Here is a 72,089-nt window from a genome sequence, read left to right on the forward strand (position 1 = left end):
TAGTGAGGCCCATTCTACGCCCCTGGCACTATGTTAAGAGAAAGACCAGTGAGGCCCATTCTACGCCCCTGGCATGATTGGACTATGTAGAGGACTATTGGTGACAAGTCCATCCTTGATGTGATTTGTTTGTGATGTGTTGCATTTCATGAAAGCATGAAATTTAAATTGAATGTTTATTTATTCTGCTCACTGGGCTTTATAGCTCACCCCTCTCCCTTAACCCCCATATTTGCAGGTACAGGGTAGACCAGGAGGTCAGCAAGAGTAGAGTCATGTCTTATGTATTGGATAGATGTGGACATGATTATGATGTAATGTAAAAGTATTGTATAGAAATGTAATGTATTGAAGCTTATGGAAGTTTAGAGTTGTGCTTGACCATAGTATGTTATTAATCCCTTTTTAGTACATGATCTTAAATGTTTAATGATGATTATTGTAAACCAAGCTTAATGTATGTTATGATACCCCATTCGAGTATTTGATGAGGACTCCAGTGAGAGGTTTTATGTTATGATTTGTGCATGCACAAGTTAAGCTTGGTGAAGGAATGAATGAATGAACGAATGAATGAATAAATAAGAAAGTTTTAAATTTTTATGTAATTGTTGATCATGTATGGGATTAAGCAGGTATACAGGATGTATGTTAGGCTTGCTACGGGTCCCAGCGGCCTTAAGCCGACCTGGATCCTAGCACCGATAGCGGTCCGATTTTCAGATCGTTACATAAGTGGTCTTAAAGCAGTCAAATCACCTCGTAAATCATCTCTATAAACTCAATTTGGACACCCATAAATAAATATTATTTTCCAACACTGCTTAGTGTCCTTCAGAGTGATAAGACAGTCTATAAAATTTTAGCACAAATAGCGAGGGTCCAAGTCAATAGAATTATCCCACTAAAGAGACAGACCACCTTTAATACTAACCGGATCAACAAACAAAGAGTTAAGATATTCACATCAATGTTGTAACATTATCATATACTATCGTCTCTATTTAGTTTCCATAAAAAAAATTATACATGAGCGATATTTACAAAGGAGCTCATGTAGAGCTCACACTATCCAGAGTTGTCCAATCACAGTTCCAAATTAAGGAAGTTGGCGCTAGAATTATCAAACTAATTCATACGAGAGTCGTAAACACTGAAAGCCCAAACTTTCAAACTAAACACAACATAGCAGCGTGTAGAATTTTACATGCTCAACCCATAAATTCATGTGGCCAAGGAAATACATAGTAGAGAAGATTGCACATGAAAATAAGCCGAAAAAATTCTGGACAGGCGAACAAAAGGTTATAGTTACATTATAACGAACATGTGGTAGTCGAAAGTATAGAAAAGGGTAGCTTGTCAACTATCCAACTCGCAAGGCTAAAACAAAATTGAATCGTATATGCCAACAGTCTATATGCACAAATTAAGAAAACAAAGGAAAAGGAAACGAATTTTCATAGTTGCAGATGTCCAAGTCCGTCTTAGTTGCTGAACTTCCAGCCACAAGCACACTGCAGCTGCCGCCAACTCATGCCAGTTCACACGATTTCACGTTCCCTGTTCACGGTCCACAGTCTTATTGCACTTTCCTAAGAATTCTGGTTCTCTTCGACAATTAGGGTTCTTCCACCGCTTTCTCTCTCTCCTGTTCTCTTCTTCACTATTACTGATTATTATAAAATCGTTGAACTTGTTGAAGTCAGCGTTGCATACCGCGTGGGATATGCTTTGAAGGGTCTATATGAATTTTACGCAGCAACTTCCCGAAGGACAATTTCCGGAAGGACCACGACTTTCCACCGGCACTAGAAAATGACACAAATCAAATTTATTTCATTTTTATATTAATTTATATTTTAAATGAGATTTTAAATTTAAAAAATAAATATTAAAAAAAATACTAATATCTCCATCTTATAATTTTTACTTATTTTATTTTTTTATATATATTAAAAAAATATAATTTTTTATTAATTTTTTAATTATATTAATTTTATTAAATATTAAGATATATGTTGAATATTCATTTAAAAAAATAATAATTAATAGCAAGTTATTTTACAAATAAGAAAAATTAGATAAGATTATAATAGTTAATTTATATTAGTATAATATAAAAAAGGAAGTAGATAATTTATCAAAATTATCATTTGTTTGATATTCTTTTTTTTACTATATATACACAATTACACGCACGCTATGTTTAAAAATTTAATTAAAATTTTAAATTATATATAATCCAAAGGTCATTTGGCTTTTTGTCGGTATGGTTGTATATATGAAGCATAGAGTCTACTTCAATCACCCACTGGAATACAAAAATATAAGTCTTATTAGAAGAGATAAAAGAAAAAGAGATCAAACGCCATGAAACCTTGCTCTAAGTTCCTGCGCATTATCATCTTTCTACACCTCTGCTTCTCCTTCTTCCATCTCAAGGACTCTCTTTGTGCAGATAACTTCTCTTATGTTCCCATACAAAATACTGCGCTAGACTGTGGTTCCTATGGCTTGCAAACTCTGTCCTTCGATGGTCGGAACTGGACTGGTGATGTGGGATCAGAGTTTGTGGCTTTCAGCCGCCACGCGAACTCTACGGTATCCACGGCCTCTTCCATGGACCCTGGAATCCCTGAAGTTCCTTACAAGACCGCTCGGCTTTTCTACTCTGAATTCACCTACATCTTCAACGTAACACCCGGCCCTAAATTTGTCCGTCTTCACTTCTATCCATATTCTTATTCTGGTTTGGATGCCTCCAAAGCTTTTCTCTCAGTTACCTATGGTCACTATACTCTCCTTAACAACTTCAGTGCTTCTCTAGCTGCCAATTACGATAACGCACATACTTTTTTCAAAGAATTCATAATTCATGTGCAAAACCATTCACTTCATCTGACATTTAGCCCTTCTTCGAATGCTTCTGATGCTTTTGCCTTCGTCAACGGAATTGAAGTTGTTTCGATGCCTTTGCATCTCTACGTACAAGGCGAGAATGTTCATCTTCCTTCCGTTGGGTATCCTGCTACACCAATCACACTGGACAATACATCTGCACTTGAGACAGTTTACAGAATCAATGTAGGAGGTGATGATGTTTCTCCCGAAGCAGATACGGGGATGTTTCGCACTTGGACACGGGACGATCAATTCATATTTGGAGCTGCTTTTGGGCAATTGGCATATGATTTTGATCTTAATTTCAGATACACAGCAGCAGTACCAGCTTACACTGCACCTGCTGTCGTCTACCGTACCGGGCGTTCTATGGGAGCTAATGCTGCAATCAACTTAAATTATAATTTAAGTTGGTTTTTTCCTGTTGAAACTGGCTTTCTCTATCTTGTCAGGCTCCATTTCTGCGAGCTTGATCGGAATATAACAAAGATAAACCAGAGAGTATTTTCTATATACATCAACAATCAAACAGCCTATGGTGGAGCTGATGTCATTGCATGGAGCGGTGGACAAGGTGTTCCCGTTTACAAAGACTTCATCACAATGTTTCCACAAGAAAGAGAAAGGATCCAGGATCTTTGGCTGGAGCTGCACCCCAACACCAGATCGCAGTCTGAATACTATGACGCGATTTTAAATGGGGTGGAGATCTTCAAATTAAACAATCATGATGGAGATCTCGCCGGACTCAATCCACCCCAAAAGCAGGGACCGCTAGTTAATTCCACCTCCAGATCATCCGGAAGTTCAAAGAAAAGACTACTTACCGTTGTTGGTTGCTCGGTCAGCGGAGTGGTCTTGGCATTCCTTATCCTGTTCGTGCTTCGTTCTGGATCAGAGCAGCAAGGCTACAAGAAGAACCTTCGTTAACGAATCGAAAGCTGATATACCTGGACTTTAATTTGTCACTCTTTCACCGAATTTTACAATTCATTTTTCCCTTAAAATATTATTGGAAGAAGTTAGGCAACCAAATTATTTTAATATTTTAATTATTAATCATTATTATTTCTATATTGAAAAAGTAATCTAGTTCTTTATTGAATCATTAATTTTAATATTTTATTAACGAATTATTAAAAATTAAATTGTGCATTATATTATTTTAAATTTAAATTAAAAATTTTAATTAATATATTTTATATTAACCACTTAAATTTAACTAAATTCTATTATCAACTTAAACCACAAAATCTAATTTCATGATAATAACAATAAAATTATTATTTTTCTATATAAAATATATGAATATTTTTCTATAGAATGATTCTGTAACAACCCATTTAATATAGAAGTCATTTTTTTAAAACATTTTCCTTTAGATAAGATTCAATCCTAAGATATGGCAGTCAAGTAAAAGAAGAAAAAAAAAATTTGAGCCAAAATTCCATTTAATACAACACAATCCTGTTAAACTTCTGGAGCTAAAAATATAAAAATATATAAAAAAAATGTTAAAAATAAAAGGCAAATATGGTATATATAAAAAGAAGATATAATATTCTAAGATTAAATTTACTAATTAAGTATATATACATGTATAATTAATTTATATGAATTTTTAAAATAAAATTTCTGAATATATTTATAACAAAATTAATAGGTGACATTGCATATCTACTTTATAAATATATAAATTATTGTTCAAATTTCTAAATACATATAAACTAACAGTTTACTTAGCATCATAAATAAAATATGAATACCAATCCGATAACTACCGATATATCTACAATAGAAGATCTGGATCCATCTAACTCTTAAGTTCTCTTATCTTTCTATATATAGAGGACTAATTAGAAATTTTAATCAATATCATTTTGCTAAAACAATAAAAAAATGATAAGTTAGAAAACGAAAATTTTTATTGAAATTCTTTAAAAATTAAAAAGTGAGTGTGAAATAATTAAGGAAAAACTATTTATAAAATAAAAAATTTTAATATGTAAAATTATAAAAATATTTAAAAAAATAATTAAAATGCATAATTGACTCTAAAATTTTCATCTCGAATTTTGTGATAAATCTGCTGTTCTCGTCACACTTTTGAAAGTCGTATATTTTAAAATTTTCTTTTTAAAAAATTATCGTGAATCTCCATCAAACGTTGGCAGTAAAAGTTAGGTTCAGTTTAAATTTATTATAAAATTTGAGATTAATTGCTCCATGTCAACACGTATGTAATATGATTGTATCCTCCCACAATTAAACAATTACTTGTATTTACATATTACACTACAAGAAATCAAATTATCACTAATGGACTTCACCAACGGATTGAAGTCCATTAGTGATACTAACAGATTCACCAACGGATATAAGCCCGTTAGTAATACTAACGGTTAACTCTAACGAAACCGTATTGTCTACTAACGGATGAAACCATCCGTCAGAATTCCGTTAGTAAAATATTAACGGACCTTTTCCCCGTTAGAAATCCGTAAGTGAATTTATTATTTATTTAATCTAAAGGTTTTTTCACTAACGGACTATTAAATGAAATTCCTAAATCGTGTGCTTGGAAAATCAAAATCACTCTGAAATCTGAGCTTGCGTCCAACCTCTCGGTCGTTCACTGCCGCCGGCATCCTTCGTCCGCCGCCATCAACGATTCGCCGCCGTCCACCATCGACAAGTGCGCCCTTTATCAGCATCACTGTCCACGACTGAGCCCGTCTCTCTCACCAGTCTTTCCCTTCTCGACGGACAGTGTCCACAGGTACCCTATCCATCTCTTCATTTACCATTTTTAACACGATATATATTTATTTGATGTCATTCTCCTTCCATTCTTTAAGTCTGTTAGTTTCCTTGTAATTGTCAACTAGAGTACCCTTCTCGACGGACAGTGTCCACTGGATTGCTCTTTGTTCAGCTTAGGTCAAAGATTTCGGATGTTTTTTAATTTATCTTGAAATACCGGGTTGTTTGGTCTTTTCCTATCTTGAACAAGCTGCCCCTTACAACTTTCATTTAAGAGCATCGAAATGAGTTTCTCATATGTGTTTATGTTATTTTCTTCCTTGTATCATATAGTTTCATGCGTTAGAAAATATTATAGAAATTAATGGAAAAAACAAGATGGCTTGCCGCCTTATAATTTCATTTAGGATAAATTACTCCTTTTAGACTCTAGTTATGTCAAAATTAGCACACACGTCCTTAAGTTTTCAAAATTCGATAGTTTAGTTCTTAATGTTCTTGTATTTTGACTCTATCGAACTAAAAGACTCTCTATCTATATTTGAAAATAGTATTTCTTTTTTCAATTTGATAAAATCAAAATGCAGATATTAAAATATTGAATGTTTAAAAAGTTGAAAAACATACATGTTAGTTATAGTAAGGGTATTTTGATCTTATCACAGACAATTGATGGAAAATTGGGCTAAATGGATTTTAGTTTGATGGACATATGACTTGGTTTTGATGTAATTTAGAAACAATAAATAATTTATCATTCTGATTTAATTGATTATTTTTATCACTAGTGCTTCTTTACTTATTTATGTAATATTTTGTGCTCATATATTTTTCATGAAGTCCTTGTATTAGCACATGACATTCTAATCCATTCATTTGTTTTGCCAGATCCGGGCCTTCTTCTCTGCTCCTGAGAGTGTAGCAGCAAAAATTGAGCTGCCAGATTCATTTTACAGCCCGTCTGCTGAAAAGAGAAGCTGATGCAAGGAAGAAAAAAAATTGCGGAATCCCATCTTTTAATTCCAAAGTCTTACAAAGAGAAGCAGGCAAAAGCTGCCAGGAAGAGATATAGAAGAACCCTTACACGTATCCAATTTCCTGACGGAGTGGTGCTTCAGGCTGTCTTTGCTCCTTGGGAACTAACTAGTGCTCTCTATGAGGTCAGTTCCTGGAGCTAGATTTACAATGGTCTTTGTTGTTTAAATACTGCTGACTCTTTTTTTTTTTAATTAATACTGCTTACTCAATAAAAGAAAATACTGCTTAATAAAAAATGGTGATAAGCCTTGATGTTGCTAGAAATCGGCTACCTCTTTGATATGGAAGCGTTTTGCTGCTGGTGCACTTGCCAAGTGCACCAGCAGGTGCACTTGAAATTGCACCTGCTGGTGCACTTGAAATTAATTTGTAATGTAATTTAGTTTGGAGTTGTATACTTCCATCACTTCTCGGTGAGTAAATTACTACGTTTGTATGTTTTTAATTTAATGTCTACACATGGTATTATTTTTTGCATTGATTATTTGTAATTTATTCACAGATGAGGGGACGTGGAAGGGTTAACCAGCCCAGAGGACCGGTTCGACTTCATTCTAGTACAAGCCAAGAGGAGGCAAATGCAGATGACGGACAAGAGCACGAGCCGCAGTTACCATGGGCATCGACGGGACTTGGGGATACAGAGCTTCAGATATGGGTACCACTTGCATCTGGTGTACAGCCATGTCATAGGGATCGACCAGGTCCACCAGTTCCACCATGTACCGATGCATTGCCTCCCCGTCCCCTTCCACCTCCTCACCGTCACACTCATTGTCCGCACCGTCATACTCCAGCTCCACGACCTGCGGTATCACATTTACATTCTCCTCAACCTGCATCCACTTTTGGTACTGCATCAGATAGAGGGACAGGATCTGGATCAGCATCTACTCCATTATCTGCTCCAGCATCAGCAGGATCGACCACTGCTGTAGGCAACACACAGTCATTCCGACAGACCATTTCACTCATTAATAACAAGTAATAGTTAATTATTTCTTAATTACGATAAATTTCAATGTTACCCTATACTAACTAACGTTTTTTCATGTAGTTTACATCCGTCGGAGATGTGCAGTCGTAGGATTACTTTGATAATAAAAGAAAGATTGGTCGCGGAAGGGTACTGTTGGAAGACAGTGCCACATGACACCAAGGAGTTTTATTGGCAGGAATTCAAGGTGATGTGTACTTCTTTTAGCATTTTCACCTATATTATGAAATGAGTTATTACTAACTACTCATATACTTGAATCTTTGTGCAGAAATACTTCATATGGGATCAAGCAATTGACAGCTTGGTCAAAATTGCATGGCAGAAAAAGGAAACTGACAGATACAGGGGATTAATGTGGGAAATCAGGAAAGGGAAAACAAAGAATCTTGCTACACCAGATTCCGTTTTGAGTAAGTGGCAAGAAACTTGGAACACTTCTGAATACAAAGAGAAGTGTGACAAGTTTGCTGCCAATAGGCGCAGTGAGGCTGGAGGGTCAGGATCTGGTATTTCCAGGCACGCATGCGGTTCAGTTTCACAGTATGCCCACCAGTGGAGGATGGTATTAGTAAAAATTTTTATTTTATATTTATCTTCTTATAAATATTTTGTTTCGATTCGATGATAAATGCTACACTTCTTACAATTGGTAACAAAGAGAAAGACTTGGTAGAGAACCACTTCCTCATGAGCTTTTTGAGGCCACACATAAGAGAAAGGAGACGGAGGAGTTTGTTGATGCGAGGTCAAAAGCTATTCATGTAAGTTGATATTAAATGTAGTTATTAACAAATTTGATTTACTTAAATTGTTTTACTTATACGTGACTTTAAATTTATAATGCAGGATAAATACGTCCAACTGAAGGAGGCTGCAACATAGCAACAGGAGGGAAGCAATGAGCCTACGCCCATTAATGAGGCCCAGTTGTACTACGAAGCGGTTGGCGGGCAGAAAAAGAGTCGAGTTTATGGGTTAGGGTCCCAGGTTTCAGCATATTTTCATGAGCCATCTCATTCTTATGCTTCATACACGTCTGCACCCCCAGTGGATCCTCCTACAATTGAAGCAATGAACAGGATGCAGAATAAAATTGATCGGCTAGAGACAGAGAATGATCGAATTACCATAGTGCTGGACGAGTTGTAGACGTTTATGCATAGGATGATGGCACAACAAGGTATTGGGACATCCACTCAACCATCTGCTCCTAGGGCACCTCCAGCTCCGTCTCCACAGCAGCGGCATGATGATGCACCTGTCATTGCTGATCATCATACAGACAGTGATGATGATACAGATGATGAGCTAGCTAGTTTAGTTTAGTATGTCATTGCTGATCATCATACAGACAGTGATGATGATACAGATGATGAGCTAGCTAGTTTAGTTTAGTATGTATATTTTGTTATGACCAGTTGATAATTATTATTTCTAATTATAATTGTAGTACAAATTCTTTAAGTTTTAAATATATTTTAATGAGTATTTTGGTTTTGTACGTTTATAGTATTATTATTGTCCAGTATGATGATGGATGTATATGAATGTACAGGGTACAGGTACAGGTACAGGGGGTACAGGTATAGGGTGCACTACTAGTGCATATTTGCAATTTTATGGATCACCAACGGATTACCAACAGAATATTCGTTGGTGTCCATTTTTATTCACTAACGGATTACTAACCAAAAATCCGTTAGTGTCACTAACGGATACAAATTTCTGTTAGTGAATAATTTATCAATGAGGATTTTCCTGACGGATTTAATCCGTCACAGATCCGTTAGTGAAACATTTTACTAATAGATCATCAAAGCTTACCAACGGAATTTTCCGTTGGTGATTTTGTCAAATCTTGTAGTGTTAAAATCTTCAATGGGTGTATAACAACTGAATTAATTTGTTTAATGTACTCAAACTCTAATATAAAAGTTTTCTTTATTTTCCACCTCATCGTATAATTTACTCTTACTTTTCTATTTATAAAATATTCGCTTTCGATGATTAGAATTTCACAACTAAAGATATTGAGAAGGCTTTGCTTACATCCGTGAAAACTAATTGCCTATCATCTATTGGTTTCCATAAAACATAAAAATTAATTACTCTTAATAAACAATTAATTTATGCCTAATGAAACATCAGTAGCAAGAGATTTGGACTCTAGAGAATTCTGCTCATATTAATAAAAAATAAGTTCAAGCCTTAAGACAATAACAATGATTTTAGAAATTAATACTTAATAAAATATATTTTATAACAACTCTTAATAAGATATAGTGCTGTAAAAATGGAATATTCGGCCCGACCGGCGGATTCGATCTCAAAATGGACTGAACTAAAAAAATTCATTAAAAAATGAATTTTTAATATTTAAGTTTATCCTGTAGCATGTAATTAATTAAATTCATATTAACTAAAATTACATATTATATCAATTACAATTGAAAAAAGACATTATAATCTACAAATAAATTGTAATTCATTTTTTTATCTAAAATCTAAGTTTTAATTCATTTTTTTTTTCTAAAATCTAAGTATAATTTATTAAAATCGTTTAAATAACAAAATAAATTTATTAAAAATTATATAAAATAAAAAAATATTTCTAAATTAATGATGTTTAAATATTATTAGAATATTGATACATCTTCTCTTCTCTATCTACCCTCTTGTTGCCATCCATCTCTTAATTTTTGTCTATAAAAAATAAAATTGATTTATAAAATGATGTTATTTCAGTGTGTCTAAAATGGATAGTCCGTAAACTCGTCAAGTCCCGTCTGCACAGATTAAATTCTAAAATGGGTCAAGTAAAAAAAAGCTCATTTTAAAAATATATCTCAAATCTCTTGTTCAAATTCAAATTAAATAACTTCTGTTTAGGTATTTATTTATCTATTTATTTTTTTAACTATCGAACTTAAATAAAAAATTTTAATAGTGATTAATAACTCAAATTAAAAAAAAATAAATAAAACCTTAACAAACAATTGAAAACCTCATAAATCAATGTAAATTATTGCACCACCTTGAAACTATGAATTTAATAAGAAGAATTCAAAACATCAAATATGCAAATAAAAAATAACCCATGAGCACTAAATCTTACTTGACTTATGAGAATTGAAATTGAAATTTCCATACCTCCACTTGGGCAATTTGGCCTCCATCTTCATGTTTTTGGATTTGAGTCTCCTTATTTGAGAATAATCAGGAATGAAGGATGGTTACACTTATAGGATAATTAAAAAAAATTATATAAATAAAATCTTATACCTTAATTTTTAATAAAACGTAGCATATCCTTTCACGCGGTTAGCAAAATGATATTTTTTCTCTAATACCATGAAATATAATTGATAAATTATAATTTACTTTCTGATATTTATTAAAAACTATATTTCAATCCTTGATTAATAAAATAATTTTTTAATTTAAAATTTATATTTTTAATTAAAATTAATTACCATATTTTTATAGATTAATCCCTAAAAATTATAATTATTAATAAGTGATTCTATTTACAAAATAATCTCTCTATTTATTAAATTTTAATATTTATATGTGTAAAATAATAAAATAAAAAAAAGTTGATATCTATTTTTTGTCCTAATTAATAAAATTATGATTAAAAAGAGAAAACTTAGACGAGAAAGAACTTTTTGAACTTGAATTTAAATGCATATTGTTCTAAGATTTTTGATTTAATTTTAATTTTATTAATTTATTTTTAAATATAAGATATTAAATTTAATAGACATGTGAGATTAATTTAAAAAAAATATATAAATATTTATTTATAAATAATTATAATTATAATATTTAAAAACCAATTTATTAGACTATAAGAATGAATTATAACGAAAGTGACTATTAATTTTATCATAAAATAAAATTTTACAATTAAATTTAGAAATATTTGTATTAAATTTAGAAATATTTAAATTAAATTATGTGTTTTATAAAATTTTAAGAATTACCGATACTAAATAGAAAAATCTCATTTTGGTAAAAAGATAAAAATACTGTTTTATTATAAATTAAATTATAGAATTCTACTTAAAAAATACCAAACCACATAATAATTTTTTATAATTCTCCTGTACTTATTTAATAAGTGTCGATTGAACGCCTTTTTATTTAATAAGCAAGGAAACAAATAATAACAATAATTTTCTCTAAATTAATTGAAAATTATATTTTACCGACATAGATAGCCTAATCATACAAATTATTTCCTGACCTGTCTGCCCAACAAGACGGAACATTCATAGGAAACTTCGTTGTCAGAAGAGAAATGGTCCTCCTGATATCATAACCACAAAGTTCTGGCGATAAGCTTTAGCAGTTGCAGTGGTACTGAAACAAATTAAAAAGGAAAAAAAAGAAAAAAAGGGAAAGCTTTAGTGGGGATTTTGAGCAGTTCTTCCTTGACTTTCAGAGAATGGACTTCTGGATATATCAAGGGTGGAATTTGGACTAGGACATGGTCTCCAATTCTGTGGTTCTGATTAGCACACAACCTTCTTCTTTATATATATCTTGCATTCTAAGACTTGCCTTTACTGCGTCCTTAACATATTTAGCCATCTCAGGTTGATGTTCTTTACTTGTGTAATGAATCCTCGGAATTTCTATATCTTCACTCTTCTGTACTTGTTCTCTGCTTTTGAATCCATAAGCTGTGCTTCTTCTTCCTCGGATAAAATTGTTCTCAACTGCGGATCAGCTGGGTCCTTTTCATTTAATGGAAAAACCTGGACTGGCGATGTAGGCTCCAAGTTCTTGCCTGCTGAGTCTCGGGGAAGTACTATTTCTGTAGCTTCAACACTGAATAATCATCAAGTTCCTAAGATTCCATACTCTACTGCTCGCTTCTTTCGTTCTCATTTCACCTATTCTTTTCCTCTTTCCCCTGGCTTCAAATACATTCGCCTTCACTTCTATCCGGCTTCCTATTCCATCCTAAAAGGCAAAACCCACGTTGATTTCACTGTAGTCTCAGGTCCTTACACTCTGCTGAACAGCTTCAGCCCTTCTTTTATGTCGGACGCTTTGGAATTAGTTTACTTCTCTAAAGTTTTTGTCATTAACTTGAAGGAGAACCTTTTGAATCTCTCTTTTATCCCATCACCTGGAGCTTATGCCTTCGTCAATGGTATAGAAATTCAGAACTTCCCGACCAATTTCTATAATTACACTGATAATCATTTATCTCTTTACCATGAGCCAGCCTTTCAGATGCTTCATAGAGTCGAAGTGGGTTCTTCGGGACACCCGGACTGGATGGATGACTCCAACTATATACTGGGTTCTATGAGTGGCACTGTAATTTTTGGCCCATACGGGATCAAACGGGCACCTTGGAACATGTCGGAATATGCCGTTTCCGAAAATTTCTATCTATCAGCTCGGACGATGGGCAGTGATGATGCCATTAACATGAGCTACAACCTGACTTGGACATTCCTTGTAGATTCTGGTTTCAAATATCTTGTTAGGCTTCATCTTTGTGAGATTTCACATGAGATTACAGGGGTGAATCAGAGAGTGTTCACTGTCTTTATTAACAACAAGACGGCAGAGAACAGCTTGGATGTAATTGCTTTGGCTGGTGCACCATTAGTGGCAATTTACAGAGACTACATTGTTGCGGTTCCAAAAGGGATAGGAGGGAGGCAGCAACTCTGGCTAGCCCTGCATCCGAACCCGGAATCAAATCCCATGTTCAAGAATGCGATACTAAATGGAGTGGAGATCATCAAAGTTAGCGATGAGAATAACAATCTTGCTCTGCACTTTGAACCAAGAATCGGAGAAAGAAAGAAGATTCGACTTAGTGTCATCCTTGGAGCGGTGTTAGGATGCTTTGGTGGAATATTTCTATTTTTCTTGGCTGCATACCAGTGGAAAAAAAGGAATTCTTGCTGTTACAAAGTTTCACAACTTCGCCCAGTATCCCGTGACCCCAAGAAATCAAACATGGCAGTGCTAAGATCAGCGTCGATCTGCTGCCAATTCACATTAGCAGATATAAGAGTAGCCACCAGCAATTTCAGTGAAGCGCATGTGGTTGGTGTGGGTGGTTTCGGTAAGGTTTACAAAGGTTCCATAGACGGCGGAGTTACCCAAGTTGCCATCAAGCGAAAAAGTCCGGAGTCCCACCAAGGGGTACAAGAGTTTCAAACTGAAATTGATTTGCTCTCAACATTTCGTCACTTGAACTTGGTTTCCCTACTTGGCTTCTGCCAAGAGAACAGTGAACTCATTCTCGTCTACGATTACATGGCCCGTGGAACTCTCCGTGATCATCTCTACAAGAGATGCCATCCACCCTTATCATGGAATCAGAGGCTCAAGATTTGCATAGGTGCTGCTCGGGGAATCCACTATCTTCATACCGGCACAAAACATTCAATCATACACCGTGACATCAAGTCCACCAATATTTTGTTGGATGAGGACATGGTAGCCAAGGTCTCGGATTTCGGGCTGTCGAGGTTAGCACCCACTACAGGATCAAGCAGTTGCGTAAACACCGAGGTGAAGGGTACTATAGGATACCTGGATCCTGAATACTATCGAAGTAGAAAACTAAGTAAGAAATCAGATGTTTACTCTTTTGGCGTGGTGTTGCTTGAAGTGCTATGTGCAAGACCATTGGTGGTGGAGGAAGAGGAATACAAGGTTAGCTTGGCCGAATGGGCCTTACGTTCCCATCGAAGTGGTAACACTGGCTGCATTATCGATCCATTTCTAAGAGGAAAAATTGATTCTCAGTCTCTCATCACATTCATAGAAATTACAGTAAAGTGCTTGGCTGATCGACGAACACAAAGGCCATCCATGGGAGATGTGCTCCACAGTCTCGAATTGTCATTGCACCTACAAGATAACACCGATGCTAGGGTGGATTTAGAAGATCAGCAAGTGCTGTGACACTAACTGTTGTTTTTTAAGAAAATCAAACTTCATTAATAAAGTAAGTAGCCCAAGGTCATTATAATAGGTTTAGCTATACATTAAAATCAAAATTCATTAATAAACAAGTACAAAACAAAAAAGCTCAACTCTAAGAAGACAAATCTTAACTCATAGAAACCAACCCAGTAATTAGAGGAACCCGTCTTAAGACCAAGTTGATTGCTAACCATCTGAAAACTTTGACCATCATAAAAGAGGGAGGATCAAGTGGCTACACTGTAAATTAACTCCCAACTACTGTAGCTATAGAGGCCATGAAAACACTAACTAAAATTCAAGAGACATTCATATAAACATCAAACAGAAGGAGGGACAACTAGCTTCAAGGTGAGAACCCACCAAAACCACTAGGTCAAAATTGGCAATGATTTAGCAAACAAAGGCTTAAAAACCGTAGCTAAATGGCCAAGCTAAAGGTGAGAACCCACCAAAACCCACAAAGAGACTTTTCTCTCTCTATACCACTAGAGAAAGGTGAAAAGTCCAACTCATGGTTATATTTTCTTCCAATAAAGTATGTCAAAAGAAGTGTTAGTTTAATGTGATTTTTGCTAGTGCTTACAGCTTGCTTAGACTCATGCTTAAAAGTGTTCAATTGATATGCTCAAACTAAGACATTTTGGCTTAAAGTTAGCTGGCAGAAGCAGGTATTGACCAGTCCACTTGTATAATCTTCAATGAAAGTTTCATCTTGGCCCAAGAAGCATGTGAGAGAAGCTTTCTTTCATCTCATTAATGAATTGTACCTATGTTTTTATACAAGCCGGGGAGCTGGCTGCTTATTGTAACTAATTTTCATTCGCAATTCTTAACTTTTTCATATTTTCAATTTAATTATTTAATTTTAATTTATTTCTTAAAATTTCTTGAATTTTAGTTCAAATAGTGTTAGTAGCGTTATACTCTCTCTAAAACTTTTATTGTAGATTTTTAAATTAATTCAATTAAAATAATTATTTTTCTCTTCTTATTTTTCACATTATTTTATATTTTCTAATCAAGATTTAATTAATTTTAAATTTTTACACCAACAATAATATATTTACGCAACTTATTTTTATTATTTTTAGTTGTTAAATAAAAACTTTTTAATTCTTTTAAATAGAATGAGAATCTTTTTTATTCTTTTTATCCATTTATTTTTTTATGAAAATAAATGTTAAATAAATAAATATTTGATATTTACTAAATTATGATAATTCATAAATTTTTAAATATTATTACAAATATTATCAATTTTATTTTTAATTACATTTTGTTAATTATTAGTATTATTATTATTTCAATTGTGCAATTATTATAAGCTACATTATTAAAAATAATTTAAATAATTATCTAGTTAAAATATTTCTTTAATATTAATATTTTAAAATAAATAAAATAAAATGAAATAATGTAATAAATAAATAATAATAAAGAACTGGTTCCTTATAAATTTAGTAAAAAATATTTAAGTTTAAAATATAAATTTTAAAAATTTTTAATTTTAAATATATTAATAAATATTTTTTTTATGAAAGAGAGAGAAAGAAATATTTAATTTATTAACCTAGAAATCTACAATAATAAAGAAAAGAGAGTTTTATATAATTAAATTAAAGTGAGGCGAATTTTAAGAAAAAAATAAAATTGAGTGATCAAATTAAAAATATAATTAAAATTATGAGATTACGAGTTAAAATTATTCATTATAAATAACCTAAAGCGTAACATTACACAGTTTTTTTATTTAAACATTAAATATGAAATATTTTTTATTTAAACACTAAATATGAAATATTTTTAAAATTTGAGAAAAAAGTATTTACTCTCTTTGATGAACATGCAGCAAAAAATACATATTTTTTAGTTTATATTCTTCATATTTCTCTGATTCTAACTTTACTGCAGTATGTGGACTCTGATTTAACTCTTTTTCAACCAATTAAAAAGGGAAAAGGATAAAATGAATTGAAAAAAAAAAATCTAAATAATTTTACAAGATTTTTTTTCTTATAAAATGAATTATATCAAACAAAGTTTTTCTTTGTCATGATTTTTTTATCTTTTTTCTTTTTACCTCCCTACTGGCATCATGATCTCAGAAAATTCCACTCCTGGAGTTAGATCAGAATTGCCACCCAACTCCAAGATTATGTTTCTATCCTCTCTCTGCTCATGCATCTGCAGTTCCAGTGCTAATTCTAGGTTCCAAAGCACCTCATTTATCAATGGCCGATCTTGCCCTCGTTCTGCCAAGCACTTTTTTGTGATTTCCAAGAACTTTGCAAGAGATGCCGGTGAAATATTTCCTTGTAAATGTGGGTCAATCAATTGATCCCAGTCTGCATTCTCATAGCAATTTAAGGCCCATTCAACAAAGCTTAAAGTTTCTTCATCGTCCTGGTTGTCATTATCGTCTTCTTCTGCAGAAGGATTCACCACAAACTTCGCAGAAAGCACTTCCAACAGCACTACTCCAAATGAGTAGACATCTGATTTGTTCGTCAATATCTGAATGCGGCAGTACTCTGGATCCAGATACCCAATGCTGCCCTTAACTTTGCTGCTTCCACATGGAAGGCCTATTTTGGATAAGCCAAAATCTGAAATCTTGGCTACCCAGTTATTGTCTAACAGGATGTTGCTGGTCTTGACATCACGATGGACGATTTGATGCTTCAATCCTGTATGGAGGTAGCATAAACCTTGCGCAGCTCCAGTGCATATCTGGAGTCGCTGGACCCATGTAAGAGGTGATTCTTGTGGTTTATTAACAAAATGAAGACGCTCGAACAGAGTACCGTTGGGCATATACTCGTATACAAGGATCATCTCCTGCTCATCACGGCAGTAGCCCATCAAAGTAACAATATTGCGATGATGAAGGAGAGAAAGCGTCTTTATCTCTGCGAGAAATTCACAGGTACCCTGTTCAATTGACGCTTGATTCCCACGCTTGATGGCAACTGCAGTCGTTCCACTGTCCAGGTAACCTTTATAAACCACACCAAACCCACCAATACCGATAACCTGTGACTCATCAAAGTTATTAGTTGCTGCTTTGATCTCCCTCAAAGAGAATTGACGACAGCGAGACTGGGCATGGCTTGTGTTCCTTTTCTTTTTTCTCTCGCTTGCTGCTCTGTTCCACAAAGATAGCACGCAGATGATAAGGAATGCCAAGACCACTCCGCTGACCGAGCACCCAACAATGATAAGTAGTCTTTTCTTTGAACTTCCCGATGATCTAGAGGAGGAATTAACGACCGATCCCTGCTTTTGCGGTGGATTGAGTCCGGCGAGATCTCCACCATAATTGTTTATTTTGAATATCTCCACCCCATAAAAACGCGTCATAGTATTGAGGCATCGTTGCGGTGTTGGGGTGCAGCTCCAGCCAAAGATCCTGAATCATTTCTCCTACTTGTGGAAACATTGTGATGTAGTCTTTGTACACAGGAACTCCTTGTCCATCGCTCCATGCTATGACATCAGCTTGACCCTCGGCTGTTTGATTATTGATGTATATAGAAAATACTTTCTGGTTTATCTTTGTTATATTCCGATCAAGCTCGCAGAAATGGAGCCTGACAAGATAGATAAAACCAGTTTCAACAGGAAAAAACCAACTTAAATTATAATTTAAGTTGATCGCACCATGAATTCCCATAAAACGCCCGGTGCGATATACGACAGCAGGTGCGGTGTATGCTGGTACTGCTGCTGTGTACCTAACATTAAGATCATAATCAAATGCCAATTCCCCAACAGCAGATCCAAATATGAATGAATCATCCCGTGTCCAAGTGCGAAACATCCCCGTATCTGATTCGGGAGAAACATCAGCGCCTCCTACGTTGATTCTGTAAAGTGTCTCAAGTGCAGATGTATTTTCCAGTGTGATTGGCGTTGCAGGATGCCCAACGAAAGGAAGATGAACATTCTCGCCTCGTACGTAGAGATGCAATGGCATCGAAACAACTTCAATTCCGTTGACGAAGGCAAACGCATCAGAACCATTCGAAGAAGGGCTGAAAGTCAGATGAAGTGAATTGTTTTGTACATGAATTATGAATTCTTTGAAAAAAGTATGCACGTTATTGTAATTGGCAGCTAGAGAAGCACTGAAGTTGCTAAGGAGAGTATAGTGACCACAGGTAACTGAGAGAAAAGCTTTGGAGGGGTCCAAACCAGAATAAGAATATGGATAGAAGTGAAGCCGGACAAATTTAGGGCCGGGTATTACGTTGAAGATGTAGGTGAATTCAGAGTAGAAAAGCCGAGCGGTCTTGTAAGGAACTTCAGGGATTCCAGGGTCCATGGAAGAGGCTATGGATACTGTAGAGTTCGCGTGGCGGCTGAAAGCCACAATCTCTGATCCCACATCACCAGTCCAGTTCCGACCATCGAAGGATAGAATTTGCAAGGCATGGGAACCACAATCTAGTGCAGTATTTTGTATGGGAACATAAGAAAAGTTATCTGCACAAAGGGAGCCCTTGAGATAGAAGAAGAAGAAGAAGCAGAGGTGTAGAAAGATGATAATGCGCAGTGACTTGGAGCAAGGTTTCATGGTGTTTGATTTCTCTTTCATCTTCTAATTAGACCTTCACCTGCCGTATATATTTTGGTATTCGAGTGAGTGATTGAAGTTGACACTATGCTCCACAGTCCACACAGCTGGCTATCTCTATACTTATACACCATTTTTTTTACTATTGCAATAACCCTTCTGCATTATTTTTAACAAAAAAAAATATTTTATTTATATTATTCTCTTTTTAATATTATATTATTTATTTTACTTTAATTTTATTTATATATTTCACTCAAAAAATTTATATAATTTTATATATTCACTCTAAATATTTATATCATTTTTGATGACGTTGAGTCATCTGGGTCCTGAGTCCATACCAGTGAATATTGTCTACTTTGGCTCAAGACCGCACGGTTTTACTTAAAACGCGTCCACTGGGGTTTCAAGGATAGAGACTTATAAGGCCTTCTTCCTTTCAACCTCTTTTCGATGTGGGATACTTTTTGATCCACCCGCACAGGGAGCCTTCCTCCATACAGACCTGAGCGTGCTCACTCAGCCCACCGTACTCGAGAGAAAAAGTTTTTTAAGGAAGATGGGGTAACGTTAGACTTGATCCGGAGGACATCGGGAATTTTGGGGCTATCCATGGGAAGTGAAGAAGAGAAGCGTACCTTAACAATGGCCGAAGCTATGAGACGAGGTGGGCGAATGGCGTAGGGAATCAAAGATGGCAAATACTCCAAGAAGGCAGAAAGAGTTCAAAATTCGAAACGGTAACAAGACAGAAGGGCGTCCAAGCGTCTTAGAAGAAACTGTCCTTGGGCGGCGCGGTTGTAACGACCCCAAAATGGACCGTCACCGGCGCTAGGATTCAGGTCGGCTTAAGGCCGCCAGAACCCGTAGCAAGCCTGCTATACTCTCTGTGTACCTGTAGAACTCATACATGATCATACATTTTCTATGAAAATAAAAACTCTTCGCTGAACCAAGGCTTAACCTGTGCATGCACTATCTCTGTACTCTGTACTCTGTACTCTGTACTCTGTACTCTGTACTCTGTACCCCTGACTAGAGCTTACTCTAGATGGGATAACTCATATCTGTTAAGCCTGGTTTTTCACATACAGAAAAACATAGATACATACCAGATCATGTACAACACATACATCACTAAGTCAAGCACATGTCTACCTTTAGACACACAATTATTACATTTCTTTCATATTACATGTCCACTCTAAGCTATTACAAATCTCTTTACTCTTTCCGTACTCTGCTGGACTGTCCCTGTACACTGAACACTGAACCTGCAAAACTGGGGTTAAGGGAGTGGGATGAGCTCTATAGCCCAGTGAGTAGAACAGTAAAATATCTCAGTAAAACATGATCTCATGAAATGCGTCATAACACAAACATTTCACATCAAGAGTAAACCTGTCACCACATAGTCCCAGTAACTCTGTGCCAGGGCGTAGTCAAAGGCTCCTGGACTTCCTGTCATATATGTATATGTGTATATAACACCATTATACTTACCATTGCCAGGGCGTAGTCAAAGGCTCCTGGTCTTTACTATAACCCTGCCAGGGCGTAGTCAAAGGCTCCTGGACTTGCTATACCTGCCAGGGCGTAGTCAAAGGCTCCTGGACTTGCTATACCTGCCAGGGCGTAGTCAAAGGCTCCTGGACTTGCTATACCTGCCAGGGCATAGTCAAAGGCTCCTGGACTTGCTATACCTGCCAGGGCGTAGTCAAAGGCTCCTGGACTGACTGACTGAGCAGGCTCTGAAAACTCTGGAGCAGTACTTACTGCTGCTCTCTCTGGTTCCTCTGGTCTGTACAGATACAGATAAACTCAAATGAGGGACCAAACTAGCTTATGACCAACTCTATGAAACTTCCCCAGACTTCCCGTAAACTCACTCTCAACCTCATGCAAAGCATGCAAAGGAAAGCTGGACAGAACACTTTCGGCGGCAGGTTCGGCGGCCGAATGTCTTCTCCAGAGACGAAACTCAAGCACCTTCGGCGGCACCTTCGGCGGCCGAAGGCTCCAAACAGAGCCGAACATGCAAAAACACTCAGGGGCAAACTGTGGCAGCCAAGCCACCATGCAAGAGGTTCGGCGGCCGAATGAACCTTCGGCTGCCGAACCTGAGTTCATCCAGAACTCAGCCCGACGGCAAACCAAGCTCCTCCTTCCCTTCAACATCTCCAAACATGCATATATCAACTCCTCCACACTCATATACATAAGTATATGGTCTCAGGGGTCCAAAACTATCTAATAACCCCAAACAACAAAACAAACATAACACATAAACATAGATACATGCATAAATCAACAAAACCACTACTTCTCACTTACACATGCATCGCTCTCCCTTAACTTTCATAAAACCTACAGAAAACACATAACCAGGTTCAAGAGTATTACTTACCTCCTGTAAGAAGAAGCTCAACACTCTGACCAAAAGGCAACGGACCAACTTCCGTCAACCACTCAAATTCTCAAACACTTAGGTTTTTCGTCAAAACTTTCACTATCTTTTGCACACCAGCTCACTCTTGCATGAGCTGCTCAAACTGAGCACATATAGCATGGGAGACGTAACCAACTTCTGGCCATGACCTGGTGCTAACACCTGTCCAAAATGCTGACTAAGGGATACAAAACTGCTGGCTCAGCAACTCAGCTTCGGCTGCCGAAGCGCATGCAAAACCATGCAACATTCGGGGGCCGAACCTGAATTCGGAAGCCGAACATTGAGCACTTTCGGCGGCCGAACTTACCTTCGGCGGCCGAACTTGGCTCCTCTGCCTTGGGTCATTTCAGCTCAAAAACTTAATCCCATTTGACTTTAACACAATAACACACATCATAACACGTAGTAAAACATAAAGCCTACCCTCCTTTAGCATTCCGACACCCCGGATTCCACCGGACGACAGGAATTCCGATGCCGGATTCTAGCCGGGTATTACATTCTCCCCCCCTTAAAACCATTCGTCCTCGAATGAGTCTAAAACAAACATAAAAAGGAGGAAACTAACCTCAAAACAAATATGGATATTGCTGGAGCATAGACTCTCGCGTCTCCCAGGTGCACTCTTCTAGGTTATGGTGGTTCCATAGAACTTTCACCATTGGAATCTCCTTGTTTCTTAGCTGTCTGATCTGCGTGTCTAGAATCCGCACTGGCTGCTCTATATAGGTGAGATCTGTATGAATCTCCACCTCAGGCTCACTCAGAACCTGATTCGGATCTGACACAAACTGCCGTAGCATAGAAACATGAAATACCGGGTGAATCCTCTCCATAGAAGCAGGCAAATCTAGCTTATACGACACATTTCCGATCCTCTGCAAAATCTCAAAGGGTCCAATGTACCGTGGAGCTAATTTACCCTTCTTCCCAAAACGAACCACTCCTTTCATTGGAGACACTTTCAGCAATACCATATTACCCTCCTGGAATTCTAACTGTTTCCTGCGCACGTCTGCATAACTTTTCTGTCTACTCTGCGCTGTTCTGATTCTTTCTCTGATCACTGGCACTACGCGACTAGTAATCTCCACTAACTCTGGCCCTGCAAGAGCCTTCTCTCCTATCTCTTCCCAACAAACAGGGGATCTGCACTTCCTCCCATACAAAACTTCATAAGGAGCCATCCCAATGCTAGCATGATGGCTGTTATTGTAGGCAAACTCCACCAAAGGTAGATGCTGCCTCCAAGAACCGCCAAAGTCTAACACACACAGTCGAAGCATATCCTCTATGGTCTGGATGGTCCTCTCTGACTGTCCATCAGTCTGTGGGTGGAAAGCAGTGCTAAACTCTAATCTCGTGCCCATCGCACTCTGCAGACTTCGCCAAAATCTAGAGGTAAACTGAGGTCCTCTATCTGAAACTATCGACACTGGAACACCATGTAATCTTACTATTTCATCCAGATAGATCTGTGCCAACTTATCCACAGAATAGTTACTCCGTACTGGAAGAAAATGAGCAGATTTTGTGAGTCTGTCCACAATCACCCATATCGAGTCTATCCTGTTGGACGCTGCTGGTAAACCCACTACAAAATCCATGGCTATGTTTTCCCATTTCCACTCTGGAATCGGCAATGGGTTAAGCATTCCTGCTGGTTTCTGATGCTCTAGTTTCACCCTCTGGCAAACTTCACAAGCTGTCACAAACTGCACCACTTCTTTCTTCATGGCTGGCCACCAATAGATCCTTTTCAGATCCTGATACATCTTGGTGGCTCCTGGGTGAACACTATATCTTGCATTATGAGCTTCCCTCATAATGTCTTCTTTCACACTGCCCCTATCTGGTACACAAAGTCGACTCCCATAACGAAGGATCCCTCTATTATCAAAACGAAACTCTGCACTGTTGCCTGACTGAACAGTCCTGGCAATTTTCATCAACTCAGGGTCCTCATGCTGTCTCTGAGCGATCTGCTCCAGAAACACAGGTGTCACTCTCATCTGTGCTATCAACGCACCTGTACCAGACAACTCTAACTGTAATCCATCGTCTAAGAGCTTATAAAGCTCCATCACAACTGGTCTCCGCTCTGCTGCTATATGGGATAAACTGCCTAGTGACTTCCGGCTTAGGGCGTCTGCCACGACATTCGCCTTACCCGGATGATACTGGATCTTACAATCATAATCACTGAGCAATTCTACCCATCTTCTTTGCCGCAAATTCAGCTCTCTCTGACTTAAGATGTACTATAAACTCTTATGATCAGTGAAGATCTCGCATTTCACCCCGTAGAGGTAATGCCGCCACATCTTAAGTGCAAAGATAACTGCTGCCATCTCGAGGTCATGGGTAGGGTAATTCAACTCGTGCTTCTTCAACTGTCTCGAAGCATAAGCTATCACCCTATCACTCTGCATCAATACACAGCCCAATCCCACTCGAGATGCATCACAGAACACTGTGAAATCCTCATTACTGACAGGCAGAGCTAACACTGGTGCTGTGGTCAATCTCTGCTTGAGCTCCTCAAAGCTCTCGTCACACTGGTCTGACCAGACAAACTTCTGGTTCTTCTGAGTCAATTTGGTCATCGGAGCTGCTATCTTTGAGAAGTTCTGAACGAACCTCCTGTAGTAACCTGCCAGTCCCAGAAAGCTTTTAATCTCAGTCACTGTCGTGGGTCTGGGCCAGTTAGCTACAGCTTCTATCTTCTTGGGGTCTACCTCAATACCCTCTGCTGATACCACGTGTCCCAAGAAGGCAATGCTCCTCAACCAAAACTCACACTTCGAGAACTTGGCATACAAACCATGCTCTCTCAGTGTCTGCAAAACTATCCTCAGATGCTGGGCATGCTCCTCTGCATCTCTGGAGTACACTAAAATATCATCGATGAACACAATGACAAAGTGGTCCAGAAACTCACTAAAAACTCTGTTCATGAGATCCATGAATGCTGCAGGGGCGTTAGTCAACCCGAACGGCATCACTAAGAACTCATAATGCCCATATCTAGTCCTGAAAGCTGTCGTAGGCACATCTGCCTCTCTGACTCTTAACTGATGATACCCGGATCTCAGATCTATTTTCGAAAAACAACCTGCTCCAGCTAGCTGGTCAAATAGATCATCAATCCTAGGTAGCGGATATCTATTCTTGATAGTGACCTTGTTCAACTGTCTGTAGTCGACACAAAGTCTGAGGGATCCATCCTTCTTTCTAACAAAGAGCACTGGAGCACCCCACGGTGAGGTACTAGGGCGGATGAAACCCTTATCTACCAAGTCCTGCAACTGTTCTTTTAACTCTTTTAACTCTGCTGGTGCCATCCTATAGGGAGGAATAGAGATAGGTCTCGTACCTGGCAGCAATTCAATTTCAAACCCTATCTCCCTATTAGGTGGGAGTCCTGGTAAATCGTCTGGGAACACATCGAGAAACTCTCGGACGACTGGTACTGCGGCTGGTTCCCTCACCTGACTATCTAGCTCTCTCACATGAGCTAGAAACCCCTGACAACCCCTCCTAAGCAACCGACGAGCCTGAAGGGCTGAAATCATACCTCTGGGTGTACCTCTCCTGTCTCCTCTGAAGACACACTCTGACCCATCCTGGTCTCTGAGACTCACTATCTTTTCTCTACAGTCCAAAGTAGCACTATATGTAGATAACCAATCCATCCCTAGAATGACATCAAAATCCGTCAAATCTAGAACCACAAGGTCAGCTGGAAGGTATCTACCCTCTATAAACACTGGACTGAAACGACAGACTGACACTGCCACTGATGGGTCACATTTAGGTCCACTGACCCAGAGAGGATACTCTAACTCAGAACTGATCAAACCCAATCTCTCTATGACTCTCGAAGCAATAAAGGAATGAGAAGCACCGGGGTCCATCAAAGCATACACATCTGAACACCCAATGATGAGATTACCTGACACCACTGTGTTCGACATGTTAGCCTCCTCCTGTGTCACTGTGAAAATCCGTGCGGGGGCTACCGGATTTCCACCTCGGGAACCTGCTGCTGAAGTAGAGGCTGCCCCTCTCCCTCTACCTCTGCCACTACTCTGAGGTATGACTGGAGCTACTGGCCGTACAACTGGCTGTACCACACTGCCTGAACTCATCTGCTGGGATGGTGCAAAAGTCACCTGAGGACAATCCCGAGCAATATGCCCTTCCTGTCCACATCTAAAACAAGCTGTAGATCCCAACCGACAAACTCCGCCATGTGGTTTTCCGCATCTTCTGCAGACTGGAGCTGTGCCAGAGCTTGAGCCACTACTTATTCCCAGACCTGACTTCACTTTATTCCAGAATTTACCCTTTGTTCCTTTTGCTCTATCCCATCTCTTGCTGCCTGACGTGCCTGTACTGGGGGCCTTAGAACCCGAAGCCTGTGCCTTTGATTGTTTCTGAATATTGGCACTAGCCTCCATTTTCCTGGCTACGTCCACTATGGTATGGAAACTCTCCTTTTCTGCTGGAAGAATCAAGGAAGCATACCTGGGATGCAATCTCATAGTATATCTCCTTGCCTTCTTCTGATCAGTATCATAGGCTTGACCCACATACTGAAGCAAATCCAGGAACTTATCTGTGAATTCATCAACACTCATCTCATCTGTCTGTCTCAACTGTTCGAACTCTATTACTTTCATCTCCCGAGAACTGTCAGGAAAAGCCCACCCTGCAAACGCATTGGCGAACTCTCCCCATGACATGCTGTCCATTCTGGGTTCCACATAGTTCTTAAACCATTCTCTGGCTTTCTTACATTTTAATGTGAAACCTGCCATTTCAATGGCTCTACTATCATCAGCTCCCAACTCACTAGTTATCATCCTAACTGCTCTGAGGTAATCAAATGGATCATCTCCCGTGTTGTATTTAGGAGCATCCAATTTCAAGTACTCCGTCATTTGCACTTTACCTCCAGAGGAGCTAGGTTGATGTCTGTCAACAACAGGGGCTACTGGTTCTGGTGGTGGTACTGGTTCATTTGGCTCTGGGTGTGCTGCACTTGGATGGGTAGGGGAAGATGGATACATAGGATATGGTGGATAATAAGGAGGATAAGGCATATAAGGCATGTAAGAAGGATATGGCACAAAACTAGAGTACTCCGACATACCTTCCATCGGATACTCTGGATAGCCAAAACCTGAGGTCTGAGCACCTCCCTGTGACTCTCCCATACCTTCCTCAAAACTGCCCATACCCATGCTATCATCTCTAGATTGATCAATCTCCATAGCTTCCCTCCTTTCCTCTGATCTTCCTCCCCTCACTGTTCCTCTTCTGCTCTCGTCGACAGACCTTCTAGGGTCTATTGACATACCTTCCCTGCTAGATCTCTGAGACCTTGCCCTTGGCAATGCAGGAGGATGAGCAGCTGGTCTCTCACTCTCTGGTGGGACTCCAGTCAATTGAGCTGATCGACGAGTTCCTCGCATCTTTCTCTCTCTGAAAACACAGCATATAACAGAGCACTTTAGCACATAAACAACACATAACACTAAAGCACATGCATAACTCATGGCATAAAACAGATAGGACTCAAGACCCTATCCTAGTGGACATGATTTCCTATTGTGCTTGACCACTTTCTCTATGAGCCCGACACTGTCTCTATAGGTCCGATCATGTGAACCTAGGGCTTTGATACCAATCTGTAACGACCCCAAAATGGACCGTCACCGGCGCTAGGATTCAGGTCGGCTTAAGGCCGCCAGAACCCGTAGCAAACCTGCTATACTCTCTGTGTACCTGTAGAACTCATACATGATCATACATTTTCTGTGAAAATAAAAACTCTTCGCTGAACCAAGGCTTAACCTGTGCATGCACTATCTCTGTACTCTGTACTCTGTACTCTGTACTCTGTACTCTGTACCCCTGACTAGAGCTTACTCTAGATGGGATAACTCATATCTGTTAAGCCTGGTTTTTCACATACAGAAAAACATAGATACATACCAGATCATGTACAACACATACATCACTAAGTCAAGCACATGTCTACCTTTAGACACACAATTATTACATTTCTTTCATATTACATGTCCACTCTAAGCTATTACAAATCTCTTTACTCTTTCCGTACTCTGCTGGACTGTCCCTGTACACTGAACACTGAACCTGCAAAACTGGGGTTAAGGGAGTGGGATGAGCTCTATAGCCCAGTGAGTAGAACAGTAAAATATCTCAGTAAAACATGATCTCATGAAATGCGTCATAACACAAACATTTCACATCAAGAGTAAACCTGTCACCACATAGTCCCAGTAACTCTGTGTCAGGGCGTAGTCAAAGGCTCCTGGACTTCCTGTCATATATGTATATGTGTATATAACACCATTATACTTACCATTGCCAGGGCGTAGTCAAAGGCTCCTGGTCTTTACTATAACCCTGCCAGGGCGTAGTCAAAGGCTCCTGGACTTGCTATACCTGCCAGGGCGTAGTCAAAGGCTCCTGGACTTGCTATACCTGCCAGGGCGTAGTCAAAGGCTCCTGGACTTGCTATACCTGCCAGGGCGTAGTCAAAGGCTCCTGGACTTGCTATACCTGCCAGGGCGTAGTCAAAGGCTCCTGGACTGACTGACTGAGCAGGCTCTGAAAACTCTGGAGCAGTACTTACTGCTGCTCTCTCTGGTTCCTCTGGTCTGTACAGATACAGATAAACTCAAATGAGGGACCAAACTAGCTTATGACCAACTCTATGAAACTTCCCCAGACTTCCCGTAAACTCACTCTCAACCTCATGCAAAGCATGCAAAGGAAAGCTGGACAGAACACTTTCGGCGGCAGGTTCGGCGGCCGAATGTCTTCTCCAGAGACGAAACTCAAGCACCTTCGGCGGCACCTTCGGCGGCCGAAGGCTCCAAACAGAGCCGAACATGCAAAAACACTCAGGGGCAAACTGTGGCAGCCAAGCCACCATGCAAGAGGTTCGGCGGCCGAATGAACCTTCGGCTGCCGAACCTGAGTTCATCCAGAACTCAGCCCGACGGCAAACCAAGCTCCTCCTTCCCTTCAACATCTCCAAACATGCATATATCAACTCCTCCACACTCATATACATAAGTATATGGTCTCAGGGGTCCAAAACTATCTAATAACCCCAAACAACAAAACAAACATAACACATAAACATAGATACATGCATAAATCAACAAAACCACTACTTCTCACTTACACATGCATCGCTCTCCCTTAACTTTCATAAAACCTACAGAAAACACATAACCAGGTTCAAGAGTATTACTTACCTCCTGTAAGAAGAAGCTCAACACTCTGACCAAAAGGCAACAGACCAACTTCCGTCAACCACTCAAATTCTCAAACACTTAGGTTTTTCGTCAAAACTTTCACTATCTTTTGCACACCAGCTCACTCTTGCATGAGCTGCTCAAACTGAGCACATATAGCATGGGAGACGTAACCAACTTCTGGCCATGACCTGGTGCTAACACCTGTCCAAAATGCTGACTAAGGGATACAAAACTGCTGGCTCAGCAACTCAGCTTCGGCTGCCGAAGCGCATGCAAAACTATGCAACATTCGGGGGCCGAACCTGAATTCGGAAGCCGAACATTGAGCACTTTCGGCGGCCGAACTTACCTTCGGCGGCCGAACTTGGCTCCTCTGCCTTGGGTCATTTCAGCTCAAAAACTTAATCCCATTTGACTTTAACACAATAACACACATCATAACACGTAGTAAAACATAAAGCCTACCCTCCTTTAGCATTCCGACACCCCGGATTCCACCGGACGACAGGAATTCCGATGCCGGATTCTAGCCGGGTATTACAGCGGTCATGATGGTCCTCGATATTTACCCCCTCGACAGTCAGATAATAACTGCCAAGAGGGTAAAGGGGCAATTGATGACTGCGATATTTCTTCGTCCGAATCAGAGGCGAGGCCCACGATATCGGCCCATTACTTAGATATCTTCGAGTGCTTAGTATGAATAAGGTCTGGTTCATTCAAATGGTAAGGTCGGGCTCTCTCCTGACACGCCTCAACTGGGATGGTCCATTCTCCAGCTCCGTAGGGGAGCCCCTCTTCAGCCCGATCTTGTTCCCTTCACTCGGCCGGCCCAACCAGGAACCCAGAGTAAGACCCATCCGTTCATCTTGCAGACCTATCCATCCGTGCCCAAGGAGAATCAGAGGCCGTTATGCATGGGGCAGAGATTTGATTCCCACGTACGTCTGAATCAGCGTAGCAGGGACAGATGGTCTACTGGTACTCGTTCTTTTGGCACGTCACTAGCAGACAAAAAGAAACCTATAAAAAGAGAAATACTCTCTTCTAGGTTTAAGTTTTGAAGTTTTACAGAGTCCATTGTAAAAACCCTATTTCTCTGGATCTCATATCATCAATTTTATATTTTCATTCAATATTTAAATATTTAATTATTTTATAAATATATTATAAATAAATTAATTTATTATAAATATTATTTATAATTATAAATATATTAATTTAAATTAAATTTTAATAATTATAAAAATATAAAATAAATTAAAAATATAATAAATTATGAGTTGAAAAAAATTAAACTTAATTGAAAATATATATAAATTTTAAATTATATTATAAATTAAAAAAATAAAAAAAATATAAATTTTAAATTATATTATAAATTTTAAAAAATATATTATAATAAATTTTAGCGCTGTATTGAAGGGCATCTATCACCGTGTGATCACCTTATACAGAAAATTTTGGGTAAAAACTCTTATACACAATTTTTTGCATTATTAAATTAGAAAAAATCAAGTATATATAGGAACTGTAAAACGATTTAACGTTGCCAATAATAAAATTAAATTTTATGAAAAATCAAATATTATTTACTACAAAATAGTGTGAAATAATTTTAAATAAATATATATTAAGTCAAATTTAATACATCACAAACAAATTTATATACATTAAGAATTCATCGATATATTATCATAATTTTTCGTAGTTATATATTTTTACATCTAATATTTTACAATAGTGAGAATATTATTTATATTTATAAGAAGAAATATTTTATTTATATTAATTTATTTATCTAATTATGTCAAAGAATAGTTATTAATAAAATTAAATTTATCAATAAAAATAAATCCGTAAGAAAAATTTTTATTTAAATTAATTTAATTACATGAGTAAAATATTATTATATTTTTAACAATACATTTCCCTTCCCTTCCCTGAGTACTACTTACCTATCCTATTTTTTCATATGTATTTTTCTTTATTTTTTTATTTTAGCATATATATTAAGTAAATTATTTTTCTTATTTCAAAATTTTTATTAATTTTAATCACATTTAGCTAATTCAGTTATCAGTTAAAAAAATTAATTCAATTATTATTATTTTCATTAAAATAATTCTAAAATAATTAAATTTGAAATACAGATAATGATAAAAAAAATTTAAATTATTTATATTTTAACATATATATATTTTAAATAATAAAAATTAATTAATATACTTTAATATAATTTTTAAAATTTTAAATTTATTTATATATTACCGTCAAGTTTAACTGATTAAATTTAATAGAAATATCACATCATCATTTTAATCATCATTAAAATTAATATTTTAATATAATTCAAATATATAATTATAAAAAAACTCTAAATTTTATTAATTTTAACGGCTTCAACTTTTCTTTTAATAAATATATTCCAAATTAATTTTTAATTTATTTAATTTTTAATTTTGATTTGACTTATAATTTTAGATGACAAATTTTTAAAATTTTATAATTTATTTTTTATATGAATAAATATAATTTTTTACATAGTTATTAGTTATACGTATTAGGCTAATAATATTATTAAAAAATCAAGAGTCATAATTCTTACCATCTGAAAATTTAATTTATAACTATATTTTATATATTATGTAATAAATTTATTTATTTTAATTTTAGTTAAAGTGAATATAATAAATATAATTAATTTTTTTAATTGAAAAAATCATGATTATTAATTTATTAGACTTAATATTATTAAAACACTTAATAATTATGTAAAAAATTACATTTTATCGATATAAATTATAAATAAATTAAATTAAAATTAAAAAATAAATAAAATTAAAATATTGATTTGAAATATATTTATTAAAAATAAAATTTAGAATATAATTGTTGAAATTAATAAAATTGAAAATTTTAATTAATTATATTAAAATTATTCAATATATTATAATAAGTAAATAATAAATATTATGTTATTAATATTAATTGATCTTAAATTAAAGTACATACATGTAATTAATATGCAACATAATATATAATAAAAATTTTACTTCAATCTAATATTTGACTAAATAATTTTAATAGATTTTTTTTAACATACAATTAAAATTACATTAAAAATCCGTAGAAAATACAGTATATGGCCTAAGAAAATCTAATCAGACCCGAGCCCAGTATAAAGAAATCCAACTCAAGCCTACCAATCAACTCAGACGACTCTACCCAATCCAATATAGAACCATCACCACCCACTGCTATGCAGACAGAAAAGGAAAGAGAAATTCTCTATGCCAGCCATCGTAGATGCAAAGCCAATCGACGCGTATTCAGAAAAAGAAAAAGAACTCGCAAAAATCAAGCACACAAGACATGCAATCAGCTAAAACTCTAGCGACCAAAATAAACAACACAGCACACAAGCAAAGATAACCAGCACCATCCAAGCCAAATCCCACAGGATGAGTACAGATAATTAGACCAGTTAACCACGCCGGTACGATACGATAGAGTTCATGATCACCTAGGCCCATAAGAGTATGATCATTAAACATGGCGGTATGGTTATTGAATTGTCAACGCTAAAACCAACCGAATTTTTCTAAAAATAAAAAAAAAAAACCCTAACTAAAATTAAAATCAGAAAAATATCTATATAGAAAAACTTCATATTCACACCAACACAAATCTATATATAAATCCAAAAATGAAAAAAGCGACTAAGGTGGAGTCTATATCACCAATTCACCATCAAGCAAAGAAACCAACTAGCCCTAAGAAAATATATCACTCGGTTTTGACTTATCACCAATTCATCCAGTCCAAATCATAAGGCAGCCCTCACTCGGTTTTGACTTATCAAAGTAGTTAATGTGAACGCATTACCTATTCACAGAAGAAAATATATCACTTGAAAGAAGACAGATTTAAATTTCAACGAATAATTTTCTTAGAGAAAATCATCAAAGGCCGAAGTCCTGTCTCGTATATCAAGATTCTTAATTTATACAAAGGGTAAATTTAATCCTTAAATCAGAAAATCTAAATTCAAATCATAGATACGGAATACTTTATAAATTGAAAAAATATATTTTATTTATTAATAGACCTATACGATATAAATTTGAATTAAGACATCGAATAGTTTTACGCAAAAAAGAAAGAGACTGTGCAATGAGATTTGCTGCTAATTTCAAAAATAAAAGTTTCATTTTCCATTACTAGTTCAAACAGAAATATCAGCTGTTTAATAATTTAAGACAACATATTTTTTATTTGCGCAGGCTTCTAAAATAACCAGCAGGATCATCCTCAAAGTCGTCTCTGAAAATGCGATAATTCCTTCCTGGAGCTTTCATAGTCTTCCTTTCATCAGTATTAGAACCTCGTAAGCTTGAAAACAAAGCAACCACAGAACAGGCTACAACAACTACAGCTACTGCACCAATAGTTTCCAAGGATACATCAGCAGTTTCAGTGTCGACGTCTTCGGATCTGTTGCCAGAAGTCCCATTCTTCCGACTATTAGAGCGTTGTGAGCTCTCACAGCTACCCATTCTCCCCCAGTTTTTGTTGTATGTCTAACTTGTTTAAGTTAGTGATGATAGACTGTTTATGATAGAAACTGGTTATTTATAGACTGCATTCGCCAATCGACGTTAAGTGGAACTTAAAAATCACTTTGGACTTTGGGCAGGCGTGCGAGGAGGGGAAGAGTCTTCCATGACGCTTAGATTTCCAATGAAATGCTTTCACTGCAGAAGCCTAATGGACTCAAAGAGAAAATGACAATAATAAAGGGCAATGCCATTTTCAAAAAACACAACAACTATGTGGAAAAACCTAATCATGTTATGAGCAAAGAAGAAAATTATGAAAATTCCACGCAACGTAATCTATAGTCAAATTCACTAAATAATTGCCTTTTTAAGAATAATAAAAATGGCAATTTTATTTTATTTTATTTTATTTTTCTCATCGGAAATAAAAGAGTTATATTAATAATTGCAAGGGCTTAGCGTCTAACTAAAAAATAGAAGTCCAAAGTTACAAGAGATTGTAGAAATAGGTCTACCGAAATCCAATTACAACCAAAGAACCCAGGCCCATCTGTCTCCAAGATTTATTGACATCCCTAAAATGCCCTCAAATCATATAAGAAAATGACCATTTTGCCTCTCAAACTCAACTTCTTTCACTTTTGACCCTAAACTTTCAGTCTTTTTCATCCAAGTATTTCCAATTGTTTTTATGTAAATGTTATATCTGCAGACTTTGGACATGGAGTATATATGTGTATTTGATTTATGCTTCAATGATAATAATTGAAAAATAAGATAATTAAATAAGATAAATGTAAAAATAATAGAAAAGACAAGTCTCAATGTTTTTTAAAGATAAATCTTAAGAACTTTGAGCCAAATTCAACAATGGCTGTTGCTTCATCAATTCTTGTAATCATATTCTCAAGCTCCCTTTGCTTCTACCTTCTCTCAAATCTCTTCAAGTTCCTTGACAGAGTATGGGTGACACCCATGCGCATTCAACGTCTCATGACTTCACAGGGAATCAGAGGCCCTTCCTGCAGATTCATCTACGGAAGCACCAAGGAAATTATCAAAATGAGAAATCAATCTATGAGTACTTCCATGAAGGATCTCTCTCACGATATGTTTTCCAGAATCCAGCCATATTTTCACTCATGGACCAACACTTACGGTACTCAACTGCTCATCCCTTTTTTTTTTTTGTTTTGTTTTAATTTTTACAGTTGCAGTATGGAATTAATTTACTGGGTTTTCTTGTTGCTGTTGTTTGACCTTGTTCCTTCATAGGGAATAGTTTTCTGTACTGGATGGGTCCTCGAGCTCAGTTGCTAATTTCAGAGGCAGAGCTGATCAGGGAGATTCTGACTAACAGAGATAAGATCTATACAAAAGGAGATTTCCAATTTTACATTAAAAAGCTATTAGGAGATGGGATCTTTACATCTGATGGTGAAAAATGGTCTAAGATGAGAAAATTGGCCAACTATGCTTTTCACACAGAGAACTTAAAGGTAATTAACATCCTATTATCCAAAAATTCAAACTGTTTGCACGCAATTAAAATTAAATGAATATGGGTTATTTATTTAGTTTTGTAATTTCGCAGAATATGATTCCTGACATGATTGCCAGCACAGTGATGATGCTGGAGAGGTGGAAAAATCATCAAGGCAAAGAGATTGAGGTAGTTGAAGAGTTTAGATTACTGACATGTGAAGTGATTTCTAGGACAGCTTTTGGAAGTAGTTATCTTCAAGGAAAGAAGATTTTTGATATGTTCACAAAGTTAACCATGTTAATAACAAGAAATAGCTTCAAGCATGGCATCAGGTAAAATTCATTCCAACTAAATCTTGCAATCCTGCTCATTTGCAGAGACAGTAATGCAAAATTTTTGTACCCATTTCTTGCAGTAAAATTTGGAAAAGTAGAGATGAAATTGAAGCAGAGAAGCTTGAAAGAGAATTAGAGAACTCCATTTTAGATATAATTAAAAAGAGAGAAGATGAAATGATGGGTGGAGAAGTAGAGAACTATGGAGATGATTTTCTGGGAATTCTACTAAGGGCTAATCATGAGAATGATCAATCCAAGAGGATTTCGTTAAAAGATGTGATTGATGAGTGCAAGACTCTCTATTTCGCTGGACAAGAAACTACTAATGTGTTGCTCTCATGGGCTGTTCTACTTCTAGCAATCCATTCAGATTGGCAAGAAAAAGCAAGAAATGAGGTTTTCAAGATTTTGGGTAAACAAACTCCAAATGCAGATGGAATTGCAAAACTGAAGATAGTAAGTTGAAAATCTAATTTCAAAGTGTTAATCACACGTATGTAATTAGGTTAATCTAATTGAATTTTTGCATGCAGATGGGAATGATCATCAATGAAACACTGAGATTATATCCTCCTGTAGTTGGACTTACAAGAAAAGTTGACAGAGAAGTTAAGTTGGGGAAGCTCACTCTGCCTGCTGATATACATGTGCATATCTCAACTCTATTACTCCACCATGATCCTCTTACGTGGGGTGAAGATGTTCATCTTTTCAAGCCAGAGAGATTCTCAGAAGGACTTGCTAAAGCTACAAACGACAATAAGGCCACATATTTACCCTTTGGCATGGGACCTCGCATTTGTGTAGGATTCAATTTTGCAATTATTGAAGCAAAGATAGCTCTTTCGATGATTCTACAGCGCTACTCCATCACCCTTTCCCCCACCTATGTTCACTCACCAGTTCAGCTTGTTACAATTCGCCCACAGCATGGAATTCAGGTGGTGCTTAATTCATTGCACAGTTAAGGTTTAGAGTTTCCAGTAAAATATGTATTTCCAATAGGTTTAATTATTATTTGGTAATGTATTAACGGAAGTTGCTCATATCGAATTTGGACTCTAAACTAGTTCATTAAGCCCACTAAATAGGCCCTAAGGTTAACCAAGATCCATATGAAGCTTGGTTCGCCAGGCCTTTTACTTCTCTTTAGTTCCACTTTTCACCTAAGCTTATGAGCCAAAAGATCCAAAACCAAAACCAGCCCTAAGCCTAAGCTGACAAAATGAATTTTCCACGAAAGTTTTTGTATTTGGAAGGTCGGTCAAGATTTATTAATATCCCTAAAATACCCTTTTTTAAGTAATTTTTTTAATTATATCAATTTTGTCATAAATTTTGATATTGTTTTCCATGTAAACCATTAAGTTTTTTTAGTATAATTGCTGTTCCCCTAAGCTTTGGAGAACTCTAATATTAATGTATTAAAATTTATTAATTAATTTAATAACTTTTTATATTACATTTAAAATTAATCAATAAAAAAATTTATCATTTTATGAATTTTTACGTTAATTTTATTCGTCAACTAAAACTTCAATTTTATATTATATTCTAAATACACTTTATACGTTATTTTTGTGATTAAAAATTAATAGAATATTCACGTCATCACCATGATATTTTACTACATTAATAAAATTCAGTTTACAATTGATAAAACCTTAAAAATTCAGAATTTAATTAGTAAATCTTTAAAATTTAAGTTTCGATTATAATTTTTAAAAAAATTTAGGGATGTTTTAGTGGTTAACGCTAAAGTTCAATTTCATAAGGTTTTTCTATGAAAAATGTTGATGTTATTTTTATCAATATTTAAAAAATAAATAAAAATTTATTCTTATTCGACTCAAACCATAATCAATCATTTTTTAAATTTATTTTAGAGATTTAATATTTATAATTTTTTTAAAAAATAAAGTTAGATCAAATTAAATGTTTAAAAATACAGATCCATTACATTCTCTAAACATGTATTATGTTAAAAAAGTACGAAAAATAAAAAGTCATGTATATGATACAATCTAATACAAATTCATCCAAATAACTTTTTAATTTATTTTTCATTTAATTTAAAATAATTAACTCAAATTATTTATTAATTTCGTACTAACTATTATATACAATTTTAATTTTTTATATTCTGCCGATATAAAATTCTTTTTGAAGTAGCCAAACATTGCGTCTTTACTAAGATATAACTAAAATTAATGATTAAAAAATCAGCCAGATGGAGCTTGAAAATTACTAAATGAATAAAATTATTATAACTTTCAAAATTAAAATAACATTTAATGGTAAAAAACTGGGTGGTTGGATGCAAATGTAACCCAACCCTGACCATTAATATAAAGGTCTACTATTAAACAGTTATTAAATTAAATAGCTATTAATACAGATTAACAGTTTTTAAATTAATATTTGATGTGTTCGTTGCAAAGGATTCAAAGCTTTGTAAATGTTTGTTTAAAACAAACATTAAAAACATCTTAATTAACATTTACTCATCATCTTCAGTTTTTTCCTTCTACATTAATTCAATTCTATCTTTTTCATTAATCTGTTCTTGGAGAAATTGGGATATTATTGTCTAGAATTCTTTCTAGGCTTTGTTATTTTAAGGAATTTACTCATACGATCCGGCAGCATATTTCTCTTCAAACACAAGAAGAATGGCTACTTTATCAGTTCTAGTAATCCTTCTCTCAAGCTCTTTATGCCTCTACTTTCTCTCAAACCTGTTCAAGTTCCTTGACAGCGTATGGTGGACACCAATCCGCATTCAACATCTCATGACTTCACAGGGAATCAGAGGCCCTTCCTACAGATTCATCTATGGAAACACCCAAGAAATTATCAAAATGAGAAATGAATCTATGAGTACATCCATGCAGGATCTCTCTCACAATATTTTTTCCAGAATCCAGCCTCATATTCACTCTTGGACCAAGACATATGGTAATGACCCGCAAATCCTTTTGCTTCTTTAATCAATTTTAATCACAGTAGCAGCATGAAATTTACTGGGATTTTCTTGTTTTTGTTGTTCGGTATCCCTTGATAGGGACGAATTTTCTGTATTGGGATGGTCCTCGAGCTCAGTTGCTTGTTTCAGAGCCAGAGCTGATAAGAGAGATTCTAAACAATAGAGATAAGATCTACAGAAAATCGGAGTTTGTAGCTTTCACTAGAAAGCTATTAGGAGATGGGACCTTTACATCTGAAGGTGAAAAGTGGTCCAAGTTGAGGAAATTGGCCAACTATGCCTTCCATGCAGAGAGCTTAAAGGTAAATTAATATCATATTACGCAATCTATATATTAATTTTTATAATGAACTTTCTCGTTAACTGCAAAAGTGGGATTACTTGCAGCATATGATTCCAGCTATGATTACTAGCGTTGAGATGATGCTGGAGAGGTGGAAAAAACATCAAGGCGAGGAGATTGAGGTAGTGGAAGAGTTCAGATTACTGACATCTGAAGTGATTTCTAGGGCAGCTTTTGGAAGTAGTTATGTCCAAGGAAAAAATATTTTTGACATGTTAACAAAGTTAAGCATGCTATTAAGCAGAAATATTTTTAAGGTTAAGCAGATAGGCTTAATCAGGTAAATTCATATCAACTCAATCTAGTAATGCTGCTCATTTTGCAAAGAAAATAATGAAAATTTTGCACCCATTTTCTTGCAGTAAAATCTGGAAAAGTAGAGACGAAATTGAAGCTGATAAGCTTGAGAAACAACTGGAAAACTCCATTTTAGAAATAATAAAAAAGAGAGAAGATGAGGTGATGAATGGAGAAGTAGAGAACTTCAGAAATGATTTTCTTGGAATTTTACTAAAGGCTAAACATGGTGATGATGACTCCAAGAGGATTTCATTAAGAGAAGTGATTGATGAGTGTAAGACATTCTATATTGCTGGACAAGAAACCTCTAATACATTGCTCTGTTGGGTTGTACTGCTTCTAGCAACCCATTCGGATTGGCAAGAAGAAGCAAGAAACGAGGTTTTCAAGATTTTGGGTAACAAAACTCCAACTGCTGATGGAATTGCAAAGCTGAAGAAAGTAAGTTGAATCTAATTACAAGTGTTAATATAATTAGATTTATCTAATTGAATTTTTGCATGCAGATGGGAATGATCATCAACGAAACCCTGAGATTATATCCTCCAGTAGTTGTATTTTCAAGAAAAGCAGATAGAGAAGCTCAATTGGGGAAGCTCACTCTGCCTGTTGACATAAATCTGCATATCTCAACTCTATCAATCCACCATGATCCTGTTACGTGGGGTGATGATGTTCATCTTTTCAAGCCAGAAAGATTCTCAGAAGGACTTGCTAAAGCTACAAACAACAATAAGGCCATATATATGCCCTTTGGCTTTGGGCCTCGAACTTGTGTAGGTTTAAACTTTGCAATCACTGAAGCAAAGATAGCTCTTTCAATGATTTTACAGCAGTATTCGATCACCCTCTCCCCTACCTACGTTCACTCGCCAGTTGAGCATCTTACAATTCGCCCACAATATGGAATTCAGGTGGTGCTTAATAAAGTTTAATTAATAATAATAATATTATTTAAGCGTTGAACTACATATTATATGAATAAGTGATTGTTGTTTCAAAAAAAAAAAGTGATTGTTGAATATTTGGATGCATTTTTCTAACATTTATTTTTTTTAATCAATTGATTTGACATCTTAATTTGAAGAAGCAGCAATATGTTCCCATGTTAATTTTGCTTTCGAATGAATTTGTACAGGCTAGTCTCTCTCACTTATAATTTTTATTTATTTTTCTTTTTTATTGTTCAATGTAAAAGTGTAAATCTAGTTAATTCAGTTTAAAATCGAATTTAACTGAATAAATTAAAAATTAAAATTTTAGTATTTATAAAAATCAAATTGAATTGATTTTAGGTAGACCGATTTGAATCGAACTGATCTGATTTAGTTTAATTTAATTCGATTTAATCGATTGAATTTTTAATGTGTTTTTTTATTTTTTACATCTTATTTTTTTAGTATTTTAAAATTTAATTGAAATATTTTGATTTTGATTATGATCTAATCTCTCTATATTGTAAAAATAAGTGGATAATATTTTTGGATCTAAAAGATGAGCAGTATTCGGTTCAAACTGAAAAAATTGATCCAATTGAATTAATTTAGAAATTCGATTCGATTTTTTATTTACTTCAATTCAGTTCAATTTTTAATTTTAAAACTAAAAATTTTCGGTTATTTCAATTCAGTTCAATTTTGATAAAAAAATTTTAAAAAAAAAATTAAATTGATTAGTGGTAAGCACAAAAATAACTTTAAAATTTTAATTTTATTAAATCACTAATATTTGAATTGAAATTTCAATAATTAAATAATAAATTATATTATAAAATAATAAAAATAATTTATTACAATATTATTTAAAATATAGATGATTATTAAATTTTAAAATAATAAAAAAATTAAACAATATTATAAAAAAAATATGGCCACATTTGGAAACTAATAAATTCCATATCAGAGGGGTTGCCATATCATCATTTACCAAAATTATCACGCTACTCACATGCATTGCCCTTATCTAGAGGCCCCTAGATACCTTGGTCTCTTATTATAAAAAGTAGAAAGAGATATTTTACAGCTCAATGCATGTGAGTGGCGTGATAATTTTGGTAAATTGTGATATGGCAACTTCTCTAATATGGAATTTATTACTTTCCAAATGTGGCCATTTTTTTTATAATGTTGTTTAATTTTTATTATTATTTTAAAATTTAATAATTATATATTCTTTTATAATTTTTTTTAATTTTTTAATTATTCTAAAATTATTATTTTTTTAGACCATATATAGTACTCCTATTTAATTTTATATCGTTTATAAAAAATTTCAAAAAATATATTTTAATATTAATAAAATTTTATATAAGAAAAAATAAAGTAGATAAAAATTATAAAACGAAATGAATATATTTTAAATAATATTATAATAAATTATTTTTATTATTTTTCAATATAATTTATTATGTAACTATTGAAATTTCAGTGCTTGTAGAATGACTATTATTATAATAATTTTGTTTAGAAATTTTTAAATAGAATTATGTCGGTTTGGATTGGTTTCTAACGGCAACCGAAGATTATCTCACCTTAAATGGATAATATCGGTTTGGATATAAATTTTATTCAAACCGAGCCAAAACCGCTGCTAGATACCTCGGCCTCTTATATAAAATAGAAAGAGAAATTGCCTAACTACAACTCTACGGTTCATAAAACTTTGGTTGCTGTTAGCTATGATCATCTTGGTCTTGAGTTGTGTGTCAGTGTGCTTCATCATAATAGTTCTCAAGTTCTTCTATGAACTATGGTGGAAACCGATTTATGTACAATCTGCACTAAGATCACAGGGAATAAAAGGTCCCCAGTACAGATTTTTCCATGGAAACTCAAAAGAACTCATCAGAATGAGTAATGAATCCCTCACCACTCCCATGGAATTATCACATCAAATGTTACAAAGACTTCAGCCTCACTGTTATTTTTGGAAGAAACTATATGGTATCTTTGTGTGTATTTTGAAATTTCAAAATATTGTCATTTTTTTTTTCTGACTGAAAGCTTTCAAATTATCCGTCCAATTTAATATATTGTTTCTTCTACGATATGGCTGCAGGGAGTAACTGTGTCTATTGGCTTGGTCCTCGGCCTCGGTTGATTATCACTGAACCTAATCTGGCTAAAGAGATTATGAACAAAGATGATTTATACCCAAAACCTGAGTTTGAATCTTACTTAAAAAACCTCTTTGGGGATGGACTAGTAACAGCCAATGGTGAAAAATGGTTCAGGCTGAGAAAGCTGGCTAATCATATTTTTCATGGAGAGAGCTTGAAGGTAATTTCCTGTACTTCTCATTACATTATATGCACCCAGAGCTTCTTCTGTTCTAACAATTAATAGTATGGATAGGGTATGACTCCAGCAATGATAGCAGCTACAGAGATGATGCTTGAAAGATGGAGACAACATGAGGCTAAGGAGATTGACGTATACGAGGAATTCAAGCTATTAACATCTGAAATAATTTCCAGGACAGCCTTTGGAAGCAGCTACTTGGAAGGACAGCATATTTTTGATATGCTATCGAGGCTGATTCTTATTCTTTACAGAAATAATTATCTAGTCAAAATTCCTCTACTAAAGTAAGCTTCTTTTTTTCCATTTGTGCATGAAATGCATGAACACAAGCTCAAAATTTCACAGGACTATCTATTGATTATAGAAAGTAGTTTTAGTTAATGTATCCTCTTCGACGGCTGCAGAAAATTTTTGAAAACAAAGGATGATATGGAAGCAGACAGAATAGAAGATGGCATAAGAGACTCCATAATGAAGATGATAAAGAAAAGGGAGGAAGAAGCAAAGCTGCGGCAAGTAGATAGCTATGGAAGTGATTTTCTTGGAGTATTAATAAAGGCAAACAGGGATATGGATAAAACCAAGCAAATATCCATAGAAGACCTAATTGACGAGTGCAAGACATTTTATATTGCTGGACAAGAGACTACTTCAAGTGCACTCGCTTGGAATATTCTTCTTCTAGCAATTCACATGGATTGGCAAGAGAAAGCTAGGGAGGAAATCCTGGAATTATTTGGCCAACGAAATCCAACTTTAGATGAAATATCAAGATTGAAGATCGTAAGAAGATGCAATAGAGTTCAGAAAGATGTTTTTATAATTTCCAGTTCGATCTAATCTCTTTTTTTTTTTTTTTTTTCAGATGAATATGATTATCAATGAAACTTTGAGGCTATATTCTCCTAGTATTACTATGATGAGAGAAGTCCATAAGGGAACCAGACTGGGGAAGCTAGTTGCTCCTGCAAGGATGGATGTTCTAGTTTCAATACTAGCGTTGCATCATGATCCTGAGATATGGGGAGAAGATGTTCATCTCTTCAAACCAGAAAGATTTGCAGAAGGGGTGGCTAAAGCAACGAGGAATAACATAGCAGCATTTTGCCCATTTGGTTTGGGACCAAGAAATTGTGTGGGCATGAGCTTTTCCATGGCGGAAACAAAGATTGTACTCTCAATGATCCTTCAACGTTACAGGTTTACTTTGTCGCCCAATTATGTCCACTCGCCCATTGTCCTTATTGCAGTTTCCCCACAGAAAGGACTTCAAGTTACTCTTCAGCCCTTGTAAACGCAATTGTTTGATGCATTTAGTCTTTTCCTTTGAATAGCTTTATGGTTCATAGTGGACTAATTCTTCACCCTTGAGCTTTGTGATTGCCCCTGTTAATATTGACAAATCTAACGGTTGAATTTGAGTTCCATCTTAAATACTACATTAAGTAAACACTTCTATGGATAAATTTATCTCTTTAATAGCCTCTATTTATGAAAAAAATTTTAAATAGATCCCATCCGTCAGAGGTGTTCATAGCTCCATTTAAGATGAGATAATCTTTGATTGCTGTTAAAAATCAATCTAACCCGATATGCCGTTTTTATTGGTTAATCGCAGTTAAAAGTTTTGACTTTCTAGCCACTGACTTTTAACAGCCAATATATTTTTATATTGACCAAAAAATATTTTTTTATTTTACAATAAAATCATATTAATTGTATAATTAAAACAATCCATCACAAATTAAAATAATTCATTAGTTATATTTTAAAATGTAGAGATCAATGCTGTATAAAACGCTATAGAGTTTATTATTTTAAGACAGGCATATTTATTATACTTTGTCTGGTTTATCTTGTTATATTTTATAAGTATAGGGTCTATTTTGATATTTATTTTTCACCACATACATTAGAGAACTATATATAAGTCCTCTTGACCGTTACACAAATATAATTCTCTCTTACAAGTTTTAATAAGCTTGAGATGTATTTTTCTTACAAGTTTTAATAAGCTCAAGATGTATTTTTTTTTTACCTCTCTTCACATTATATCAGAGCGAGTTAGGGTTTCTGCCCTGTCCTTGTTCTCTCCCGACACTTCACGATTGATTATCCTTTTTACCAGATATGACGCCTTTATACCAAGATCTGCCTTGCATGTTAAGTAAATCTCATTGATAATGGTGGAATGAGGAAATAACAGCAAAGAAGGCACAACCACAGAGGTGAAGAACAAAGGCCAGATCGCAACTTAAAATCTTAGAGATCCTTTTACTCTCCATTCTTCAGATCATCCAGATATGATTTTAGTTTCTGCTCCTTTGATAGGAACCAATTTTCAATCTTGGTATAGAGCCATTAGGATAGCCCTAAGAGCCAAGCAGAAATTGAAATTCATAGAAGGCACAATTTTTATGCTTGATAAAGGATCTAATTCCTATGAACAATGGAAATGATGTGACTTCATGATCACATCCTGGATATTAAACTCTATATCCAAAGAATTAGTTGATGGCTTCATTTATACAGTCTTGACTAGGGATCTTTGGCTCGAAATAGTTGAAACATTCGGTGAATGTAATGGGACTATGATTTATAAATTACGTAGGAAGATCTCCTTAATATCTCAAGACAATGCATTCGCGTCTGTCTATTTCACAAACTAAAAAGGTTTTGGGATGAGTTGAGATCGATGGAGACCCTCCCTCCATATACTTGTGGAGCATCCAAAGCCATTGATGAGATAAACAATAGAAATAAGCTCATGCAATTTCTCATAGATTTAAGTGATGCCTACAGGGCTGTGAGAGACTAGATTCTTGGTATGGACCTGTTGCCCTCTATAAATATGGCTTACTCCATGGTATTCAAGTTTGAGTCTCAAAAGGAAATACTAAGGAGTATGAGTGGGAACATTGAACCCCTTGTCCTACTTAATAGGACACAGAGACAATACCATGGGAGGCAGAAAAAGTATGACTCTAAAAAGGAATATTGCTCCTATTGCAACATGGATGGCCATGTTAGGGTTGGTTGTTTGAAACTTATAAGATACTCTGAATGGTATAAAACTAAAACCAAGACTAGTGGATAGTCCTTCAAAACAAATAGAAACATAGGGCATGAGAAAAGGGTGGTAGCTGCTGTTGAGGGTCTCTTTGATAAAAAGGATACACCCCTTGATGTACCTGGCACAACTACTAAGATAGATGAACTCAATGCCATGTTAAGCTCCTTACAATAGGAGGTCAACAAGTTAATGAAAGGAAATACTGTTCTCTCAGCAAATACCAAACAACTGCACTACAGCACTGAATATGACTGATCAGATTCTCATCTAGCTGCATTTGCAAGTAACATTAACTTTAAAAATATCTCTTATGCACATTTTTGCAAGAACATTAATTAGATTTTGGACATTGGTGCTACTGACCACATATCTTCAAATAAACTCCTTTTTAAATTTTTAGAATTGCTGAGTAAACAAGTTTCAGTTTACTTACATGATGGTAATGCTGTGAAAGTTTGTTATGCTGGTTCAATTATGCTTTTAGAATGTATGCATCTTAATAATGTTCTATATGTTTTTAAAATTCAACTACAATCTCCTTTCTGTTAGCAAGTTGATCAAAGATTTTAAACTAAACTCTCTCTTCCTCCTTACTTATTGCATCATTCAGGACCCTCTGAGTAAGAGGGTGGTTGCTGTGGAAAAGGAGGAGGTAGGTTTATATAAATTAAACCAAATGAGTTTTCTACCTGTTGAGATTGACAAACTATTATTTGAAGTTGTAAATACCATGCTTCGCATGCAATCTTTTATGAATACCATGCTTTATGCATCCTCTATTAATAAAGAAAGCCTTACTTTTAATGTTAAATCATCTGTGCCTACTATAGACATCATTGACTTGCATGATAGACTAGGACATGCATCCCTAGGAAAAATAAAACACATTGAAGTGCTTAAATACTCTGAAGGTCCCTAACTACAATATCAAACATGTCCTCAGGCCAAATAAGCTAGGTTACCTTTCTCCCTTAGTCATACTATTGCCAAGCAGGCCTTTAATCTGCTACATATAGACATCTGGGGACCTTATTATATAGAGAGCATTACAGGAGCCAAATGTTTTCTCACTATAGTTGATTACCATAGTAGAGCTACCTAGACCTTCTTGATGCACCTTAAGAGCCAAACAATTCATGTCATGTTTACTTTTCTAAATATAGTACAAACACAATCTAATACTCATGTTAAGGCAATAAGAACATATAATGGATGTGAATGTCTCAGTAATGACTGCTCTAAACTGTTAAATGAAAAAAGCATAATCCATCAAAGGTCTTGTCCTCGCACTCCTCAACAAAATAAAGTGGTTGAGAGGAAACATAGACATATTCTAAATATGGCAAGTTCCCTCAAAAATCACTCTAATGTCCCCAAAGCTTTATGATCTAAATATGTTCTCATTGACACCTATTTGATAAATAGACTTCCCATCGCTCAATTTGGGTGGCAGAGTCCTTATCAACGACTCTATGGGAGAGTTCCTTATTACTTCCACCTGAGGAAGTTTAGATGCTTTTGTTTTTGCCACAAAAGTAAATAATCACAAAGACAAATTTGGCACTAAATCCATTCGGGCAGCTTTTATTAGCTATGCCAGTAACCATAAGGCCTATAAGCTCTATGATTTAGCTACTGGAAATATTTTTATTACTAGAAATGTTGTGTTCTATGAACATGTCTTCCCTTTTACAACATCACAGGTTGTTCCAAATGTTGTGCTACCTATTCCCATACCTACTTTAGAAATTACACCATTCTTACCCTTAGCTTCTCCTCCTTCTCACACTTCACCTCTTTCTGATTCATCTTGTCATAAGAGGTCATTTAGAGCCACTAAACCTCCCTCTTGGCTACAGGACTTTGTTGCTTTTGCAACTACTGCTACCCATCCTTCCCTCTCATCTATTTGTCTCACATTTTCATACCAGGCCTACATATTGAATGTTTCCCATATACAAGAGCCTACCACTTATACTCAGGCATTCCAAGATGCCAATTGGATTAATGCAATGCAACTTGAGTTGCAAGCACTAGAACAGAATAATACTTGGGTAGTTACAACCTTACCCAAAGGAAAGAAAGTCATAGGCTAAATGGGTGTATAAGGTGAAATGTAAACCCAATGGTGAAATTGATAGGTTTAAGGCCCATTTGGTGGCCAAAGGCTATAACCAAATAGAAGGTCTAGACTACAAAGATAAGTTTTCTCTTGTTGCAAAACTACCTACTGTCAAAATTCTTATTACACTAGCTACTCATAAACAATAGCCTGTATTCCAACTTGACATAAACAATGCCTTCCTGCATGTTACTCTAGAAGAGGAAGTCTATATTCATCCTCTACAGGGGTATAACAAGGCCTTGCCAGGGCAAGTCAGCCTCCTGAAGAGATCTATATGGGCTTAAACAAGCCTCTTGATAGTGGAATATTAAGTTCTCAAGCTTTCTTAAGTCCTTGGGTTTCAATCAATCTATTCATGATTATTGTCTCTTTGTTAAATGTATTGATACTTATTTCTTAGCTCTTTTGATATATGTGGATGACATTATTCTCACTGGTAGCTCTATTACTGCCATGACTGAAATTAAACATACTTTGTATTTAAAGTTCACTATTAAAGATTTGGAATTTCTCAAGTATTTTCTTGGTCTTGAAGTAGCTAGGTTGTAACGACCCGAAAATCGGACCGCTACCGGCGCTAGGACCCAGGTCGGCTTAAGGCCGCCGGGACCCATAGCAAGCCTGACATGTAACCTATAAACCTGTTTAATCCCATACATGATCAACAATCATACATAAAAATTAAAACTTTTCTGTCATTCATTCCTCATACACCAAACTCAACCTGTGCATACACTAAACATAATCATGATCATAAACTTGACCCCTCTGTGGGATCTCATCAATGCCCCAATGGGCGATATACATGTGTTGAGTTGGCTAACATCTATATCATAAAACATCTAAGATCATGTATTTAAAAGGGATAACAACATCCATAGGGTCAAGCACAACTTCTAATCCTCATTATCATTATACATAACATGACTATTCAAACTTTTCATCATCTTACAATTTATCATGTCCACTTTCTACCTATTACAAACACATGACTTTACTCTTCTTGACTCCTCTGTCTAGCCCGTACCTGCAATCCTGGGGGATTAGGGAAAAGGGGTGAGCTACTAGAGCCTAGTGAGCAGAATCATAAAGCATTTAAAATCTCATGCCATCATGTAATGCAACACATCACAACTAATCACATCTCGGATGGTATTGTCACCAATAGTCCTCTACATTCCAAAGTGCCGGGACGTAGAATGGGTACAACCGGTCTTTCTCTTAACATAACATATCATGCATACCAATGTGCCAGGGACGTAGAATGGGTACAACCTGGACTTTCTCTTACATAGTGCCAGGGACGTAGAATGGGTACAACCTGGACTTCCATACCATATCATGCCGTAACATCATCATACCATATGAGGACTAAAGGATCATTCAATAACCAATCCACATCAACATCATAAATGCAATGCAACATATTCGTGAATTCTAATGCAAAATAACCTAATTCATCACATGGCATTCATGATGCATGAACATGCTCAACTGTATAATTCATTTGCTTTAAAAACATAAGGTTTATTCTACTCACCTCTTGGCTAGTTCTGACAAAGACTGATGCAGCTAACTCACTGCTGGGGTCCTCGGTTCCTCGGGTCTGAACCTACACAGGTGGACTCAAATGAGGGACCAAACAACTAGAACATAACTCTAAGAACATCCCCCAACAACCTCCTAAAACACCTCAAAACAATCATGCAAAAACATGCAAAGGAAGGTTGGATAGGGCACTTTCGGCGGCAGGTTCGGCGGCCGAAAGTCCTTCCAGAGCCGAAAGTCAGGCAGGTTCGGCGGCACCTTCGGCGGCCGAAACTCCCAGACAGAGGCGAAACTCATGCATGTTCGGCGGCACTTTCGGCGGCCGAAACTCCCAGACAGAGACGAAAGTCTCCTTTCGGGGGCAAGCTTCGGCAGCCGAAGGCTGCTTCCACAAGAGGGTTCGGCGGCCGAAAGTCCTTTCGGCTGCCGAACCTGGTTTCTCCCAAAGGGCAGAAACTTGGTTCAAACATGCACAAATGCCTCCAACTCATACCATCTTGCATTTAGCTCAACCAAAACATGCATACAAGCTCCTAGGGGTCTCAAACTACCTTAAACCCCAACTACAACACACAACAACAACACATTGCTCATAAACACAACATAAACTCAAAAACCTAACTATGAGCTAAATATGCATTCTACCCCATAGATCTTGCATAAAACTTACTTTAAACATGAAATGAGCTTAAGATCAGCTCTTACCTCTTGAAGATCGAGAGAGAGACGTCCTAAACTCGGAGGTGGGAGATTTTTGAGTTCTTGAACCTCAAAGCTCCAAAACTTGCTTTAAACTCGAAAATCTTCAAAATAAAGCAAAACCTTGTGAAAAACTCGAAAGATCTGAAGGAAAGGACTCAAGATTGGTGAGGGACGGCGAAGAACTCACCTTGGCCGACAATGGGGAGAAAAACTCGCCCGTTTTCGGCTAAGGGACCCTTTTATAGTGGCTGGCCAGGCCACGTTCGGGGGCCGAACGTGCCTCCGCATGCATGCCATGTTCGGCGGCCGAACTTGAGGTTCGGCGGCCGAACCTGGGCTTCCCTCACTTATGCCTTCGGGGGCCTAAGGCTCACCCGAAATGCATGCATGTTCGGCGGCCGAACTTTGTGTTTCGGCGGCCGAACCTGAGCTTTCCTCCAAGGTTGTTTTTATTCAAAAACTCATTTCCTCTTTACTTAAAATCATCAAAAACATTAAAACATTTCATGAAAACATGGTTTTACCCTTCTGGAGGTCTCCGACATCCGAGATTCCACCGGACGGTAGGAATTCCGATACCGGAGTCTAGCCGGGTATTACATAGGTCCTCTACTGTCACCATATTAAGCCAAACTAAATTTATTTTTGATATTCTGAAGGATGCTGGTATGCAGTCATGCAAACCAACCCCCTTCCCTTTGCCCAAAGGCTTGCATCTTTCTCTAAATGTTGGAGATATTCTCCCTGACCCTCATGCTTATAAACGATTGATTGGGAGATTACTCTATATTAATTTAACAAGACCTGACCTTAGTTATGCTATTCAACATCTAAGCCAATTCATGCATCAACCTAGAAAGCCTCATTGGGAGGCTACTATGGATGTCCTTCAGTATCTGAAAGGCACTATAAACCAAGGCTTATGTTTTCTATCATTGCTACAATGCCTCTCACAACATACTGTGACTTAAATTGGGCTTCTTGCACTTCTTTCAGAAAATCCCTAATTGGATTATGTATGTTCTTTGGTTCTTCATTGGTCTCCTAGGAGACCAAGAAATAGTCCATTGTGTCCAAATCTTCCGCTGAGACAAAATATCAGGCAATGTCTAGTACTTTCTATGAATTACTCTAGATTTCTTATATTTTTCGAGACTTGCAGGTACCAATTCAATTACTAGTCACTCTTCACTGTGACAAAAGGCTACCTTGCACATTGCTACTAATCCATTTTTTCACGAGCATACAAAACAGATTGCAATTGATTGTCACATAGTCCATGAACAACTTCAACGAGGCTTCATTAGCCCCTCCCATATCTCCACCATTGCACTGCTTGCAGACTTGCTGACAAAGCTGTTATCTTCAGATCAACATCAGTGCTTATGTTTCAAGTTGCCACTGATCTCCCTCCCAATTCCAACTCGCAAGGGATGTGTAGAGATCAATGCTATATAAAATATTGTATAATTTGTTATTTTAAGACATAGACGTATTTGTTACATACTTTATTCCATTTAGCTTGTTGTATTTTATAAGTATGAGGTCTATTTTAATATTTATTTTTTACCATATGTATTAGAGAACTATTTATAAGTTCTTTTGACTGTTGTAAAGATATAACTCTTTCTTACAAGTTTTATACTCGAGATGTATTTTTCTTACTTTTCTACGCATAAAAGTTATTATTATTATAACTAATAATAATAATAAAAAACTTAAACGTGATTTCACAATAGTCTATTCCAAAATAAATTCACTAATAAATAAAAATAATTTATAATCACTAATTATTCTTTTTTATAAAAAAATATACATATTTTTAACCACTTATAATTTAGTCTTATTGTATGTCACTCTCATTTAAGAGATTATTCTCCTCTTATAATTGGTCACTAGTTAATTAAAAGTCATAAATTAAACTATTTAACTATAATTTCTTCTTAATTCCCTTAGTTTGGAATCAATAATTTTATAGGAATTCAATTCAATTAAAATTTTTTCTTATAAACTTCTTATTTTTTTATTTCAAAAATTTTCTATCATATAGAAATATGAAATTATGATTGACTGTGCAAAAATTTATTTGAATTTTTTTTTTTACAAAATCATTGATGTCAAATGAGAAAAATAAGAATTTTATTTAAAAATTTTTAAATAAAATTATTATAATAATGTTTTTTTCTGTTTTATTTTCAACTACTAATATTTAGATTAAAATTTTAATAATTATATAATAAATTATATAAAAAATAATAAATTATATAAAAAATAATAAAAAATAATTTATTACAATATTATTTAAAATATACATGATTATTAAATTTTAAAATAATAATAAAAATTAAACAATATTATAAAAAAAATATGGCCAGATTTGGAAACTAATAAATCCCATATAAGAGACATTGCCATATCACCTTACCAAAATTATCTCGCCGCTCACATGCATTGAGCTGTTAAGATAGGTTTCATATTCATATTTTGAAGAATCCTAAGATCCACCATGACTTAAAATATAAAGATAGGTCCCATATCATTATTTCTTGTAAATTTATTTATTTGTGTCTTATATATATGGTATATTGAATTTAAATAAGTATTTTTTTATATTTATATAATAGAAATTAGGTTATTAATTAATACTCAAATTTTTAAGTTTTAAATTTTTTTATCTGTTCAATAAATTGGTCTTAAAAATAAAATCAGTTCTGTTAATTAATTTTTTAATAAATGTAATACCCTCTGTAAACAAAGGCATAGCTGCAAGGAAGCTCTAAAAACAAATAAGAAAAATATATTTTATGATAATGAAATAACATGATTTACAAGTTATCCGGAATCAAATTTTATTATTTTATCTAATTATAATTCTTTCATGCTCTAATCTTGTCAAATTTAGAGACAAAATAAATGATATTACACAACAATTGCTCAAAATAAGTTATGAGTTATCACAATAAAATAAGGTCACGTGATAAGGTCTGATAAACCGATATACGATTTTACCCATGAAAAAAAAGATCCGAATACCGTAGCATTCGGTTTTTCATTTAGATCCACCCTCTCCTGAATGGGTCAGGTCTTCACATAAAGTGACTATTAGCAGATACAGTCCAGCAAATTTCCGTTGTGCCTGTAATCACAAAATTCCCGATCAATTAGTCGGTGAGATCTCTATCAATTAGCTGGCACCAGCCAAATTCTCAGTAAATACTATAAATAACTCCATCTTCTTATAGTATAAAAACTAACGATCACAGAGACAAAGATACACAATTCTTACATAATTACTCTTGAGTTCTAAGTAATTCCTTATACTCGCCCTATTATTCAGTTTACTGACTTGAGTATATTAGAGTGGCTACCCTAGGTGCCAACCATCTCACATTCTCTTTTTTGCAGGACTGACCAATCACAACACAACTCTATTTTAGCCACATCATTTGGTTCTGTTGTCAGGAAAATACATTAAATTTTCTCTGTTCATTTGGATTAAAACCAGTCTCTAATCCCCTTTCTCTTTAAAAGAAATCTTTCTTTTTCTTCTCTCAAAATGGCCGACAATTCACAAGCTACTGCTAATGAGGGCGCTATCATTTCTTCCACTCTTGGCAGTGGACAAAACATACCCTCTATAGTAAATAAAGTAGATCTTAATAATCTAAATAATTAGCAAATATTCTAATATATCAAAAGGTTGTAGGTTACTTTCGAGAGGGAGGGAGCCTTTATAGATACCCCAAGGATCCGGATAGAAGCAGCCTAGATGCAGTCCAAAGGGAAGGTCAAGTTTGAAGAAAAAGAATTACCAGACAATACTCCAAAAGACATCGACTGGAAACTAGTACGAGTTGTTCAAAGGTACTAGAAGGAACAAGAGGAGGACTATGGCTTGGACGATACCTTGCCCCTATCAAAAAAAGAGATCTTAGCAAAAACTTTTCCAACTAAGTTCAAGCTGTCAAACTTAGGAAAATATGATGGAACAGAAGATCCCAAAAGTCACTTAGTGATTTTTAGGACGACCATGCAGCTTCAGGATAACAACGATTTCGTATTATGCTAAGTTTTTCCATCAACACTCACAGGTTTGGCTCAGAAAGGGTACCAACATCTGAGCTCAGGTTTAATTTAGAACTTTATGTAATTTTTTATGTTATTTAAATCTAGGTGTATTACTTGTATACCTCTTAAAAAGCTCTCTTCTAACTTGTGGAAGATCCGCCAAGAAGAGAGCGAGTCTTTAAGGAGGTTTATCTCGCGGTTCAATGCAAAAGCAATATAGGTGGAAAAATTAAATTATGAGATAGCATGTGAAGTATTGGAAAAAGGAACGCGTAACCTTAAGTTCATGGATTCTCTAATCAAGAACCCAACTGCTATGTACCAACAGCTAATGAACAAAGTCCAGAAGTACATCAGGCTAGATGATGAAATCCAAGTATTGAGAGAGGACAACAGGACGTGTCCAAAGTAAAACCAAAAACTAGAGAGGTGAGAATACGGATGAAAGCATAGAGACAAGGACACTGCCACAAGGCAAGTAACCGCCAGGCAAGGCTACAAGGCGGGTTCCACTAGGCCATAGTCCGATTGTTAGTCCCAATAAATAAAGCATCTGATGCCAAGCCACAAGGTGGGTTCAGCTAGGCCATAATTCGGGTGTTAGTCCCACTAAACAAAGCATCTGATGCGAGGTCCCAAGGCGGGTTTCGCTAGACCATAATGCGAGTGTTAGTCCCGCTAAACAAGGCATCTGATGTCAAACCATAATCCAAATGTTAGTTCTGCTAAATAAGACATCTGATACTAGGCCCTAAGGTGGATTCCGCCAGGCCATAATCCGGAGAGTTAGTCCCGCTAAAAAAGGCATTTTACACTAAGCCACAAGGCGAATTCTGCCAGGCCATAATCCGGGTGTTAGACCCTCTAAAAAAGGCATCTAATGCCTAGCTACAAGGCGAGTTCTGCTAGAACATAATCCGAGTATTAGTCTTGCTAAACAAGAGATCTGATACTAAGGCCACTAGGCAGGTATCTGCCAGATCACATGACCGGGTGTTAGTCCTAAAAGACAAAAGGCGAGTTTCTATCAAAAATCACCACAAGGCAGGTAAGTAACTGCAAAGAGAGTCCTCGAGTGTTAGTCCTAAAAGGCGAAGGCGAGTTTCTACCAAAAAATACCACGAGGCAGGTAACCGCTAGGCGAGTCTTTGGATATTAGTCTCAAAAGACCAAAGGCGAGTTTCTATCAAAAAACGCCACGAGGCAGGTAAACCACCAGGCAATTCTTCAGGTGTTAGTCTCAAAAGATAAAATGTGAGGTTTTGCCAAAAATTGCCACAAGGTGGATTCCGTCAGGCCTTAATTTGGGTGTTAGTCTTGCTAAACAAGGCATCTTATGCCAGGCCACAAGGCAGGTTTCACTAGGTCCTAACCTGAGTGTTAGTCCCGCTAAACAAGACATCTTATGTCAAGCCACAAGGTGGGTTCTGCTAGGCTATAATCTGGGTGTTAGTCTCGCTAACTAAGATATCTGATACCAAGCTAAAAGGCAGGTTCTGTAAGACCATAATCCGAGTGTTAGTCCCGCTAACCAAGGCATCTTACGGTAGGCCACAAGGCGAGTTCTGCAAAGCCCTAATTCGAGTGTTAGTCTCGATAAACAAGGCATTTTACACCAGGCCATAAGGTGGGTTCCGCCACACTATAATTCGAGTGTTAGGCCCACTAAACAAGGCATCTTACCCCCAAGACATAAGGCGAGTTTTGCCAGGCTCAACGACCGGGTATGTAACGACCCGAAAATCGGACCGCTACCGGCGCTAGGATCCAGATCGGCTTAAGGCCGCCGGGACCCGTAGCAAGCCTGACATATAACCTGTAAACCTGTATAATCCCACACATGATCAACAACATGCATAAAAATTTAAACTTTTCTTTCATCATCCAACTCAACCTGAACATACATGTACATAGTCATGATCATAATCATGATCCCTCTGTGGGATCTCATCTATGCCCCAACGGGCGATACAACATGAGATGAGTTGGCTAACATGAACATTATAAAACATTTCTATAGATCATGTATCCAAAGGGATTACAATACTCATAGGGTCAAGCACATCTATAACCTCAATATACCTCATTACATAACATACTGTAATCTCTTACATTACATCATAGTACAATTGTCATGTCCATAATCTATCTATTACATAGACATGCTTCAAAACTCTGGCTAACCTCCTGGTCTACCCTGTACCTGCACATCTGGGGTTAGGGGAGAGGGGTGAGCTACAAAGCCCAGTGAGCAGAATAGTGAAATCATATATTTAAAATTTCATGCTTTCATGAAATGCAGCACATCACAACAAATCACATCTCGGATGGTATTGTCACCTATAGTCCTCTACATAGTCCAACTGTGCCGGGACGTAGAATGGGTACAACCGGTCTTTCTCTTAACATAACATATCATACAGTCCAACTGTGCCAGGGACGTAGAATGGGTACAACCTGGACTTCCTCTTACATCGTGCCAGGGACGTAGAATGGGTACAACCTGGACTTCCATACCATATCATGCCATAACATCATCATATCATATGAGGACTAAAGGATCATCCAATAACCAATCCACATCAACATCATAAATGCAATGCAACATATTCGTGAATTCTAATGCAAACAACCTACTATATCTCATGGCATTCATGATGCATGGATCATGCTAAAAATTCATATTTTCATTTATTTTAAAACTTTAGGTTTATTCCACTCACCTCTGGCTAGCTCTGACAAACTCTGTAGCAGCTGGCTCACTGCTGGGGTCCTCGGTTCCTCGAGTCCGAACCTACACAGGTGGACTCCAATGAGGGACCAAACATACATAAACATAACTCTAATATACTCCCCAAAAACCCCCTAAAACATCATGGAATAATCATAGAAACACATGCAAGAAATGGCTGAACAGGGCACTTTCGGCGGCAGGTTCGGCGGCCGAAAGTCCCTCCAGAGCCGAAAGTCAGGCAGGTTCGGCGGCCGAAACTCCCAGACAGAGGCGAAACTCATGCATGTTCGGCGGCACCTTCGGCGGCCGAAAGTGCCAGAAAGAGACGAAAGTCTCCTTTCGGGGGCAACTTCGGCAGCCGAAAGGCCTGCCTCCACAAGGGGGTTCGGCGGCCGAAAGTCCCTTCGGCGGCCGAACCTGGTTTCTCCCAGAATGGCAGAAACTCAGCTCTCCTATGCACATTTCGCCTCCCAAGCTCAAATCATGCATAAACTTGTTCTAAAACATGCATACATACCATACATTACACCTAGGGGTCTCAAACTAGCAATTACCCCAACTACAACACATCAAACACACAAAAATCAACATACATTGTTCATCAAAACATCAAAACCCATAAACTCATCAACAAGCCTAAACATGCATCTCTACCCATAAAACAACTAAATGCTTGTTTAAAACACATAACAAGGGTGGATCCGAGCTTACCTCTTGAAGAAACGAGAGGAAAGGCGATCCTAGCTTGGAGATGGAGAGATTGAGCTCTTTGAACCTCCAAGTACCCAAAACTTGCTCTTTACTCACAGATCTTCAAAACAGAAGTTAAAACCCGTGAAAATCATGGAAGATCTAAGGAAAACACTCAAGATCGAGGGAGGGGTGGCGGAGACTCACCTTGGCCGACAACGGGGGAGAAAAAGCTCGCCCGTGCAGACCCAAGGGACCCTTTTATAGGTGGCTGGCCAGGCCACGTTCGGGGGCCAAAAGTGCCTCCGCATGCATGCCATGTTCGGCGGCCGAACTTGACTTTCGGCGGCCGAACCTGAACTTCCCTCACTCATGCTTTCGGGGGCCTAACGTGCCTCCAAAACGCATGCATGTTCGGCGGCCGAACTTGACTTTCGGCGGCCGAACCTGGGTTTTCCTCCAAAGACTTTTCATGCAAAAACACATTAAATTTTCATACTTAAAACCATGAAATACCTTAAAACATTTTAGGAAAACATGTTTCTACCCTACTAGAGGCTTCCTAGCACACATAGCATGGCATAACACATAACATACAGAGCACATAAACACATAGAGATCTAACCTTAAAAGAGATGAGGGTACTGCTGGAGCATAGACTCCCGTGTCTCCCAAGTGCATTCCTCTAAATTGTGGTGGTTCCACAGAACTTTCACCATCGGGATTTCCTTGTTTCTTAGCTTTCTGATCTGGGTGTCTATGATCCGTACTGGCTGTTCAACATAAGTGAGATCCTCTTGGACCTCCACATCAGGCTCACTAAGAACCTTGCTCGGATCTGACACAAACTTCCTCAACATTGAAACATGGAAAACCGGATGGATTCTTTCCATTGAAGCAGGTAAATCCAGCTTGTACGACACATTCCCAATCTTTTGCAAGATTTCAAAGGGTCCGATGTATCGTGGGGCTAGTTTACCTTTCTTCCCGAAGCGAACCACTCCCTTCATTGGAGACACCTTGAGCAATACCAGATCCCCCTCCTGAAACTCTAACTGTCTTCTGCGGACGTCTGCATAACTCTTCTGCCTGCTTGCAACAGTCTTGATTCTCTCTCTGATTATGGGTACCACCCTGCTGGTGATCTCAACTAGCTCAGGCCCTGCCAAGGCCTTTTCTCCAACCTCTTCCCAGCAAACAGGTGATCTGCACTTCCTTCCGTACAAAGCTTCATACGGAGCCATCCCGATGCTAGCATGATGGTTGTTGTTGTAGGCAAACTCCACCAAAGGTAGATGCTGCCTCCAAGAACCGCCAAAGTCCAGCACACACATTCTGAGCATATCTTCTATAGTCTGGATGGTCCTTTCGGACTGTCCGTCCGTCTGGGGGTGGAAGGCAGTACTGAAATCCAACCTAGTACCCATGGCATTCTGCAGACTCCGCCAAAACCTGGAGGTGAACTGGGGCCCTCTATCTGACACTATCGAAACAGGAACCCCATGCAGCCTGACGATCTCATCCATATACACCTGCGCCAACTTGTCCACAGAGTAGCCACTCCTGACAGGAATGAAGTGAGCAGATTTGGTGAGTCTGTCCACAATCACCCATATGGAGTCCACTCTGTTGGGCGCCGCCGGTAACCCCACTACGAAGTCCATAGCTATATTTTCCCATTTCCATTCTGGAATAGGTAGCGGGTTAAGCATTCCAGCCGGCTTCTGATGTTCCAGCTTCACCCTTTGACACACTTCGCAGGCTGACACGAACTGTGCCACTTCTTTCTTCATAGCTGGCCACCAATAAACCTTCTTTAGATCTTGATACATCTTGGTGGCTCCGAGGTGAATGCTGTATCTTGCATTATGAGCCTCTCTCATAATGTCTCCTTTTAGCCCTATGTCATCTGGTACACATAGTCTGCTCCCATAGCGGAGGATCCCCTTGCTGTCGAACCTGAACTCACTATCATTGCCTGACTGAACAGTCCTGGCAATCTTCACTAACTCCGGGTCCTCATGCTGTTTCTGAGCCACCTGCTCCAGAAACACGGGTGCCACTCTCATCTGGGCCACCAAGGCACCTGTACCAGACAACTCCATCTGTAGACCTTCCTCAATAAGCTTGTAGAACTCCTTCACCACTGTCCTCCTCTCTGCCGATATGTGGGATAAACTGCCTAGTGACTTCCGGCTTAGGGCGTCTGCCACGACATTCGCCTTACCCGGATGATACTGAATCTTGCAATCATAGTCACTCAGCAGCTCCACCCATCTCCTCTGTCTCAAATTCAGATCTCTTTGACTCAGGATGTACTGCAGGCTCTTATGATCTGTAAAGATCTCACATTTTACCCCATAGAGGTAGTGCCTCCACATCTTGAGTGCAAAGATTACTGCTGCCATCTCAAGGTCATGTGTGGGGTAATTCAACTCATGCTTCTTTAACTGCCTAGAAGCATAAGCAATCACCCTCTCATTCTGCATTAGTACACAACCCAGTCCCACACAGGACGCATCACAAAACACTGTAAAGTCCTCATCACTAGATGGCAGAGCTAAAACTGGTGCTGAAGTCAACCTCTTCTTAAGCTCTTCAAAACTCTCTTCGCACTGGTCGGTCCACAGAAACTTCTGATTCTTCCTGGTTAACCTGGTCAGAGGAGCTGCTATCTTAGAGAAGTCCTGAACGAACCTCCTGTAGTAACCTGCCAAACCCAAGAAACTTCTAATCTCTGTCACTGAAGTGGGTCTAGGCCAGTTAGCCACAGTTTCTGTCTTCTTGGGGTCTACCTCTATCCCATTCTTTGACACTACATGCCCCAAGAACGAAATGCTCCTCAGCCAGAACTCATATTTAGAGAACTTGGCATACAAGCCATGTTCCCTCAAGGTCTGCAAGACCAACCGCAGATGATGGGCATGCTCCTCTGCATTCCTGGAATACACCAAGATATCATCTATGGAGACAATAACGAAGTGATCCAGGTACTGGCTAAACACTCTGTTCATGAGATCCATGAATGCTGCAGGGGCGTTGGTTAACCCGAACGGCATTACAAGGAACTCAAAATGCCCATATCTGGTCCTGAAAGCTGTCTTTGGCACATCTTCATCTCTTATCCTTAGCTGATGGTACCCCGATCTCAGATCTATTTTGGAGAAACAACCCGCTCCTGCTAGCTGGTTGAATAGATCATCGATCCTGGGCAGAGGGTACCTATTTTTGGTAGTGACTTTGTTCAACTGCCTGTAGTCGATACAAAGTCTAAGGGATCCATCCTTCTTCCTTACAAACAAGACTGGAGCACCCCAAGGTGAGGTACTCTGTCGGATGAAACCCTTTTCTACCAGCTCTTGCAACTGCTCTTTCAACTCCTTTAACTCTGCTGGGGCCATCCTGTAGGGAGGGATAGAGATCGGTCTAGTTCCAGGCACCAACTCTATCTCGAACTCTATCTCCCTAGCAGGTGGTAAACCTGGAAGCTCATCTGGAAAGACATCCTGAAACTCTCTGACAACTGGCACCGAGGCCGGCTCCTTGACCTGACTGTCTAGCTCTCTCACATGAGCTAAGTACCCCTGACATCCCTTCCTAAGCAACCTATGAGCCTGAAGAGCTGATATCAGACCTCTAGGTGTGCCCCTCTTGTCTCCTCTGAGGACGACCTCTGACCCGTTCTGATCTCTGAACCTGACTACCTTGTCTCTACAGTCCAAGGTAGCACCATGGGTAGATAGCCAATCCATCCCTAGAATGACGTCAAAGTCTGTCAAATCTAGAACCACAAGGTCGGCGGAGAGGCATCTTCCCTCAACAAAAACTGGACTGTACTGGCAGACTGACACTGCCACTGACGGGTCACACTTGGGTCCACTGACCCATAGGGGACACTCTAACCCAGAGACTATCAGACCCAACCTCTCAATGGCTCTCGGAGCAATAAATGAATGAGATGCACCCGGGTCCATTAATGCATACACATCAGAACACCCAATGACGAGATTACCTGACACCACGGTGTTGGATGTGTTAGCCTCCTGCTGAGTCATGGTGAAGATCCTGGTTGGAGCTGATGGACCTTCACCTCGGGAACCAGAAGAAGAGGCTGCCCCTCTCCCTCTACCTCTGCCACTGCCCTGAGTTGTGGCTGGAACTGCTGGCTGTGCCACACTACCAGAAGCTGTTTGCTGGGGCTGGCCCATAAAAGGCGCTCTAGGACAATCCCGAGCCATGTGTCCCTCCTGTCCACATCTGAAACATGAATTAGTCCCAGCTCGACACACTCCCCTGTGCGGTCTTCCACATCTCTGACATTCTATACCATCTGAGCCTGAGCTCGAGCCACCGCCAAATCCCAGACCGGATTTCAACTTGTTCCAAAACTTATTCTTCTTCGGCTTCCTGGTGGTGTTATCCCACCTCTTCTTTCCTGAGCTCTGAGAAGAGAAACCTGGTCCTCCTCTGCCTGGGGTCTTAACCCCTGAAGACTGGGTCACTGACTGCTTCACTGACCCCTCAACTATAGCACTTGCCTCCATTCTTCGAGCCATATCCACCACAGTGTGGAAACTTTCTCTCTCAGCTGACTGAATCAGTGAGGAGTACCTGGAATGCAGCTTCATAACATACCTCTTGGCTTTCTTCGTATTTGTATCTAGAGCTTGCCCTGAAAAAGGCAATAGCTCCAAGAACTTATCCGTGAACTCCTCTACACCCATGTGCTCTGACTGCCTCAGTTGCTCAAACTCAATCATCTTCAGTTCTCTGGAACTGTCTGGAAAAGCCCATCCAGCGAACTCATTCGCAAATTCTTCCCATGTCATACCGTCTAGTCTCGGGTCCACATAACACTTGAACCATTCCCGTGCCTTCTTGCACTTTAGAGTGAATCCTGCCATCTGAATGGCCCTGCTGTCACTTGCCCCTAGCTCATCAGTTATTGTCTTCACCACTCTCAGATACTCAAAGGGGTCATCCCCTGACTTGTATTTGGGAGCATCTAGCTTGAGGTAATCTGTCATTTTCACTTTGCTCCCATCGACTGAGCTAGGTCTAGGAGGTTGAGTAACTGGGGCTGCTGGTTCTGTAGGTGGTGGAGGTGGAGGTGCAGCATTCCCCGAGGTGGGGTTTGCCGGGTTAGGATAGAAAGGTGAGGGTGGATAAGCTGGGTACTGCGTGTAAGGTGGATAGAAAGGTGGATAAGGCATGTAGGTAGGGTAGGGGTTAAAGCTGGAGTAATCCGATGTACCTCCCATCGGATACCCTGAACCCTGTGGGAAGGGTGGATAATGGGGTGGAAAACCATAACCCGAGGCCTGAACGCCTCCCTAAGACTCCCCTGTCCCTTCTTCCTCCATGCTCACATCCAGATTCCCATCCCTCCTCTGATCCTCTTCTGTAACCTCCCTCACTCCTGAAGAACTTCCTCCTCTATCTGTCCCCCTTCTGCTAACATCAAAAGACCTTCTAGGGTCCCTTGACACTCTTTCTCTGTTGGCTCTACAAGACATTGCCCTAGGCAATGTAGGAGGACGGGCGCTCGTGCCCTCATCCTCAGGTGGCACTCCAGTCAATCGTGCAGATCGACGAGTTCCTCTCATCCTGTTTTCTGAAAAACAGTACACATCATACAAACATTAGCATCATATGGTTCATGTGGACACACATGAACCCTCATCACATAAACATATCATAGCATCAATGCACATGTATATAACCATGGCATTTCACATCATCATACAAGACAGGACTCCACATCCTATCCTAGTGGACATGATCTTCCTATTGTGCTTGACCTTCTATAACATCTATGAGCCCGACACTCTAGGTTCGATCCTATGAACCTAGGGCTCTGATACCATTCTGTAACGACCCGAAAATCGGACCGCTACCGGCGCTAGGATCCAGATCGGCTTAAGGCCGCCGGGACCCGTAGCAAGCCTGACATATAACCTGTAAACCTGTATAATCCCACACATGATCAACAACATGCATAAAAATTTAAACTTTTCTTTCATCATCCAACTCAACCTGAACATACATGTACATAGTCATGATCATAATCATGATCCCTCTGTGGGATCTCATCTATGCCCCAACGGGCGATACAACATGAGATGAGTTGGCTAACATGAACATTATAAAACATTTCTATAGATCATGTATCCAAAGGGATTACAATACTCATAGGGTCAAGCACATCTATAACCTCAATATACCTCATTACATAACATACTGTAATCTCTTACATTACATCATAGTACAATTGTCATGTCCACAATCTATCTATTACATAGACATGCTTCAAAACTCTGGCTAACCTCCTGGTCTACCCTGTACCTGCACATCTGGGGTTAGGGGAGAGGGGTGAGCTACAAAGCCCAGTGAGCAGAATAGTGAAATCATATATTTAAAATTTCATGCTTTCATGAAATGCAGCACATCACAACAAATCACATCTCGGATGGTATTGTCACCTATAGTCCTCTACATAGTCCAACTGTGCCGGGACGTAGAATGGGTACAACCGGTCTTTCTCTTAACATAACATATCATACAGTCCAACTGTGCCAGGGACGTAGAATGGGTACAACCTGGACTTCCATACCATATCATGCCATAACATCATCATATCATATGAGGACTAAAGGATCATCCAATAACCAATCCACATCAACATCATAAATGCAATGCAACATATTCGTGAATTCTAATGCAAACAACCTACTATATCTCATGGCATTTGTAATACCCGGCTAGACTCCGGTATCGGAATTCCTACCGTCCGGTGGAATCTCGGATGTCGGAAGCCTCTAGTAGGGTAGAAACATGTTTTCCTAAAATTTTTTAAGGTATTTCATGGTTTTAAGTATGAAAATTAAATGAGTTTTTGTATGAAAAGTCTTTGGAGGAAAATCCAGGTTCGGCCGCCGAAAGTCAAGTTCGGCCGCCGAACATGCATGCGTTTTGGAGGCACGTTAGGCCCCCGAAAGCATGAGTGAGGGAAGTTCAGGTTCGGCCGCCGAAACCCAAGTTCGGCCGCCGAACATGGCATGCATGCGGAAGCACTTTCGGCCCCCGAACGTGGCCTGGCCAGCCACTATAAAAGGGTCACTTAGCCGAAATGGGCGAGCTTTCTCCCATTTTCGGCCATAGCTAGCTTCCGACCTCCCTCTCCCCAGATCTAGTGTTTTTCCTTCAAATCCCCACCATTTTTCTTGAGTTTTAAGCTTGCATTGAAGATTTTGAACTTTTGAAACAAGTTTTGGAGCTTTGGGAACTCAGGAGCTCATTTTCGTGGATCTCCAAGTTTAGGTCGTCTTCCTCTCGATCTTCAAGAGGTAAGGGCCGATCTTAAGCTCCTTATATGTTTTAAATAAGTTTTATGAAGTTTTATGGGTTAGAAATGCATGTTTAAGTTAGTTGAGCTATGTTAGGTTTTATGGGATTTTTGAGCAATGTGGCATGTTTGAGTATGTTTGAAGTGTTGTAGTTGGGGTATATGCTTGTTTGAGGCCCCTAGGAGCTTGTATGCATGTTTTGGTTGAGTGGTAAGCATGATTTGAGCTTGGGAGGCGAAATGTGCATAGGAGAGCTGAGTTTCTGCCATTCTGGGAGAAACCAGGTTCGGCCGCCGAAGGGACTTTCGGCCGCTGAACCCCCTTGTGGAGGCAGGCCTTTCGGCTGCCGAAGTTGCCCCCGAAAGGAGACTTTCGTCTCTGTCTGGGACTTTCGGCCGCCGAAGGTGCCGCCGAACATGCATGAGTTTCGCCTCTGTCTGGGAGTTTCGGCCGCCGAAGGTGCCGCCGAACCTGCCTGACTTTCGGCTCTGGAGGGACTTTCGGCCGCCGAACCTGCCGCCGAAAGTGCCCTGTTCAGCCATTTCTTGCATGTTTTCCTATGATTATTCCATGATGTTTTAGGGGGTTTTTGGGGAGTATATTAGAGTCATGTTTATGTATGTTTGGTCCCTCATTGGAGTCCACCTGTGTAGGTTCGGACCCGAGGACCCCAGCAGTGAGCCAGCTGCTACAGAGTTTGTCAGAGTTAGCCAGAGGTGAGTGGAATAAACTTAAGTTTTAAAATAAATGAATATGAATTTTGAGCATGATCCATGCATCATGAATGCCATGAGATATAGTAGGTTGCTTGCATTAGAATTCACGAATATGTTGCATTGCACTTATGATGTTGATGTGGATCGGTTATTGGATGATCCTTTAGTCCTCATATGATATGACGATGTTATGGCATGAGATGGTATGGAAGTCCAGGTTGTACCCATTCTACGTCCCTGGCACGATGTAAGAGGAAGTCCAGGTTGTACCCATTCTACATCCCTGGCACAGTTGGACTGTATGATATGTTATGTTATGTTAAGAGAAAGACCGGTTGTACCCATTCTACGTCCCGGCACAGTTGGACTATGTAGAGGACTATAGGTGACAATACCATCCTAGATGTGATTTGTTGTGATGTGTTGCATTCCATAAAAGCATGAAATTTTAATATATTGTTTTCTACTATTCTGCTCACTGGGCTTGTAGCTCACCCCTCTCCCCTAATCCCTAGCTGTGCAGGTACAGGGTAGACCAGGAGGTTAGCCAGAGTTTTGAAGCATGTTTATGTAATAGTTAGATTGTGGACATGACATTTGTATTATGATGTAATGTAAGAGATTTCAGTATGTTATGTAATGAGGTATATTGAGGTTATAGATGTGCTTGACCCTATGAGTATTGTAATCCCTTGTTGATGCATGATCTTAGATATTTAATGATACAGGATGTTAGCCAACTCATCTCATGTTGTATCGCCCGTTGGGGCATTTATGAGATCTCACAGAGGGATCATGATTATGACCATGACTATGTACATGTATGTTCAGGTTGAGTTGGTATATGAGAAATGAAAGAAAAGTTTAAATTTTTATGCATGTTGTTGATCATGTATGGGATTATACAGGTTTATAGGTTATATGTCAGGCTTGCTACGGGTCCCGGCGGCCTTAAGCCGATCTGGATCCTAGCGCCGTTAGCGGTCCGATTTTCGGGTCGTTACAGAATGGTATCAGAGCCCTAGGTTCATAGGATCGGACCTAGAGTGTCGGGCTCATAGATGTTCTAGAAGGTCAAGCACAATAGGAAGATCATGTCCACTAGGATAGGATGTGGAGTCCCGTCTTGTATGATGATGTGAAATGCCATGATTATATACATGTGCATTGATGCTATGATATGAATGTGATGTGTATGTGATGAGGGTTCATGTGTGCCACATGAACCATATGATGCTAATGTTTGTATGATGTGTACTGTTTTTCAGAAAACAGGATGAGAGGAACTCGTCGATCTGCACGATTGACTGGAGTGCCACCTGAGGATGAGGGCACGAGCGCCCGTCCTCCTACATTGCCTAGGGCAATGTCTTGTAGAGCCAACAGAGAAAGAGTGTCAAGGGACCCTAGAAGGTCTTTTGATGTTAGCAGAAGGGGGACAGATAGAGGAGGAAGTTCTTCAGATGTGAGGGAGGTTATAGGAGAGGATCAGAGGAGGGATGGAAACCTGGATGTGAGCATGGAGGAAGAAGGGACAGGGGAGTCACAGGGAGGCGTTCAAGCCTCGGGGTATGGTTTTCCACCCCATTATCCACCCTTCCCACAGGGTTCAGGGTATCCGATGGGAGGCACCTCGGATTACTCCAGCTTTAACCCCTACCCTACCTACATGCCTTATCCACCTTTCTATCCACCTTACACACAGTACCTAGCTTATCCACCCTCACCCTTCTATCCAAACCCGGCAAACCCCACCTCGGGGAATGCTGCATCTCCACCTCCACCACCTACAGAACCAGCAGCCCCAGTTACTCAACCTCCTAGACCTAGCTCAGCTGATGGGAGCAAGGTAAAGATGACAGATTACCTCAAGCTAGATGCTCCCAAATACAAGTCAGGGGATGACCCCTTTGAGTATCTGAGAGTGGTGAAGACTATAACTGACGAGCTAGGGGCAAGTGACAGCAGGGCCATCCAGATGGCAGGGTTCACTCTGAAGTGCAAGAAGGCACGAGAGTGGTTCAAGTGTTATGTGGACCCGAGACTAGACGGTATGACATGGGAGGAATTTCCGAATGAGTTCGCTGGATGGGCTTTTCCAGACAGTTCCAGAGAACTGAAGATGATTGAGTTTGAGCAACTAAGGCAGTCAGAGCACATGGGTGTAGAGGAGTTCACGGATAAGTTCTTGGAGCTATTGCCTTTTTCAGAGCAAGCTCTAGATACAGATACGAAGAAAGCCAAGAGGTATGTTATGAAGCTGCATTCCAGGTACTCCTCGTTGATTCAGTCAGCGGAGAGAGAAAGTTTCCACACTGTGGTGGATATGGCTCGAAGAATGGAAGCAAGTGCTATAGTTGAGGGGTCAGTGAAGCAGTCAGTGACCCAGTCTTCAGGGGTTAAGACCCCAGGCAGAGGAGGACCAGGTTTCTCTTCTCAGAGCTCAGGTAAGAAGAGGTGGGATAACACCACCAGGAAGTCGAAGAAGAATAAGTTTTGGAACAAGTTGAAATCCGGTCTGGGATTTGGCGGTGGCTCGAGCTCAGGCTCAGATGGTACAGAATGCCAGAGATGTGGAAGACCGCACAGGGGAGTGTGTCGAGCTGGGACTAATACATGTTTCAGATGTGGACAGGAGGGACACATGGCTCGGGATTTTCCTAGAGCGCCTTTTATGGGCCAGCCCCAACAGACAGCTTCTGGTAGTGTGGCACAGCCAGCAGTTCCAGCCACAACTCAGGGCAGTGGCAGAGGTAGAGGGAGAGGGGCAGCCTCTTCTTCTGGTTCCCGAGGTGAAGGTCCATCAGCTCCAGCCAGGATCTTCACCATGACACAGCAGGAGGCTAACACATCCAACATCGTGGTGTCAGGTAATCTCGTCATTGGGTGTTCTGATGTGTATGCATTAATGGACCCGGGTGCATCTCATTCATTTATTGCTCCGAGAGCCGTTGAGAGGTTGGGTCTGATAGTCTCTGGGTTAGAGTGTCCCCTATGGGTCAGTGGACCCAAGTGTGACCCGTCAGTGGCAGTGTCAGTCTGCCAGTACAGTCCAGTTTTTATTGAGGGAAGATGCCTCTCCGCCGACCTTGTGGTTCTAGATTTGACAGACTTTGACGTCATTCTAGGGATGGATTGGCTATCTACCCATGGTGCTACCTTGGACTGCAGGGACAAGGTAGTCAGGTTCAGAGATCAGGACGGGTCAGAGGTCGTCCTCAGAGGAGACAAGAGGGGCACACCTAGAGGTCTGATATCAGCTCTTCAGGCTCATAGGTTGCTTAGGAAGGGATGTCAGGGGTACTTAGCTCATGTGAGAGAGCTAGACAGTCAGGTCAAGGAGCCGGCCTCGGTGCCAGTTGTCAGAGAGTTTCAGGATGTTTTTCCGGATGAGCTTCCAGGTTTACCACCTGCTAGGGAGATAGAGTTCGAGATAGAGTTGGTGCCTGGAACTAGACCGATCTCTATCCCTCCCTACAGGATGGCCCCAGTCGAGTTAAAGGAGTTGAAAGAGCAGTTGCAAGAGCTGGTAGAAAAGGGTTTCATCCGACAGAGTACCTCACCTTGGGGTGCTCCGGTCTTGTTTGTGAGGAAGAAGGATGGATCCCTTAGACTTTGTATCGACTACAGACAGTTGAACAAAGTCACTACCAAGAATAGGTACCCTTTGCCAAGGATCGATGATCTATTCGATCAGCTAGCCGGAGCAGGTTGTTTCTCCAAAATAGATCTGAGATCGGGGTACCATCAGCTAAGGATAAGGGATGAAGATGTGCCAAAGACAGCTTTCAGGACCAGATATGGGCATTTTGAGTTCCTTGTAATGTCGTTCGGGTTAACCAACGCCCCTGCAGCATTCATGGATCTCATGAACAGAGTGTTTAGCCAGTACCTGGATCACTTCGTTATTGTCTTCATAGATGATATCTTAGTGTATTCCAGGAATGCAGAGGAGCATGCCCATCATCTGCGGTTGGTCTTGCAGACTTTGAGGGAACATGGCTTGTATGCCAAGTTCTCTAAATGTGAGTTCTGGCTGAGGAGCATTTCGTTCTTGGGGCATGTAGTGTCGGAGAATGGGATTGAGGTAGACCCCAAGAAGACAGAAACTGTGGCTAACTGGCCTAGACCCACTTCAGTGACGGAGATCAGGAGTTTCTTGGGTTTGGCAGGTTACTACAGGAGGTTCGTTCAGGACTTCTCAAAGATAGCAGCTCCTCTGACCAGGTTAACCAGGAAGAATCAGAAGTTTCTGTGGGCCGACCAGTGCGAGGAGAGTTTTGAAGAGCTTAAGAAGAGGTTGACTTCAGCGCCAGTGTTAGCTCTGCCATCCAGTGATGAGGACTTTACGGTCTTTTGTGATGCATCCCGTGTGGGACTGGGTTGTGTATTAATGCAGAATGAGAGGGTGATCGCTTATGCTTCTAGGCAGCTGAAGAAGCATGAGTTGAATTACCCCACACATGACCTGGAGATGGCAGCAGTAATCTTTGCACTCAAGATGTGGAGGCACTACCTCTATGGGGTAAAATGTGAGATCTTCACGGATCATAAAAGCCTGCAGTACATCCTGAGTCAAAGAGATTTGAATTTGAGACAGAGGAGATGGGTGGAGCTGCTGAGTGACTATGATTGCAAGATTCAGTACCATCCGGGTAAGGCGAATGTCGTGGCAAACGCCCTAAGCCGGAAGTCACTAGGCAGTTTATCCCACATATCGGCAGAGAGGAGGCCAGTGGTGAAGGAGTTCTACAAGCTTATTGAGGAAGGTCTACAGATGGAGTTGTTTGGTACAGGTGCCTTGGTGGCCCAGATGAGAGTGGCACCCGTGTTTCTAGAGCAGGTGGCTCAGAAACAGCATGAGGACCCGGAGTTAGTGAAGATTGCCAGGACTGTTCAGTCAGACAATGGCAGTGAGTTCAGATTCGATAGCAAGGGGATCCTCCGCTATGGGAGCAGACTATGTATACCAGATGACATAGGGCTAAAAGGAGACATTATGAGAGAGGCTCATAATGCAAGATACAGCATTCACCCCGGAGCCACCAAGATGTATCAAGATCTAAAGAAGGTTTATTGGTGGCCAACGATGAAGAAAGAAGTGGCACAGTCCGTGTCCGCCTGCGAAGTATGTCAGAGGGTGAAGCTGGAACATCAGAAGCCGGCTGGAATGCTTAACCCGCTACCTATTCCAGAGTGGAAATGGGAAAATATAGCTATGGACTTCGTAGTGGGGTTACCGGTGGCGTCCAACAGAGTGGACTCCATATGGGTGATTGTGGACAGACTCACTAAATCTGCTCACTTCATTCCTGTCAGGAGTGGCTACTCTGTGGACAAGTTGGCGCAGGTATATGTGGATGAGATCGTCAGGCTGCATGGGGTTCCTGTTTCGATAGTGTCAGATAGAGGGCCCCAGTTCACCTCCAGGTTTTGGCAGAGTCTGCAGAATGCCATGGGTACTAGGTTGGATTTCAGTACTGCCTTCCACCCCCAGACTGATGGACAGTCAGAAAGGACCATCCAGACTATCGAGGATATGCTTAGAATGTGTGTGCTGGACTTTGGCGGTTCTTGGAGGCAGCATCTACCTTTGGTGGAGTTTGCCTACAATAACAGCCATCATGCTAGCATCGGGATGGCTCCATATGAAGCTTTGTATGGAAGGAAGTGCAGATCACCTGTTTGCTGGGAAGAGGTTGGAGAAAAGGCCTTGGCAGGGCCTGAGTTAGTAGAGATCACCAGCAGGGTGGTACCCATAATCAGAGAAAGAATCAAGACTGCTGCCAGCAGACAGAAGAGCTATGCAGACGTCCGCAGAAGACAGTTAGAGTTTCAGGAGGGGGATCTGGTATTGCTCAAGGTGTCTCCAATGAAGGGAGTGGTTCGCTTCGGGAAGAAAGGTAAACTAGCCCCACGATACATCAGACCCTTTGAAATCTTGCAAAAGATTGGGAATGTGTCGTACAAGCTGGATTTACCTGCTTCAATGGCAAGAATCCATCCGGTTTTCCATGTTTCAATGTTGAGGAAGTTTGTGTCAGATCCGAGCAAGGTTCTTAGTGAGCCTGATGTGGAGGTCCAAGAGGATCTCACCTATGTTGAACAGCCAGTACGGATCATAGACACCCAGATCAGAAAGTTAAGAAACAAGGAAATCCCGATGGTGAAAGTCCTATGGAACCACCACAACTTGGAAGAATGCACTTGGGAGACACGGGAGTCTATGCTCCAGCAATACCCTCATCTCTTTTAAGGTTAGATCTCTATGTGTTTATGTGCTATGTATGTTATGTTTTATGCCATGCTATGTGCTAGTTGAGGTACATTCGGGGACGAATGTTCTTAAGGGGGGGAGAATGTAATACCCGGCTAGACTCCGGTATCGGAATTCCTACCGTCCGGTGGAATCTCGGATGTCGGAAGCCTCTAGTAGGGTAGAAACATGTTTTCCTAAAATGTTTTAAGGTATTTCATGGTTTTAAGTATGAAAATTAAATGAGTTTTTGCATGAAAAGTCTTTGGAGGAAAACCCAGGTTCGGCCGTCGAAAGTCAAGTTCGGCCGCCGAACATGCATGCGTTTTGGAGGCACGTTAGGCCCCCGAAAGCATGAGTGAGGGAAGTTCAGGTTCGGCCGCCGAAACCCAAGTTCGGCCGCCGAACATGGCATGCATGCGGAAGCACTTTCGGCCCCCGAACGTGGCCTGGCCAGCCACTATAAAAGGGTCACTTAGCCGAAATGGGCGAGCTTTCTCCCATTTTC

At 38.6% G+C, this 72,089-nt stretch overlaps 6 protein-coding genes and 1 pseudogene across 6 annotated transcripts; 6 read left to right on the forward strand and 1 right to left on the reverse strand.

Annotated features, from left to right (window-relative positions):
* Positions 1 to 2,373: 2,373 nt before the first annotated feature.
* Positions 2,374 to 3,834, forward strand: LOC110615268 (receptor-like protein kinase FERONIA). Its single transcript, XM_021757060.2, has one exon. The coding sequence runs from the start codon at positions 2,374 to 2,376 to the stop codon at positions 3,832 to 3,834; it is 1,461 nt and encodes a 486-aa protein (XP_021612752.1).
* Positions 3,835 to 7,778: 3,944 nt separating this feature from the next.
* Positions 7,779 to 8,587, forward strand: LOC122723686. The gene is made up of 4 exons (XM_043956782.1): positions 7,779 to 7,889; positions 7,974 to 8,245; positions 8,364 to 8,466; positions 8,552 to 8,587. The coding sequence occupies exons 1-4, from the start codon at positions 7,779 to 7,781 to the stop codon at positions 8,585 to 8,587; spliced, it is 522 nt and encodes a 173-aa protein (XP_043812717.1).
* A 3,377-nt stretch (positions 8,588 to 11,964) lies between these two features.
* Positions 11,965 to 14,719, forward strand: LOC110615265 (receptor-like protein kinase FERONIA). The gene has a single exon (XM_021757058.2). The coding sequence runs from the start codon at positions 12,311 to 12,313 to the stop codon at positions 14,648 to 14,650; it is 2,340 nt and encodes a 779-aa protein (XP_021612750.1). The 5' UTR covers positions 11,965 to 12,310; the 3' UTR covers positions 14,651 to 14,719.
* Positions 14,720 to 16,589: 1,870 nt separating this feature from the next.
* Positions 16,590 to 19,316, reverse strand: LOC110615264 (annotated as a pseudogene).
* Positions 19,317 to 34,348: 15,032 nt separating this feature from the next.
* Positions 34,349 to 36,438, forward strand: LOC110615266 (cytochrome P450 CYP749A22). The gene is made up of 5 exons (XM_021757059.2): positions 34,349 to 34,727; positions 34,844 to 35,067; positions 35,163 to 35,386; positions 35,470 to 35,848; positions 35,926 to 36,438. Exons 1-5 carry the CDS (start codon positions 34,439 to 34,441, stop codon positions 36,358 to 36,360), a joined length of 1,551 nt encoding a protein of 516 aa, XP_021612751.1. The 5' UTR covers positions 34,349 to 34,438; the 3' UTR covers positions 36,361 to 36,438.
* Positions 36,439 to 38,064: 1,626 nt separating this feature from the next.
* Positions 38,065 to 39,956, forward strand: LOC110615358 (cytochrome P450 CYP749A22-like). The gene is made up of 5 exons (XM_043956783.1): positions 38,065 to 38,350; positions 38,457 to 38,680; positions 38,766 to 39,001; positions 39,084 to 39,462; positions 39,528 to 39,956. The coding sequence occupies exons 1-5, from the start codon at positions 38,065 to 38,067 to the stop codon at positions 39,954 to 39,956; spliced, it is 1,554 nt and encodes a 517-aa protein (XP_043812718.1).
* A 1,739-nt stretch (positions 39,957 to 41,695) lies between these two features.
* Positions 41,696 to 43,617, forward strand: LOC110614595 (cytochrome P450 CYP749A22). The gene is made up of 5 exons (XM_043956526.1): positions 41,696 to 41,963; positions 42,079 to 42,299; positions 42,375 to 42,607; positions 42,728 to 43,106; positions 43,189 to 43,617. The coding sequence occupies exons 1-5, from the start codon at positions 41,699 to 41,701 to the stop codon at positions 43,615 to 43,617; spliced, it is 1,527 nt and encodes a 508-aa protein (XP_043812461.1). The 5' UTR covers positions 41,696 to 41,698.
* Positions 43,618 to 72,089: the final 28,472 nt, after the last annotated feature.

This window comes from Manihot esculenta, chromosome 5, assembly GCF_001659605.2.
Source record: "Manihot esculenta cultivar AM560-2 chromosome 5, M.esculenta_v8, whole genome shotgun sequence".
NCBI lineage: Eukaryota > Viridiplantae > Streptophyta > Magnoliopsida > Malpighiales > Euphorbiaceae > Manihot > Manihot esculenta.

Bases quoted from the DNA above. Each gene is read 5' to 3' on its own strand.
- LOC110615265 (XM_021757058.2), top strand. From the start codon at position 12,311: ATGTTCTTTACTTGTGTAATGAATCCTCGGAATTTCTATATCTTCACT.
- LOC110614595 (XM_043956526.1), top strand. From the start codon at position 41,699: ATGATCATCTTGGTCTTGAGTTGTGTGTCAGTGTGCTTCATCATAATA. The intron at 42,300-42,374 runs GTAATTTCCTGT...TAGTATGGATAG, and splicing joins TTCATGGAGAGAGCTTGAAG to GGTATGACTCCAGCAATGAT. The intron at 43,107-43,188 runs GTAAGAAGATGC...TTTTTTTTTCAG, and splicing joins AAATATCAAGATTGAAGATC to ATGAATATGATTATCAATGA.
- LOC110615266 (XM_021757059.2), top strand. From the start codon at position 34,439: ATGGCTGTTGCTTCATCAATTCTTGTAATCATATTCTCAAGCTCCCTT. The intron at 35,068-35,162 runs GTAATTAACATC...GTAATTTCGCAG, and splicing joins TTCACACAGAGAACTTAAAG to AATATGATTCCTGACATGAT. The intron at 35,849-35,925 runs GTAAGTTGAAAA...TTTTGCATGCAG, and splicing joins GAATTGCAAAACTGAAGATA to ATGGGAATGATCATCAATGA.
- LOC110615268 (XM_021757060.2), top strand. From the start codon at position 2,374: ATGAAACCTTGCTCTAAGTTCCTGCGCATTATCATCTTTCTACACCTC.
- LOC110615358 (XM_043956783.1), top strand. From the start codon at position 38,065: ATGGCTACTTTATCAGTTCTAGTAATCCTTCTCTCAAGCTCTTTATGC. The intron at 39,002-39,083 runs GTAAATTCATAT...ATTTTCTTGCAG, and splicing joins AAGCAGATAGGCTTAATCAG to TAAAATCTGGAAAAGTAGAG. The intron at 39,463-39,527 runs GTAAGTTGAATC...TTTTGCATGCAG, and splicing joins GAATTGCAAAGCTGAAGAAA to ATGGGAATGATCATCAACGA.
- LOC122723686 (XM_043956782.1), top strand. From the start codon at position 7,779: ATGTGCAGTCGTAGGATTACTTTGATAATAAAAGAAAGATTGGTCGCG. The intron at 7,890-7,973 runs GTGATGTGTACT...ATCTTTGTGCAG, and splicing joins TTTATTGGCAGGAATTCAAG to AAATACTTCATATGGGATCA. The intron at 8,246-8,363 runs GTATGCCCACCA...TTGGTAACAAAG, and splicing joins GCATGCGGTTCAGTTTCACA to AGAAAGACTTGGTAGAGAAC.